Source organism: Ceratotherium simum, chromosome 32, assembly GCF_057802395.1.
Source record: "Ceratotherium simum simum isolate JZ-2026a chromosome 32, ASM5780239v1, whole genome shotgun sequence".
Taxonomy (NCBI): Eukaryota; Metazoa; Chordata; class Mammalia; order Perissodactyla; family Rhinocerotidae; genus Ceratotherium; species Ceratotherium simum.
In genome coordinates, this window is record NC_141931.1 from 18,456,684 (window position 1) to 18,528,772 (window position 72,089).

The 72,089-nt window shown below is 36.3% G+C and overlaps 1 long non-coding RNA gene across 1 annotated transcript; it reads right to left on the reverse strand.

Moving 5' to 3' along the window:
- Positions 1-27,545: 27,545 nt before the first annotated feature.
- On the reverse strand, positions 27,546-51,216 carry LOC147912975 (uncharacterized). Its single transcript, XR_015549356.1, has 3 exons — positions 51,137-51,216; positions 32,410-32,523; positions 27,546-27,747 (listed from the first exon to the last, which is right to left on the reverse strand). It is a non-coding gene; the product is annotated as an uncharacterized LOC147912975 (long non-coding RNA).
- Positions 51,217-72,089: the final 20,873 nt, after the last annotated feature.

The following is a 72,089-nucleotide window of genomic DNA, read 5'->3' on the forward strand; positions in this document are numbered from 1 at the left end:
ACTTGGAAGTGCATCTCTCATCCCTAGTTAAGCCTTCAGATTACTGTAGCCACAGCTATATCTTTAAAAAAAAAAAAACTTTTTGGAATAATAATTAACATGTATATATTTAATGTACATGTTTAATGTTTACAACTCGAGTTTTCGGATAAGTATACCCCTGTGAAACCATCACCGCTATCAGGGCATAAATATATCAATCACCTCCTAAAGACTCCTCCCACCCCTTTATTTATTTATTTGTGTCTGTGTGTGTGTACATGTGTGGTAAGAACACTTAACATAAGATCTACTGTCTTAGTATGTTTTAAGTATACAATACAGTATTGTGAGCTATAGACACTATGTTATATATTAGATATCCAGAACTTATTTATCTTGCATAACTAAAACTTTGTACCTTTGGACAAACACCTCCCCGTTTTCCCCTGCTCCCCGGCCCTAACAGCCATTCTACTCTCTGCTTCTATGAGTTTGACTATTTTAGATTCCACATTATAAATGAGATCATCAGGTATTTGTCTTTCTGTGTTCGACTTATTTTGCTTAGCATAATGTCCTCCAGCCCCACTCATATTGTTGCAAATGGTAGAATTTCCTTATTTATTAAAGGCTAAATAATATTCCATTGTATGTATATACCACATTTTCTTTATTTTAAAATTTTTAATTTTTTTCAGTTTTATTGAGATGTAATTGGCATACAGCACTGTATATGTTTAAGTTATACAACATAATGACTTGACTTACATATATTGTGGAATGATTACCACAATAAGTTTAGTTAACATTCATCATCTCATAGATATACAAAAAAATGTTTTTTTTTTAGGATCTACTGTCTTAACAACTTACAAATATACTATACAGCAGTGTTAACTATAGTCATCATGTTGTACATTACATCCCCATTAACTATGTTATAACTGGAAGTTTGCACCTTTTGACGACCTTTGTCCAATTCCACTACCCTCATCCCCCACCTCTGGTAACCACATATCTCATATTTTGTTCAATTAGTCGGTTTTGTTTGTTTGTTTCCTTGTTTTAGATTCCACATGTAAGTGTGGTCATACAGTATTTATCTTTTTTTGACTTATCTCACTTATCATAAACCCTCAGAGTCCATTCACATTTTTACAAATGGCAGGATTTCCTTCTTTTTTAAAGCTGAATAATATTCAGCTGTGTGTGTATGTATATATGTGTGTGTGTATGTGCATACATATGTGTGTGTGTATTTATACACATACCACAACTTCTTTATCCATTCATCTGTCGATGGACACTTAGGTTCTTTCCATGTCTTAGCTACTGTAAATAAGTCTGCAATGAACATGGAGGTGCATATATCTCCTTCAGATACATACCCAGAAGTGGAATTGCTAGATCACATGGTAGTTTTATTTTTAATTTTTTGAGGCCCCTCAATACTGTTTTTCACAGTATCTGTACCAACTTACAATCCTACTAACAGTGCACAATGTTTTACTTTTCTCCACATCTTCACCAGGATTTGTTATCTCTTGTCTTTTTGATGGTAGCCACTCTAACAGGCATGAGGTGATATCTCATTGTGATTTCCTAATGATTAGTGATATCGGGAACCTTTCCATGCACCTGTTGGCCATTTGTATATTTCCTTTGGAAAAATGTCTATTCAGGCCCTCTTCCCATTTTTTAATTGGATTATTTGTATCGAGTTGTGTAAGTTCTTTATATATTTTGGATATTAACCCCTTATCAGATATATGATTTGCAAATATTTTCCCCTATTCTATAGGTTACCTTTTCATTTTGCTGATCATTTCTTTTGCTGTGTAGAAAGAAGCCTTTTAGTTTGATGTAGTCACACTTGTTTATTTTTTATTTTGTTGCTTATGCTTTAGGTGTCATATATAAAAAGTCATTGCCAAGATCCATATCAAGGAGATTTTTCCTATGTTTTCTTCTAGGAGTTTTATGGTTTCCAATCTTACATATAACTCTTTAATACATTTTGAGTTAATTTTTGTGAGTGGTGTAGATCAAAGTCTAGTTTCATTCTTTTACATGTGAATATCCAATTTTTCCAGCACGATTTATTAAAGAAGTGATCTTTTATCCATAGAATGTTGTTAGTACCCTTATCAAATATTAGTCAACCACAAATGCATGGGTTTATTTCTGGCCTCTTGATTCTGTTCAATTGGTTAATATGTCTGTTTTTATGTCAATACTATACTGTTTTGATTACTATAGCTTTGTAATATAGACTGAAATCAGGGCGAGTGATTCCTCCCACTTTTTTTTCTTTCTCCATATTGCTTTGGCTCTTCAAAGCTTCTTGTGTTTCCATATAAATTTTGGAAAAATTGTTTTGTCTGCTTCTGTAAAAAATGCTATTGGAATCCTAACAGGGATTGCATTGAATCTGTGGATGGCTTTGGGTAGTATGGACATTTTAGTAATATTAATTCTTCCAAACCATGAACACAGGATACCTTCCCATTTATTTGTGTATTTTTTAATTTCTTTCATTCATTTCTTAGAGATTTCAGTGTGGAGATCTTTCATCTCCTTGGTTAAATATATTCCTAAGTATTTTATTGTTTTTGATACTATTATAAATGGGATTTTTACATTTTTTTCTATTTTAGATAATTCATTGTTAGTGTATAGAAATGTTACTGAGTTTTATACAGCAGTTTTGTTTCCTGTAACTTTACTGAATTCATTGATTAGATCTAACAGTTCTTTGGTAAAGTTTTTAGGATGTTTTATATATGAAATCATGTTATCTACAAATAGAGACATTTTTACTTTTTCCTTTCCAATTCTAACGCCTTGTTTATTTTTCTTGCCAGGTTGCTCTGGCCGGGACTTCCAGTACTATGTTGAATAGGAGTGGTGAGAGTGGGCACCCTTGTCTTGTTCCTGCTCTTAGAGGGAAAGTTGTCAGTTTTTCACCACTGAGTAAGATGTTAGCTGTGGGCTTGTCATTTATAGCCTTTATTATATCGAGACACGTTACTTCTACACCTACTTTGTTAAGAGTTTTTATCATGAACAGATATTGAATTTTGTTAAATGCTTTTTTGCATCTGTTGAGATGATCACACGATTTTTTTCCTTCATTCTATTAATTGATGTATCACATTGATTGATTGGCTTATGTTGAAAGTCCTTGCATCTCAGCGATAAATCCCACTTGATCATGGTGAATGATCCGTTTAGTGTGCTGCTGAATTCAGTTTGCTACTATTTTATTGAGAATTTTTGCATCTACATTCATCAGGGATATGGGCCTGTAGTTTTCTTTTCTTGTAGTATCTTTGTCTAGCTTTGTTATCAGAGTAATGCTGGCCTTGTAAAATGAATTTGGGAGTGTTCCCTCTTCTTCTATTTCTTAGAAAAGTTTGAGAAGGATTGGTATTAATTCTTCTTTAAATGTTTGCTAAAATTCACCAGTGAAACCATCTGGCCTTTGATATTTCTTCATGTGGAGATTTTTGATTACTGATTCAATTTCCTTACTAGTAATTAGGCTTTTCAGATTTTCTATTTCTTCCTGATTCAGTCTTGCTAGGTTGTATGTTTCTAAGAATTTTTCCATTTCTTCTAGGTTGTTTAGTGTGTTGGCATATAGTTGTTCATAGTAGTCTCTTATGATCCTTTGTATTTCTGATATCAGTTTTAATGTCTCCTCTTTCATTTATAAGTTTGTTGACTTGGATCCTGTCTCTTTTTTCCTGGTTAGTCTAGCTAAATGTTTGTCAATTTTGTTTACCTTTTCAAAGAACCAGCTCTTAGTTAATTTTTCTATTGTTTTCTGTTCTTTATTTCATTTATTTCCACTGTGATCTTTGTTATTTCCTTTCTTCTACTAACATTGGGCTTAGTTTTTTCTTCTTTTTCTAGCTCCTTGAGGCATAGAGCTAGGTTATTTATTTAAGATCTTTCTTCTTTTTGAATATAGATGTTTATTTCTATGAACTTCTCTCTTAGAACTGCTTTTGTTGCATCTCATAAGTTTGGGTATGTTGTGTTTCCATTTTCGTTTGTCTCAAGACATCTTTTTTATTTCTTCTTTAATTTTTTCTTCAATCCATTGCTTATTCAGGAGAGTGTTGTTTTATTTCCATGCATTTGTGAGTTTTCCAGTTATCCACCTGTTATTGTTTTCTAGTTTCATACAATTGTGGTCAGAGGAGATACTTGGTATGATTTCAATCTTCTTGAATTTACTAAGACTTGTTTGGGACCTAACATACGGTCTATGCTAGAAAATATTCCATGTGCTCTTGAGAAGAATATATGCTCTGCTGTTGTTGGAAGGAATGTTCTGTATGTCTGTTAGGTACATTTGGTCTATAGTGTTGTTCCAATCTGCTGTTTCCCTTTTGATTCTCTGTCTGGATATTTATCCATTGTTGGGAGTGTGGTATTAAAGTCCCCAACTATTATTGTGTTGGTGTTTATTTCTCCTTTCACTTATGTTAGTTTTTGCTTTATGTATTTATGTGCTCTGATGTTAGATGTATAAATATTTACAATTGTTATATTTTCTTGATGGATTGACTCTTTATCACTATATAATGACCTTCTTTGTCTCTTTTTACCATTTTTAGTTTAAAGTCTATTTTTTCTGGTACAAGTAGAGCTACCACTTTTTGTTTGGTTACCATTTGCTCGAAATATTTTTTCTGTCCCTTCAGTCTCAGTCTGTGTGTGTCTTTAAGGCTAAAGTGATTCTCTTGTGGGCAGCATATTATTGGATTTTTGAATATCCATTCAGTCATTCTGTGTCTTTTGATTAGAAAATTTAATCCATTTAGGTTTAACGTAATTATTGATAGATAAAGCCTTACTACTGCCACTTTTGTTAATTGTACTCTGACTGTTTTGTAGATCCATTGTTCCTTTCTTCTTATCCTGCTGCCTTTTTTTGTGTTTTGATGTCTTTTGGTAGCAGTGTGATTTGAATTCTTTATAATGTTCGTTTGTGTAATTACTACAGTGTTTTCCCTTGTGGTCACCATGACACTTATATAAAATATCTTAAAATTATAACATCCTATTTTAAACTGATAACAACTTCTATAGCATTCCTAAACTTTACATTTTTACATCTCCTCCTTGTCACAGTTTAGGTTATTGGTGTTACAGTTTACTTTTTTTCATATTGTGTATCCAAAAACAGATTATTGTAGTTATGGTTATTTTTACTACACTTGTTTTTTAAGAATTAAATTGGACTTGTAAGTGAATTACACACCACCATTACCATATTACAGAGTCTAACTATATATTTACCATTACCAGTTAGTTTTACACTACTTTCTTATGTTTTTGATGATGTTAATTAGCATCCTTTTACTTCCACTCAAAGAACTCCCTTTAGAATTTCTTGTAAGGGAGGTCTAGTGGTGATAAACTCCCTTAGGTTTTGTTTGTTTTGGAAAGTCTTTATCTTTCCTTCATTTCTGAAGGACAGCTTTGTCAGACATAGAATTCTTGGTTGAAAGGTTTTTTTCTTTCAATATTTTGAATATATCATCCCATTCTCTCCTGGTCCAAAAAGTTTCTATTGAGACATCTGCCAATAGTCTTATGGGGGTTCCCTTGTATGTAACTTGTCTCTTTTCTCTTGCTGCTTTCAAAATTCTTTCTTTGACTTTGACTTTTGACAATTTATTTATAATGTATCTTGGTGTAGCCTTATTCAGGTGCAACCTATTTGGGGTTTTTTGGGCCTCATGGATCTGGATGTTCATTTCTCTCCCCAGGTTTAGCAAGTTTTCTGCCATTATTGCTTTGAATGTACTTTCTGTCTTTTCTCTTTCTCTTCTCCTTATGGAAATCCCATAATGTGAATATTGTTTCTTTTGATTGTGTTGCATAAGTCTTGTAGGCTTTCTTTACTCTTTTTCATTCTTTTTGAATGACTAGTTAATTTCAAATGTCCTATGTCTAGGCCACTGATTCTTTCTTCTGCATGGTCAAGTCTGCTTTTGAAGCTCTCTATTAAATTCTTCAGTTGAGTTATTGTATTTTTCAGCTCTAGGATTTCTGTTTGGTTTTTTTGTTTTTATGGCTTCTATTTCTTTGTTGAACTTCTCATTTTGTTCATGCATTGTTTTCCTAATTTTGTTTAGTTGTTTGTCTGTGTGTTCTTATAGTTCACTAAACTTCTTCAAGTGGATCATTCTGAATTCTTTGACCATTCTTAGATCTCCATTTGTTTAGGGTCAGTTATTAGAGCTTAATTAATTTTCTTTGGTGATACCACATTTACCTGATTTTTTTGTGATTCTTGATTTCTTACATTGGTATCTGTGCCTTTGAGTAAGCAATTTCCTTTTCCAGATTTTACAGGTTCATTTTGGCACAGACAGTTTTTCACCACTCTGCTCAGCTTCATGTTCTGGATGTGTCAGCTGGTAACATCCTTGGGTAGGTAGAGCTTGCTATCAGGGTCTATTTTTAGGTGAGGCTACTGCCCACACTCTGAGGTTGAAGGAGGTACCACTGGCTAAGAACATTTTGATATGTCTGCTGGCTTGTTTTCCTGCCCAAGCAAGGCTATAGGATGGTTTTCACAGTTGCTTCAGGTCTCTGCTCAGGCTTCCTAGACAGTCTGGACTGGGTACTATACTCATCAGTAGGCAGGGCTATGAATTAGCTTCCCTGCCCTGGTGGGTAGCAGAACAAGCCCCAAGGCTAGCACTGTTCATTGTTTGGGCACCTAAATCAGGCTAGACTGTGCATTAAATTTACTGGAAAACTGGGGCCACCAGTTTTGCTCTGTAGATGGGACAAGCCACAGTCTGTGCTCTCTGTTCAAGTGCCGCTGTGAGCAGCACTGTAGAATGTGCTATGCAGCTTCCTGTGTGCTCTGGTTAGGTCCCCTGATCAGGCAGGCTGAAAGCTGTATTCAGTAGTGGGTGGGGCTTCAATTAGTTTCCCTGCCTGTGCATGGCCCTCTATAGGCCCCAAGGCTGGCAAGACTCTCGTTTGGGGATCAAATCAGGCAGAACTATGCATCAAGTTCCCTGGCCTAACAGGCTGCAGTCTTAGCTCAGCAGATGGGTAGGGCTGCTGGCCAGGTTCTCCACTCAAGTGCTGCTATAATCAGAGTTGCAAGATGGGCTACCAGATTCCTGAGAGCCCTGTTTAGGTTTCCTGGTCAGGTTAGGTTGGAGGCTATAATCATCTTTGAGCAGGGCTGTAAATTAGCTTCCCTGCTGGATTGGGGCTGCAGAACAGGCCCCGGGGCTGGAAAGGGTATTTGTTTGGGAATCAAATCAGACAGACCTGCTTGCTAAGCTCCCTGGACAGGTGGGATGACAGTCTTGGCTCTGAAGGTGCAGAGCCACTGTTTGTGTTCTCCGTTCAAGTGCTGCTATAATCGGGGATGGTGAGTGAGTTACCAAGACTCCCATAAGCTCTGGTAAGGTGTCCATTTTAGCAGGGCTGGAGGCTGTATTCAGCTTTGAACAGGGCTATAAATTAGCTTCTCTCCCCAATTGGGGCCACAGAGCAGGTCCCAGGGCTGACAAGAGTCTTTTCTGGGGAATTAATCAGGCAGACTTGTGCACTAAACTCTGGTTAGATGGGACCACCAGCTTGTCTCTGAAGATGAGCAGGGCTGTTAGCCAGTCTGTCTGCTCAAGTGCTGCTGGGCCAAACCATTTTGCAGATGCTCAGGCCAGGCTTCCTAGTCAGAGCAGAACCAGAAGCTAGCCTCAGCAGTGGGCAAGTCTATGAATTAGCTTCCTTGCCCAAACGTGATGGCAGAACCAACTTTCAGGCTAGCAAGATTCTTTGGGGTCTTAACTTAAGCAGAACTGCTTCCCAGGTTCTCTGGTCAAACAGAGACACCTTCTTTGCTCTGCTAATGGGAAGTGCTGTTGGCTGGGCTCTCTACTTGAGTGTTGCTGGGCTAAACAGCTTTGCTCAGGCCAGGCTTGCTGGTTGAGTGAGACCAGGATTTACTCTCAGCAGTGGACAGGGCTAGGACTCAGCTCCCTTACTTGGGCAGGGTAGGGGATCAGACTAGGCTCTAGGGTTGGCAAGTCTCTTCATTTAAGGTGCCAGGTCAGGAAGACCTGCACCTTACTGAGTTCCCTGGTCAGACTGGCCACCATCTTGGCTCTGCAGATGAGCAAAGCCGCTGGTTGGGACTACTACTTGGGCTCTACAAGTAGGAACTCCTTCTGCCAAGACTTGAGCACTGGTTGTTGCGAGCGTCTCCCTCCTTCTCCATCACAATCAGATTCCCAGTGATCAAGCCCCACAGATTCCCTTGTGATCCCCATGAGTTGAGATCAGAGTGGAGACTCCCAAGAAGCTACCCACAATGCTGAGGGAGCTCTATGTTCATCCTGTGCTCTCTTTTCCCACTTAAGGAGCCATAGGCTCAGGGGAGACCTCTTGGCATGGGGCTGTGCTGACTGGGGCAGGGATAATGTGGTCAGCATGTAGCCAGCTGCTCCTCTTACCCTTCTAATGTAGCCAGTTTAGGTCTCTGTGATGCAGGGGGTGCTTCAGCCCATGTTCTAGGATTTTTTCATTGGTGGCTTGTCCGTGAATAGTTGTTAGTTGTTCTTGTGAGGAGAAGCAAAGTCAAGAATGACCTGTGTCACCATCTTGATGATGTCACTCTTCTGTATTTTCTTTATCCATTCATCTGTCAGTGGACATTTGGGTTGTTTTCACATATTGGCTATTGTAATAATGCTGCAATAAATACAGATGTCCAAGTATCTCTTTGAGATCCTGATGTCAATTTCTTTGGATAAATACTCAGGAGTGGAGTTGCTGGATCTTATGGTAGTCCTATTTTTAATTTTTTGAAGAAGCTTCATACTGTTTTCCTTAGCAGCTGCACCAATTTTAATTCCTACCAATAGTGTACCAGAGTTCCCTTTCATCCATATCCTTGCCAATACTTGTTGTCTTTTGTTTCTTTAATAATCGCCATCCTATCAGGCATGAGGTGATATCTCACTGTTTTGACTTGCATTTCTCTGATAATTAGTGATGTTGAGCACCTTTTCATTTACCTATTGGCCATTTGTATGTCTTCTTTGAAGAAATGTCTGTTCAGGTCCTTTGTCCATTTTTTAAATGGGTATTTGGGGGTTTTTTGTTTGTTTGTTTTGGGGGGATATTTCTGCTATTGAATTATAGAGTTCCTTATTTATTTTGGCTATGAACCCCTTATCAGATATATGGTTTGCAAATATTTTCCCCAATTGACATCTTAATTACAGTCTCTTGAGAGAATCTGAGCTAGACCACCCAACTAAGCTACTCCTGAATTCCTGAACCACAGAAACTATAAGATAATAATTGTTTCTTGTCTTAGTTACTAAGTTTTGGGATAATTTGTTACATAGCAATAGAAAAATAATACACTTCTTAAAATTGTCTTCCTACTATACAGTCCCGTAGCTCTAGCACTCTCTTATTACAAAATGCATCACATTTCTGATTTCTTGTTCAGTGACCATCTTCCCTTCTAAACCATTAACTGTAGGAGGTAAGAGGGTATACGATCTTAGAAAGGTTACTTTACCCTTCAGTTTTTCATCTGTAATATAAAGGTTGCCATGAAGTTTAAATGCATGTAAAGCACATGGATTGGTACTATACACTAAACAAATGTTAAAAATTATTATTGTCATCATCATCATCTTCTTCAGAGGTGCTCAGCAAATACTTGCTGAATTATTTGGAGCAATACTTCTGCCTAGCTTTGTGTCTCTCTCTCAAGTGCCTTTTTATACCACTAGAACAGTTAGTTATCTTACCAGAGTACAAATCTCATTATTCATTCTTCTGCGTAAAACCCAGTACAGAATAATTCAAAACCCATACTCATGTTGTTTCTTACCCACTACCTCTTCTAGTATTACTTATAAATATATTCTTTTCTTTCTTGCCTTCATCTTAGAACTATTTAAGGGAAAAACAACCACTAAAATAATTGCTACCAAAAAAAGAGAAAAAGAAATAGAGAGAATCAGTCTTTGATTATTCAAAGAAAGAGAGGTTATCACTTGTGTTAGGCTACCATGAATTTTTTTAATGCAGTGGTTTATATCTGCTCTGTTCAAAATGGTAGCCACTAGCCATGTGTGGTATTTAAAATTAAATTAATTAAAATTTTAAAATTAAAATTTAGTTCCTCAGTTGCACTAGCCACATTTTAAGTACACAATAGCTTGGTGGCTACCATGCACACTTATAGAACATTGTAGAATTATAGAACATTTGAGTCACCTCAAAAAGTTCAGTTGGACAGTGCTGGTATATAGTAAATATTGATCTGAGATTCTTCCATGTAGAAGTGTTTTTTTCCCCTTCTCCCTCTATCCAATTCATAATCTAGTCTTTGAATTATTTTTTAGTTTTTTCATGTGAAATATATCACACATGCAAAATACTGTATATAGGTTTCATGTATAGTTTAAAGAGTATTAATGAAAAGAATACCCATCATCCAGCTCAAGAAATACGATGTTGCCAATATCTTTGGAATATCCCATCTGTCCATCTCCAATCACATTCCATTTCTTTCCCAGAGTTAAACACTATTTTATGTTAATTATTCTGTTTTCCTTTATAATTTTATTTCCTATGTGTACAACTCTAACCAAATTATTTTACTAATTTTACCTGTTTCTGAACTCAAATAAATGTATATATTTCTGTGTATTTCTCTTTTTCTTAACGTAGGATTCATGCATGTTGACGAAAGCTGTAATTCATTTCATTTTTAACTCTTCTATAGTATTTCTTTGTTTGGCTATTTCACAATATATTTACCCAGGCTTCATTTTGTTTTGCTTTGTTTTACCATTACAAAGCCTGGTGTTACAAAGTCTCAGGATACAATTCTCCATTAATCTCTCCTGTTGCTGAACGTCTAGGCACTAACTGCCAATTTGCTCCATTTTAGGAATATTTGTATAAGCAAATATCCCGGGAGAGGTGGGCACAGTGACTTGCTCTGGATCTAATTTATTTATGTTCCCAGATGATAAAGATAAATACATCCCCTCCCTGAAGACTTTCCAGGGTAATAAAGGTAGAGATGCCTCCCTCCTCTCTCAAGAGAGAATTGCTTATATTTAAGGCTAATAAGATAATATCACTCTCTGGAAGGAGGAGAGGCTGGTTTGTCATTAGTCCTTACATACAATCAGAGTCTCTTAAGCTCAGAGTTCCTCTCTATAATGCACTCTCATTGCTTGTATAAACAACACCTGGCTCTCACGACATCATCCTGTGGGAATTGGGGGCTACAATGTCACTCTGATCATTGCTTTTGCTGTGAATAATAAACTTTCTTTTGTCTCTAACCCTGATACCTCGTGTCTTTCTGCCAGTATCTATGAAACTCTAACTGGCTAACTTGTTAGCTTGCAAGCAGGATATAATCTCAGATGCTTTCACAGTTCCTGACTTGATGGTTTAACATAAACATTCCTTCACATGTCTGTTGGAGCACTTGTTCAAGAATAGCTTAGGGGATATACCCAGAAGCAGAGTTGCTAGGTTATAACTTCACTAGATAACGCCAAGTTGTTTTTTAAAGTGGTTAAACTAATTTATACTCCACTCAACAATGTTAAACAGTTTTGGGTTCTATATCTTCAGCAATGCTTGGTATTCTCAGTTTATTAAGTTATTCTCAACACATTTTGTGTAACAAGGCTTCTTATCGTGGTTTTAATATGCAATTCACTAATCTAATGCAACTAAGCAAGTGTTCATATAAATAGTAGCTATTATTGCTTCCTGTTCTAAGGAAGGCCAGTTTATGGTTTTGTTTTGTGTTTCTATTGGGTTGATTGTCTTTGTCTAGTTAATTTCTATGAGTTCTTTATATATTCTGGAGCCTAGTCATTTATTAGTTATATGGGATACAAATATCTTCCTCCAGTTTTCTGTTTTCATTTGCCGTCTCATGTCTTTTGATAATTAGAAATTTTAACCTTTAATGTAGTAAAATTTATCAATGTTTTTCTCTATTATTTTTGCTTTGAGATCTTATATAAGAATCATTCCCTGCTCCCAAGACTATAAAAATGTATATTGTCTTTTAAAATCTAACGTTTTGTGTTTAACACTTAAACCTTTGAGCTGTCTAGTATTGATTTCTGTGTATGTTATGGGGAAAGAATACATTTAATTTTTGCCATGTGTATAAGAAATTGCCAGATGACAATTTATTGAACTGTCCATTCTTTCCACCCTGAGCTACAATGCCAGTTCTGTCATATACCATATCTTGACTTATAGGTCATATATCATATCTTGACTGATAGATGGGGCTGCTTCTAGGCTGTTGTGTTCCAATGGTGCATGTGTCACTCCTTGCCTCAATGCTAATTACTATAGTTATGTCACCAACTAGGTGCCTCAAGAAACTCAAACGTGGGTTTGGAAGCAATTAACTGTTTTCCCAAGTCATTTCTTTTCCTTTTGTATGTTAAGGACATGTAACCACCAGCTATCCTGAAACTGACCAAGCAAGAAATTAAAGGGAGATGTAACCACCAGTCATCCTGAAACTGACCAAGCCTCACCACAAGAGCTATGCTCATGACTTTTGCCTTATTTTTAATGCAAATATCTCCCCAGGAGGAGTTTAGGCCTCATTACGTGGAAGCATGTTCTCCCACTGAGCCTGTGCAAGGGAATACCCACCTCTCCCTTTTGAATATTCATTCCCCAACTGAAATAAAATTTCCTGCTTTCCTTTGTTCCGGGGATGCCATGACTTTAGAACTGATTCCTCATGGCCTCCTATTCCCTGCAAATACACTTTACTTTGTGAGACAACTTCCACTGGTGTAGAGTCTTATTTAACTGGCCAGGAGGTGAGCCCACTTGATTCGGTAACAGTTACATAATTACTATAGCATTATAATAAGTCTTGTTAACTGGTATGGGAGGTTCATCCTTACTTCTTCTTCCAATACGTACTTGCTTTTCTGAATACATTTTAGAATCATCTTGTCAAATTCCACAATAAAAGGGAACTATTTTAATTGGATTTTAATTAGAAATGTGTTTAATCACACATCAATTTGATGAGAATTGCTTAATTTACAATATTGTGTACTTCCAGCCACAAACACATTATATCTCTCCTTTTATTTAGATTTCACCAAAAATATCTTACATATCTTTTGTTAGATTTGTTCTGGTACTTTATCTTTGATGTTGTTCTTATTGTTAAAAATGGCATCTTCTTTTTAAATTGCATTTTCTAATTTCTTGTTGCTGGAATGTAGAAGTAAATGGAAATTCGATACATTGATATTGCTAAACTCTCTTATTAATTCTAGTAATTTGTCAATTATTATCAATTTGATATAAAAAATTGTATCACTTGCTAATAATGACATTTTTTTTCTTTCTTTTCCAATCCTTATGATTTTAATGTAGCATAGATCACTAACTAATACCTTCTGGAAAATGTTGCATATAAATGGTGGTAGCAGACCTCCATGGTTTTATTTCTTAGTTTTAAGTAATAAGCTTTTAAAATATCCCATTGAGTGTGATGGTAACATAGTCACTTTAAGAGATTAAGAACACTTTCTTCTATTCCTAGTTTGCTAAGAGACATGAATTTTGAATTTTATAAAGTACTTTTTTCTTGTCTAGTGAGATAATCATGTAGTAAGTTATATTAATAAAATTAATGAACTTTTTAGTGTTGATACAACTTTACATCTTTGCGCTAAACTCAATTTTTATACATTGGAGAATTTGGATTGTATTTTTTTGGAAGTTTTTACATCTGTACATTGGAATTTTAACATCTATTTTTGTGAATGAGAATGACCTGTGATTTGTTTCTCATGTCCATTTCTCAGTTGACATCATGGTTATTCTAGCTTCCTTTAATTCCTTCATAAGGTGTTTTTGAGTGCCTTTTTTGTGTTAAGCACTGATGTGATGCTTTGGAGAATTTAGTGAATGAAACAGTCAAGATCCTTACCCTTGCTGAGCTTCCTTCTAACATAACAACAGGTAATAAATGATAAATGTAATAAATAATTAAGCAATATAGTATATTAGAAGAGGATTTGTGCTATGAAAAGAATAGCACATGGACAAAAAAAAGGATCAGAGCTGCAAGCGAAGGGGCGAGTTGCAATTTCAAATAGAGTGTTAAGGGAGTTGCCATGGAGAAGGTGACATGAGGAAAGCCTTGAAGAAGGTGAGGAGGTGGGACATTTATCTGGGACGAGAGCATTCCAGACAGAGGGAGAAGTTTCAGCAGAGATCCTAAGTTGGGCATGTCCATAATGGGTTCCAGAAACATCAAGGATGGTAGTGTGGTTGGACGGGGTAAGTGAGGGAAGGAGTGGTAAGGTATGAAGTCAGGAAAGTCGTATAGTTGAATCCTGTAGGACCTGGTAGGACTACAAGAACTTGGCTTTACTGTGACGGATACCAGGAGCAATTGTAAGGTGTCAGCAGGAAAAATGACACGAGCTGTCTTACATTTTAGGAGAGTCACTCCAGCTACCGTTCTGAGAATAGACTGCAGGGAGGCAAAGATAGAAGCTAGGATGTATTGGGAGACTATTGCAATAGTCCAAACAAGAGACTAGGGGAGGTAGAAGTGGGAGTGGTGAGAATTGCTCAGATAATAGATATTTTTTGAAGGTAGGTCCAAAAGAATTTCCTGACATATTGGATGTGGGATGTGAGAGGAAGAAAGGCGTGAAGAATAGTTCCAAGGTTTGGGTCTGAGCAACGGAGATGGAGAAGATGTAGGTGGAGCAGGTTTTGTGGGGAGTGAGGGGAAATCAGAAATTCAGTTGTAGACTATAAAGTTTGCAAAGCCTCTTAGATAACCACATGGAGATGCCTAGCGGCAGTTGGATACATGAATCTGAAGTTTAGACAAGAAAGAGACTTAAATTTATAAATGAATATGCACCAAGAAATGAGTGTAGAGAAAAGTAAGAACTAAGTGGTCCGGCCTAAGAGAGAAGAGGATGAATCTGCAAAGGAAACTAAAGAGTGACAAAAAATTTTGGATTAATTTTTTGGCATCATACATGTAGTATGAACTCAGCCCTACACATCTCTGAATGTGAGCTTGTGGTAAAAAATGCTTAAGAAACTGTGTTCTTCACTCAGAGCCTTACCATGACAGGATATGGAGATTTCACGGGCCAAATCTCCCACAACCTCCCACCACTCACAGATCTCTCCTTTGACTGCTCCCCACTGCTCTTGTGACCCCTGAAAATGCAGGCTCAAGGCCAATGGGCGTAGGCACTTACCCCAATACAAACTTAATGCTCAAGGTCCATGTATTCTTTTCATTGTTGGCCTACAGAGAATTGCTTTACTTTCCATCACCCCAACTATACATTAAAAAATTATATTTTGGCTAGAACCTAGATATAATAATGTTCCTAGAGACATTTCTAAACATCTAAACTGCTACATTGCCCTGATCATATTTGCTGTTAGATTGGTTGTAGAGTACAAAAAAATTAAAAGAAGTAGGGATGACCATTAGGTTTCTGGACTGACAAACTGGTAGAGAAGCCATTTACTGAAATGGTAAAGATTAATGGATGAGAAATATTTTTTATAGAGTAAGTGCAGAAGCAAGAGTTGAGACAGTATAAAGTAAAACAACCATATATTTTGATGAAGATTTCAGAACTTACAAATACATACATATAAATCCCAAATTAGAGTTCTCTATTTCAAAGTAATCATCTTGAGAAATCTTTCATTTATTCCAATGATGTTGGCATTTCAAAATTGTTTTGAGATGACTTTTTAAAGATTGCCATCAAAACCTGTAGAATAATTTTTCTTAATATCCTCTGGAGCAGTAAACCTCTGGTCTGTGAGGGTGAATTTGCTTGTTAGAAACAGCCAAAAAATTATTTAGCACTGGGCCTGTTGAAAATGGTGGTTGACCAAAGTCAGAAATGATTGTTGGGGATCAAAAATGGGTATGACCACAATTTAATGCCTGGTTTTCTTTCGTGATGTCTACGCTGGCTTGTACATATTTTGACACGTGATCAATGTGTATTTATTATTAATGAGCTTCTTTACAACACGATCCGTGACCCTGGCCAGAGTGAGTTAAAATCATACACCATAAATCTGAATGAGTAATCGTGAGGCGGCAGAAGGATTCCAGGCACTTTCTAATACATCTTCCCCCTTTGTTTACCCACTGGAGCTCAGGCTAGCCCCACCGAGAATAGTGTTTGTCAGTGGTGCCGACTTTGAATGACAAAGTCTTCACATAACCTTCAAGCAAAGCCTTAGTCCAAACCTATCACAGGCGGCCCAGGGAATTCCTCGGCAGCAATAAATGTCTCATATTCATTTTTCACCAGATAACACTGTGGCTCTCGGTCCTGGAGGAAAATCACACAGCTCTATTACATTTTAAATGCTTCTGATTTCTTTCCTTACTGGCTTCCCTTTAAGGAGAAAAAGGAGTTCTTTTTTTCATTTATTTTTTCGTCCATTTATGTCCTTTTTGTTTCCTTCTCAGTTCAAACGTCTTAGGTAATTGTACTGTAAATAATCTTAAGTGATTCTCACATCCACTTGAACATGATTTTCATGGATTTCTTCATCTATAACAAATACATCTGTCTTGGAGTTTGTGACAATATTAATAATTTTGAATCATTTTACCGTTGAAGTGTGAGGCTGGAAATTATGATAAAATATTTCTACTTATCTATTTGTATGATATGTATTTTAAGAGAAAAACTATGGGTTTTTGCATGACAATATTTCTTTTTTTTTTTAATTTTTTTCCCCTTTTTCTCCCGAAAGCCCCAGTAGATAGTTGTATATCATAGTTGCACATCCTTCTAGTTGCTGTATGTGGGATGCCGCCTCAGCATGGCGGGACAAGCGGTGCATGGGTGCGCGCCCTGGATCCGAACCGGGCGCCAGTAGCGGAGCACGCGCACTTAACCACTAAGCCACGGGGCCGGCCCCTACAATAAGTTTCTAATGCTAAAACAGCTAAGGAATATGATGTTTGACTTTCCATATACTGTGTAAATCACGTGTTTATAGATAGCTGAGCGATTTGTATTAGGCTTAACCAAGTTGTGTTTCTATTACTTCCATGAAAAGTCACAATAGTTCTGAGCTAGATTAAGAAATATGAAATTAAATATCCCAAAGTAATTATAATTACATTTAGAAAGTAATTTTAAAGACTCTATAGCTTAATAGTTAAATTATTCTTTATATTTTCTTGTGGTTAATTCTCACAATTCTTTTTTTAGGTTTTGGGATTCTTGCTACATGAAGTAGAAAACTGAGACAGAGAATTTAGCAAAATTCACTTTTTAAATTGCACAGAGATTCTGATGTCAAACCAACTAGATCTTCTCAATGTACACTTTTCAGTAACTTGCTTTTTAATTTTAAACAAAACTTCCGTGATAAACTGGGAGGACAGAAGAGAGAATCCAGGCACAGATGTGGTTAGGAAACGCTCATATCACAGGAAGGGGTACTGGATTTCTAAGTGCTAATGGCAAGGAGTCAAGTGTATCAGGTCCAAGGAAGCAATTCTTCTTGACCCACAGCACATCCACTCGGCAAAGTGAGAAGCAAATAGTGGAAAGTAAGTGAGGGGAGGTGACTTCAGGCGATTGAAAATTTCACAAGTGAGTTCCCGGTCATAGTCAATCTATATGCTCCAAGTGTGCAGAAGTATATGACATGCACGAAGTCTGCCTCTTCATCATCTGATAGACATAATACAAGATGGGATCGTCTAATCTCAAATCCAATAGTTTGCAAAATTTTGCATGATCAAATCAAAAAATTGTAAATGTATAGGTGATTAGATGTTCTGAGAGATACACAGAAATTGTTATGCACGTGTACACTCACACACAACACATTTCCTCATGTGCTCTATACCAGGCACAGAGGACTATTGATTCTCTTCAGTTTAACAAGTATCCATTAAGTAGTTAGGAAGGAAAGAAACAGAAGATAAAAATGATTTTGAAACATTCTTCAATGACAAACCATTATAGAATGATATAAAATAATTATGAAGAGGTATGAAAAATAGATAAACTGTTATTACATTAAATGTGAATAGAAAATACAAAAATCTTCATAAATTTGAGTGAAATTATATATATATGGAGTATATATATTATATATATATATAATATATATATATAATATATATATTATATATATATGGACAAGGACTAGAAGGTCATATTTAAAAATAAAAATTACAGCACAATTACATATGCATTTATTCTTTGACCCAGAGATCCTATTTTAAGAAATCTCTCCCAAAGATACACAGGCCAGAATACAAAATGGCATATATATAAGAATATTCAGTCTGGTCTTATTATAATAGCAGAAGACTAGAAACAACCTTAATGTTCAAAAAGAGAGGATTTGTTGAATAAACTTTGGGATATCCACAAAGTAGAGTATTATGCATCTGTAAAGAGAAAGGCAGATGATTCTCTACACTGATATGGGGTGACCCCCAAAATATATTGTTAAATGAAAGAGCAAGGTGCAGAAGAGTGTTCGTAGTTAAGAAATCAGAGAAATATCAATATATTTATGTATGGATTATTTTGCTTACATTTTTTAAAATCATCACTGGAAAAAAAAGCAAAAACTAATAAAATTGGGAGAAAGAGAACAGGAAGGAGGTGACAGATCGAATTGAGACTTCTGTGAAAATACTTTATTTTATTATTTTGGCTTTGGAATCCTGTAAATGCTTAATGCAATTTAAGAAAACCTCAAAATCAAAAGGAAAGAAAAACGATTCCTAAATATTAAAAACAACTGAAAGAAATTATTCTACACATACAAATCATATATAAAGTTGATGGGATAACCACACTGACTATTGAATTTCTTCAATTGACTAAAACATGCGATTTTGACTGTATATTCTTAATGGAATATGCTCTAAAGGCAAAAAGAACCACAAAGGAATCAAAGGTCACTCAGTATCTTATTATTAGCAGTAATATTAGAATTGTTATATTGAAATTTTAAGAATATATTATAGAATAAAATAAAACAATATGTTAATGTAATTAGGAACCAGTATGATCAGCATATAAGATGAGATCTAGCATAAAATGAAATATATTAAGTCAAACCACTGTAATTTAATCAGTATGGACTCATGACTTATTTTTCTCCTTCTAATAAAAATATATTTCTAACTTTCCCCCCTTAAATGGCCTAGAAAGAGAACTTACCAGCAACAGACACTATGGGCATAGAGTTAAGGGAGTTTTCTAAATGTTCTCAGAAGGTGATCATTCAAAACTCTTCAGTTAGAGCTCTAGAGACATTGCATGGAGCAGTATGTGATGTACCATGGACTGCTCCTAAAAACAATTATAGTGTGCCCCACTCTTAGTCTTATGATTATATAAAACACAAACTTGGTGGACTCCTAAAATAAAACATTCAAGAGATAATAGAATAGTTTGAAGAACAGGAAAAATGCATTTGGGTGACCTTTTGTTAGTATTCCTTTCAGACACTATTTAAAGAAAAAAATGTAAAAAAATTGTTACTATTTTTGGGGGCTGGCCTGGTGGCATAGTGGTTAAGTTCATGCACTCCACTTTGGCAGTTCACAGGTTTGTATCCTGGGTGCAGACCTACACACCACTCATCAAGCCATGCTGTGGCAGACGTCCCACACATAAAGTAGAGGAAGGTGGGTATGGATGTTAGCTCAGGGCTAATCTTCCTCAGCAAAAAGAGGAAGATTGGCAACGGATGTTAGCTCAGGGCCAATCTTCCTTACCAAAAAAAAAAAAATTGTTACTATTTTCAGACAATGGGCTATCATCGCTCCCTGTAAAAAATAATTCTCATATTTAAATACACTAAAATTCTTGCCTTACATTAATTCCTCCTTAATCAAGTAAGAAATAAAGTTAAACACCAATATCAACATTAATAGAGCAGTAATCAGAGCCACAATTCAACTCATAACTACCCAAATTAGATGGTTGTTTGGCGTTTTAGATATAACTTATTGAAAAAGTCACTTTCAGTGTTTGTCTGGAATCTTATTCCTTTAGAATCACCGTAAGTCTTATTTAAAATAATTTGTAAATGAGCCTTCATCACCTGTGCTATGTTCTGCCCAACACTGATATTCCAACATGATTGTTTTGAAACAGTATATAAAATGACAAATCAGTTGTTGAAAGTATACTTTTAAAAAATAATAAACCAAAATAAATTTTTTTTAGAAACATCCAAAAGAAAGAACAAAAAAGGACAAAATAATGAACCAGGTTTATAGTAAAATGTATCAAACTGATTTTCCAGAAAATGTCTAAAGCCAATATTAAACATAATCAACATTTTGGAGATTATTAATTTTTTTGATCAACAAGATCATTAGTGTAAAAGCCTATGGACATTTCTGATAAACATGGCTTTAAAATTTCATGGTTATAGGAGCTAGAGCCTTAAGGTAAAGGATCCAAGTGTGTCCCTGAACTAAACTCAAATAATTAAAGTTCTAACTAATGTTACAATGTAAATGTCTCCTATTGACCTGGTATCTAGATTTGTTACCTTACAAAACAAAACAAGGAAACCCCCCCAAAGAAAAATTTTGGCTTGCCAATGCATTTAAAAATTCAGATATCTGCATAATGTAAGCAGAGAAGGACAGTAGGAGAAAAACAGTAGGTAGCACACAGAATGGATAGGAGGACTGAAGGTCTAGGGATGAGGCTATGCAGCCAGGAAAACTACTGAACAGATTTGATGAGGACGTTTTTTCTGAACTTCCAGTGCCTCAATCACGAAACACTCTACGCTGCCAGTAGCACCACTAGTCTTTAATTTTAAAACACACTAGTGAACTACCCGTTTAATTCACATAGTTCTTCATAGCTAAGAAGCAGTACAATCCAACTGCTGCTACCAGAGGGCTCCCACCTCAAACTAAATGACATAGGCATCCGATTGGAGGAGCATAGGTCATGTGCTCACAATCTATCTGCAGGGGAGGCTGAGAAAGGAAAGATCCAGCATGTTTAACTTCTACAGGGGGAGACAGGCTCTCCCTCCTACACAGACTCATAACAGAAGGATTTCAGATGCTAGGTTGACAAAATGAATAGCAAATATCCATTTCAAAAGGATTCTGGCAGGATGATGGCAACCACACAGATATAGCGTTACAGTAGCCTCTTACCAGATTGTATTGTGTTATTATGTATTTACTTGTGTTTCCTCCACTAAAAGTGAGCTCCTTGAGAGTGCCAACTATGTCTGAACCACATGTGTGACTTTAGTGCTTGGTACAGAGTCTGACATTCTCAACAATGTTCGTTGAGTGAATAGGGGAATGAATGAATGAATGAATGAATGAATATAGCTAAGCACTCTTACTTCTCAGGGGTAATACAGCTGGGTGACCTGATTATATCTAATTAAATTTCTCAGTAAGTTTCCTTGTCATGGTTGTCCAGAGCAGAGGTTGAGCCTTGAAAATCAAAAGACATTTTGGAACACTTAATGGTGATAACTGTCTCTTCTTTGATGGGACATAAACTCTGGGATGTGAGCCCAGAAATTTAGACATGGGAGAATAAGAATCAATAAGATAAGGGCCTCTTGAAGCTGGCAGATTCTGGAAAATATATGGATCTTCTTTCATTTCTGGTAGAGCCTGCTTCTTGTTATCCCTTCCTCAATGATTCGACCCAATTTGTGTCAGAGTTGGCTCTTTGATAAAAATTAATGATCAATTCAAAAAATAATTCATTACATGTCCAGACCAAAAGTTCTGATTAGCACGTAACTAATTGGTTCCCTTCTCTTCAAAAGAAAAATCAGGACGCATACATTGTACTTTTGGGGGTCAAAGAAAGCAAAACCTATGACTTTGCAAATTCATCTCAGAAAGTTTTCTGAATATTGTGATTAAATGTTTTCAAGTATTTCATCATTCAAGATTAGATAGACTAAAAATAAGTATTCAAGGGTGGCTTATGGGTCATTTTAAGGGACCTTGAAAAGGGAATCTGTTTCTCATAAGTTTTAGAGAGAAGATACATAATTCATTAAACAAAGTAATTTGCAAATCATATAAGTTTAAACTGTAGAATTTTAGGAATGAGTGTAGAAGTGTTTTCAATCCAGAAGACTGTATGTTTATTTCGTTATCTAGCTGTAGCTGAAATACACATAAAAATGCATGCTGTGTAGAGAATATAGCTACCTACACAGTCCATGCAACTTACAGAGTGAAAATATTTAAGCACACAAATATAGCCTTGGCAAAATATTTGTTAGTCTTTAATTTTAAAACATACCCTGGTGAACCACTCGTTTAATTCTCTTAGTTCTTTGTAGCTACAAGGGAGTACCATCCAGAAATCTCAAAAATAAACTGGAGAACAATTTGTACTTTCAGTCCTATCCTATGCTTGCTTAATTTTTGTAGTGTAAATAATTGTTTTTTTCCCCAAACTGAATTTGTATGACTTCATAATTTTCCTCATGACCAAAAGGGAACAGAAGTTTGGATAAATATGTTGCGTGGTATTTATTGTCTGCTTGAATAGTCTACTTCTGGTTCTGTCCAGCAGAAAAGTTTGGGTCAGTGGCCTGAAAACTCTGACTCGGGCACTGACATAATGATTCTCTCAACAGTAAGAAACGAGGAAGGAAGATGTGGGCAGGAGGTGAGACAGGCAGCTGGTTATTTATTAGGATTGGATTTAAAGAGAGAAGGACCCTGGGAGTGTGACTTGCAGTTGCTTTGATGATATTTCTTCTTTTTTTCTTCATCTACTTTCCTTTTCCTGTAATTGAATTCCAGCCTTGGATTTTTCAACCAATACCAAAAGACATAGGAAGAAAGGAAGTGAAGGCAGCAAAGAGATCCAACTCTTCAAAGGAGTTTTGCTGTAAAGGGGAACAGAGACAGGGGAATTTGCAGTAAGGCATGTGGAAGCATGGGAAGGTTCTCTTTTTCCAAAGGAGAGAGGAGACCGTTGTTGTGGTGGTGTCCTTCAGTAGGCAAAAGAGAATGGGATCCAAAATACAAGTGGGGAGGTGTTGGCTTTAGGTAGGAGCACGGACAATTCATCCATGGAAAACAGGAGGTAAGGCAGGATGAGAGCTTTAGGAAGTTCTGTTCTGATTGTTTCTATTTTGTTAGAGAGATAGGAAGCAAGATCATCTGATAAAGTGAGAATTGTTAAGGAGGTGTCAAAGATTTGACAAGAGATGGTTAAGTATAAAATCAGCAGTTTAGAGAGAGAGAGAGAGAGAGAGAAAGTAAAAGGGCTGGGAAATACAGCATTTCCAGGTAGCATTTGAGGTTGGTGGTCCAGTTAGCATAGTTGGGTATTTTTCTCTAACCAGCTTCAGCAGCAGAGGTATGGGCCTTGAAGAGGCTAAGTTTGATTTTAACCACAGTTGAGTTTCACTGTCAAAAGCAATGGAATGGAGTGAGGGGCATGGTAGCTGAGGGTGTAAGCAATGGAGTTATAATGGTGAACTATGGAATCCAAGTTGGGAAGAAGGAAGGTGAATACAAGAGATGGTTGAGGGACATTGAGGCGTTAGTAGGGCCGTGAATTGTAGGATCCTGAGGGGTTGGAGGATTGTTGAATAGAGGGTACTAAAGAACGTGAGCTACAAAATTGAAGGTGGTGGTAAAACAGTGGACCCTTGACACTGAAATATTGGAGGCTGTACAGTTATTGGTAATGAGGAAGTCAAGGGCGTGACCACCAGGCTTGGGCGGGGGTGGGGGGACAGCAAGGCCATTCACAGAAAGCAGATCAGGTACAGAGAGACCAGGGTATTGGAAGGATCATCTATTTATGTACTACAATCACTATGAATCATTAAAGTAGTATTAGAGACAGCAACAATGATTCATAAGCTAAAATCGTCAAGAAATGAGAGTAAAAACCTGGAAGTCTACAAATGACTAAATCAAGGGGGGTTTAGTTTGTAATAAGAACTCAGACTATGGCATGAGTTTGGAAATGGTGAGAATGGTTAATTATGGATATGGAGGGAGAATGATTTGAGAAGAACAAGGAGACCCATGGGAACAAGGAATGTAAGAAAGAAAAAAGCCACCTTCTGAGGGCTGCAGAGAAACAGTGTCCTGGAGAGGAGCTGGATTTCATTTAAGTTGAGAAGTTTAAGGGAACATTTGGAAAAGAGGTTAAGGATGTAGAAGATTTGCTAATGATTAACTGTGAATTCCACAGGGCAGGGTGGAAAGGTTTTGAAAGTCAGGAATGTGTAGAGATGGGGTCAGATTAGAGGATGTAAAGAACCATTTTGGGGATAAGGGTCCAGATAACAAGAGAAGATGTGGGAACTTTGAGTCCCTTGTTGTGATTGAAGTAAGCATATGAGGAACATGATGGAAATGGTCTTACCAGGTGTTAGCTGGTAAAGATTTGAGGGCTAGAGTGGAAATGGCCTCTCCAAGAGCATGGAGGGCATTGTGGTGCCACGTTACTCCTGCCATTGGTAGCATAATGGCTTTCTATCCACCCCATGCTTTCACTGGATACCATCCCTATCTAATAAATTTATGACATCATACCGGTTACCCCTGGAGAAATAACAAGCATCCTGAATGTCTAGATATAACATTTATAGGATTAGAGGCCGCTGGATTTGGAGAAATAAAACAAGACCTCTTCAATGTATAGCTAACATCCTTTGGAGAAACAGCTCTTGCTTGTAACTGGGCTCTGTTAGAAACTGAATTACTACCTGAGAGAGACCTGGTGTTCATGCCAATTGAGTTGCGCATCCTACAGTGTGAGCTTTCTCCATTCGCCAAGCCTCAAGTCTGGTTGTACTCAGAAGCATTTCCGTGTTAAGTGAAAGTGGTATTTATGGGACCAGACACTCGAGGGACCTGAAATGCAAAAAATATTTTATCTACAACTTGTTTCTCCATCAAGCTTCCTTCCAATCATCCTTACTCAATCAATTTTGGGGCTCTTGATGCTCACTGACCTAGTAAGAATGTTGAAGTGGTATGAAAAGATTTGACCTATGTTCACTGAGAACTCCAAAATCTGGCTCCATCCACTCTGTAGTTCATGGAAATTCCTTTCAGTCTGCAGAAAATTGTTAAGTGTTAGCCTTAATTCCATATTCTGTTGCCACGTTTTCATCTTTTTATGTGCCTTCTCAGATAATTTAACAGAAACTTAAGAACCTACAGTCAATTCTTGTTATCAGTGGTAGTTAAATTCTTTCTATAAAGTCCCCGCAAACACTAAATTAGTGAATACTGAACCACTGCTCCTGGAGGAAATACAGGTTAGGTTCCCGTGAGCCTCTAGTCATGACATTATCAACCCATCAGTACATAACCTTGGTTTATGAGTGTTTCTGTTTAAAGACACCTTATTGAGCATGTACTGTTAATTCATTATATTCTAGCTGACAGCCAACAGCACTATAACTCATGCCTCAATGAAGCTTTCTGACACATATTTTCTCTGTAAGGCACATCACAGTCTTCTTGCACTTAGGAACATTAGACAGCACTTTAGCACAATGCTTGGAGGCCATTTTAAACAGCAAAGTTACCAACAAAAAGCAAAAAAATGTAGCACTAAACAGACTGTGAAAAGGAGACATTATCAGTATGAGAGCTGAAACAATAAGGCAGAGCATTGCCTTGTTCACCCTCAGCTGGCAATATGCACATCTGACGACTCAACTTTTTCGCCACTCTGCAATTGTCCGTATGTGGATTCCGAAAGCATCATATTTGATATGGGGATTAAAAATTAATTTTAATGAGTAGGTGAACTCACAAATGCAGAATCTGCAAATAACAAGAATCAACAGTATATCAGAAAGAATCTCTCGCCATGTTTGCTGCTGCTCCAGATATCTTCTTTAAGCAAGCTAGACTTCAGACAATGTACCTTCTACAATTGTCCCTCAAGCCACCTACATGGGAAAAATGATGTGAACACTCCTAACATCACAGTGATAAAAAAGAGGGAGGGGAATAATCCTATTTTTTGGTTATTGGACAAAGATAAAGGTAATGAAAAGTGGTAGCACTAATTCCTGTGTTTCCTAATTTCCTACCATGCTGCCAAACTAAAATGTTCTCCAGATCCTCTTCCCTGGGTTGGGCATGCTTGGAGAAGGATGTAAGTTTTTTGTCTTTTTGGATAATGACTTGGCTAGTGCTAAGCCCTCTTTAGTTACTTGTTCTAAAGAGAAAGTAATGGAATGGAGTCTGATCTCATCATTCAGACTAATAGTCATATGTTAGGGCCTGGCCTCAGGCCTCTTATACAATGTGCTCCCCACCCACACACTTCCACCAACTCCTGTCCATCAGAAGGGGGGCATGTTCCTTAATTGTCCTCATTATGCTGGTAATAATAAAAAATTATTATGGCTGACATCTAGTAAGAGTTTACTGTGTGCCAAGTACTTTGCTAAGTAAGCATTGTTTCATTTAATCATTATAGTAACCCTATGAAATAGTGTTAGTGTCTTCATTTTTATACAGGTAAAGAGGCTGAGGCTTATAATTGCATTTAGATAATTGACTCAAGATCAAAGAGCTATTTAGTGATATAGCCAGGATAAGGAGCTGGATGGGTGTATCCCAGTAGACCCTAAGCTTGTTACTTTAGAAGTAGGGTGTATCAGCAAGGACAGGCTAAGTTCTGAAGCAGTAACATGCATCCCCAAATCTCAGTGACTTAAAATCACAGAGATTTTTTTCTCATGAATGCTACGTATCTATCCTGGATCATCTGTGAGCCTGCTCTGTGCTATCTTCATTCCAGACTGCTCCAGGCTGATGGAACAGTCACCATCTGGAATATCACCAGAGTAGAGGGAAAGAGGAGTCTATCAACATCACACTGGTTTGGAAAGCTTCTTCCTGGAAGTGACATTACTGCTTCTGTTCATATACGATTAGCTTTAAAATGTCACATGACCAATCCTAACTCCAAGGGGTCAGGGAAGTACAATCCTACCAAGTCTAGGAGCTTACATTTTATCATCTTATTTAGCCTGAACACTTCTGAGAGAAGCAAGGTTCTCATTTCTGGCTTAACTGCTTTTTTGTTCTTAGAAGATGCATTCCACTTAGCTAGGAATGGGAACACTTTTACGGCAGATCCTGCTGACCGTAATATGATTTTAAAATAGTGAATATAGTTCTAAATCCTTATCTAAATGGTTGCATAATATTCCAATATATTACTATCCCATTATTCATGAAACAATCCCCTACCATTAGACATTTCAGTTGGTGTCAATCTTTCATTTTTTAACACAGAGCTGTTATAAATATTTTCTATTGGGGGCAATACATGTTTTTTCTTATTGGTTTGCATATTTGATTTTTAGTTATGAAGAGGCTTTTTCTGTCATAAATGTCGCAAATCATTTTCATGGTTTTCTCTTTGCTTTTTATGTGTAATTATGGTATTTTTGGACAGGGAGGTTTTCAAGAACTTTATTGGAACAGCCACATATGAGTAGATGAACACTCCATTTCCATCCTGCACATCATCTCAATAGTAAGAGCAAATGAAATCTGATTATGAGCTGTGGAGTCTTAACACCCCATGGCTGTCCTTATCTTCTAGCATTTTTGTTTGCTTGTTTTTTTAATTGACTCCTTGGATGCTCTGATCCGTATCTCTGTAAACAATAAAGAAAAATAAATGAAACACATGAGAAAAAAACAAGATATACTGTTATTAAAGGAAAAAAGAGAACACTAGATTAGGAAGACAGATAGGGAGAATGGATATCCCTAAACAATGCCAGATGCATTACGATACAGATCATATTACATTTCTCCCGGTCATTTCTCTAGTTTATTTATTTGTCATTCCTTAGCCTCTAGCATTAAAATATACTTGTTTTTCAGCTTCAAGACACAAACTTCAAATGCTCGTATTTGCTCACATTAGATGACATCCAAGTACAAGTCTAACATTTCACTCTTTGGCGAAAAAAGCTACTTCATTATCCTTTGGTAATGCAAAAAAAGTTTTAAACTAAGACTTCTTACAGTCTCAGTATATCCATCAAACATTGAGACACTGTGGGATTTAAAGAGACCTGGGGTTTTAAACTTTTTACTTGATGCACTTTTATAACACTTGAATTTTTTGCAAGTGTTTGCAGTTATTGTTACAAAAAATAGTATGTGATTAAGATACATAAATGAACTTAGGAAATATTTTTAATTGAAAACTTAATATTCTTAACTATTTTGTTTTAGGCTAGGAAATTTCTAAAGATAAATACAAGTGGCTTTAAAGTACAATGGTTATTTGGAGCAATGTGGAGAAAATATTTCTGTTACTCTAAATGATATAGTTAAAGCGGTTTCAAAGTTAAATGGAATCTTGATTTGACGATAATGCATATGACTTCTTTAAAATACATTACTTAGCATTACCTTGTTCATGCTTTTTCCCCTAGAAAACAAAACATTGAATTGATCTAAAGAGGCTTAATTCAAGAATTACAATATAGTTTAAAAGTAAATTTGATTTAAAAGAAGAACAAATTTATCAGAGGACTTAAGGAAGGAAATAAAGTCGTTTATTTACAAATCACTGATGTCATAATGTACCTTGTAGATATATTATAACCAATGGAATTTATTAGATATTATATTCTGATAGAAAAAGAATGCCTCTTACTGGAAAAGTGAAAACAAATTATGTTTTCATCACAAGATGAAGGAGAGAAATATTCCATAGATATCTCGAATGTTATTCAATGGAAAACTTTCTGAATCATCTCGTGAATAAGAAAAGTCTATAAAAAAATGGTATTGGGATAAAATAAGTCATCTCCTGAGAACTGTTTCATTACTAGATTCAACTTCTCCTGACCTTATGCTGATTATATGATAAAGTTTTATGAGATGGTATAAAAGCTGCTACCTTGGGTGGGAGTAGGGGGAGCCAATAGCAAGTTGACTGCTTAAACTACTGTAAATAGTAGCACAAAATTATGGCAAAAGATTTCCAAAGGATAAAAATCATAAATATTTTTAGGACCCTGATTGATGGACATTTTGCAATATCTCGAGATATTTCAAGATGAGTAGTATATTTTTCTGTAGGTAAAAGCTATAACTTAAAGTTAGAATGACTGTAGTCTCAGGTCTGAACTAAGTGACAGCAGTATTAGGTTAAAGCATCTTGAGGAACCATTTCTTTTTTGTGGGACACTCCTAAAGAAAATGTAATGTACCCTTTCTTTTAATAGAGATCCATTTATTGCATAGCTTAACTCAACGTATCCTACTGAGTCCTCTTGAGTCAGAACTGACCATCTGTAATAACAATACAATAACACCTCACAGACATGGAAGTCATTTATCTAGAAAACTAGTAACTTCAATTATCTAGAAAACAACAAATATCAGAAAGTAATAAAGATATTCAAATAGTGAAGACAGATAACATATAGACCAAAATTTATGAGCTCTGTGCTCATTGAAGAAATCTTTGGGCCTTTACTCTCTGGACGTAGCGCTAACTTTAGACATAACTCCTTTGTTTATTTGCTTTCCCTGTCTATAGCAAATTAGAAGCAAGAAATTAGAAGTTGGAGGCGTTAAAGGCAACAAATTGACAACAGGAAGAAATGATAATGTATAGCCTCAGCATAAGGGGTGAGACAGAAAAAAATTAGAGCATAGATTCCAGAGCCAACAACAATAATAACAATAATAGTAATAGTAATCTGTTTCCATTTAGTACACCATAAATGGGCCTTGTGTCTACCATGGTATAACTGAGAGAAAGGCAGAGTCTGGGGTGTGCAAGTATTCCTATATGAGAGATACATCATCCTCTACGGAGAAAGTATATCTCCATAAACTTTCACCATGAAAGATTACTGAAGGTTTGCACTAATCTGTGATCACCAAGGAAATTTCTACTTAGCCTTCTAGGAATCTTGAGATTGAGAAAAGGGATGACCTGGTTAGGAGATATATGCATCCAGTCACGGGAACCCCCACATTAAAATCAATAAATTGACTTTCTGATGTATATATGTCCTGTATAAAGTAAATTCATTATGAATTGAGTCATCTTTGATTTTACTAATGAAATCCAGTTTTTAGACCTCAAGCCTACAGAAATGAATTTTAGTTCCTAGTATAATTACTAAGCCATGCCACCATGCTACTGAGTCCTCTGTCTTCCCCAACATAATGATAATTTCTCTTCAAGAGAAGTTTCAGCAGGAAGATTGAGATTTAAAAGTTTTTGTTGTATTTCCTTGAGGAACTAGTCATTTTCTCAAGGAAATCCTAAGAGTACCTCCCCCTTTGCATATGGCAAAAACCTTCTTTAGTAAGTCACAGGCTGTGATATTTTTACAAATGACCCAATTATTCCTCTTTTAGAATCTTTAAACATTCACCATTAAAGAATTTCTGGTCACAGATCCAGACATTTTTTATAATTATGGAGAAAATTCAAAAAAAGCTGCTAGAAGCAAAAATAAAACTTTTAACTCACAGCAGAAAAAAGTTATTTAGGGTTTACAAGTACTTTTGTGATTTAAAACCAGCTTTTGAGGAGGTAAAATTCTGAGGTAGCATTGCAGGCACTCCGTCCAGAATAAAACTGTGAGCCTGAAACCTATATCTGTAAATAGAAACCCCCTGAGGTGGAGATTCTAGCAATCTTCTAGCACCAAAAATATTAGTTAACACCCTTCCGTGATTTTCCATTCCGATTCCAGTTCTAGGCACTGTGTAAAGTCGTATTAAATAGTCGTGGTCACTCCTTATCACCTTAGACATAATTTACAAACACAATCATATTTAAAAAGCATGCCTATAGAGGGGCCGGTCTGGTGGCGTAGCGGTTAAGTTCAGGCGTGCTCTGCTTCGGAGGCCCGGGATTCGCAGGTTCGGAGGCCCGGGATTCGCAGGTTCGGATCCTGGGTGCCGACCTATGCACCTCGTATCAAGCCATGCTGTGGCAGGCGTCCCGCATATAAAGTAGAAGAAGATGGGCTGTTAGCCCAGGGCCAGTTTTCCTTAGCAAAAAGAAGAGGACTGACAATGGACGTCAGCTCATGGCTAATCTTCCTTACCAAAAAAAAAAAAAAAGCACACCTATAGAGATGTCAAGAATGGATTTGCTTGTCTTGTTTATCTCTGAGTGTACTTATGAGAGCTGCATTTTTACAGGGTCAGGGAAGTGGGAAGTGGTCTTCTCTTTCCCAATTTATTAGACAAGACTTCATGGTGATATTAAAAAGACAGGAAAGGGGAGTGACTGTTGAGTAAATTGCTTGCCATTTCTTCTTTATATTTGAGTCTGTAAGTCATTCAACAAAGATATGATTGCACAGAACCACACATGATAAGAGGCAAAGAGTGTGTGTCATTCTACAAATGCAGGTGTGTATAATCACACCCACAATGTGAGAAAACATGCTTTCTTAGACAACCACATAAGTTGTGGGCCCTGCACTCAAGATGAAATACAAACTAATGAAAAAAAATCAAGGGCTGCCTTTTCCAGCAAACTCTACCCCCTAAAAATTTTTCACCAATCAGAAGACATGTTTAGAAGATGATCTCATGCATGATAATCTAAATGGATCCTATAGACAGAGTGCTAAACTGCAGATCTTGAAACTGAGAGCCAATGGCAACTCTGCAAAGAGCATGGCAGAAGGATGGACACCCAATATTAGTGCCCCTTTGGGTTCTAATTTATTAGTTCTGTTTTTTGTCAAGCCTTTGTTCATTAGCAAGAGAATGTACAATATGGTTTGTCCAGATCATTTTTAGTGGTTAATAAAGTATTACTTTAATCTTGGCTCTGTCCTTCACTAACTGGATGCTTAACTTCAATATGCATCACTTTTCTCATCTGTTAAATGGGTATGATCATGCATGCCTCCACAGATTGCAGGCATTACTAGAGACAATGTATGTAATACACCCAGCAGAGTGCCTTCCATAGTAGGTTCTCAATAAATGGAAGCTGTCACTAACAGCATTTTAGTAACAATTCATCCCTGCCTGTTTTTTGCTATTTGAACATTATATCCTGACTTAACAAACACATAGAAATTTGCTAACCTTCCTTTTTTATCCACGTGTAAAATGAGGCTAGCAGGCCAGAGACCATATTTAAATCAGAGATAAAAATTACGTTTGTAAACTGTTTGGAACCACTTGAGAGAAAGCCATTCTGCATTGCAGTCTTGGTACTTTAGTAGAAACAAAACGCTGCCTTGGGATTAAAGTTTCTCTTCATTTATATAATATAAAATATTCTTCTATGAGAGATTTAGTATACTCACAAAGGCTTCCTTTATTGCTGAGAGGTTGTTAAAATAACACACCAAATCTGTAGCAGAGAAATAAACCGTGACACTATGCATTCGTGGCTTCGTAGAAAGATCCTTGAAGAAAACCTGTGAGAAAGTTCAGAAATCAAAGAGCAAGAGAAATAAATAGTTCAGAAATAAATGGCTTCTTTTGTGTTTTCTTCATTTGCTTCACTGTTTCTTATACAAGGACTCAATGATTAGAGAAATTTATTCAGAAATATATATATTTTTTGGCAAGTATGTGCTGCCAGATTGGATATCTATATAAATATTCTTATGAGAGTAGTTAGTAAAAACCGATAGTTATAATAATGAAAAGAAACTCAGTAACAAAATTATTTTATAGTCAAGATTCTCATGATGGCAAACAGATTATTTTCTATATTTATGACTCATAAAAGTATTTGAACCCTTCACAATACACCCAGTAATTTAATTTCATAAAAACCATTTCAAACACATTCAGAACTCTTTCTAAAAATTAATTTTAAAATACGAAGAAATAAAATTGATATATTAAAAGATTTGGGGACTTGAAAACCAGAAGACAAAGTCTGTGTTTCATACTGTTTAAACGAAATTTAGAGACAACTAAAGGGAATTTTCCACCTTATCTAGCCTAAATGAGAGGACAAAGGGTAGACAGTCCACACTACGAGCAGTGACCTATAAGATTAAAAAGAAGTCTCTTTGTCGCAATTTTATCATCACTTGTAAGTGATAAAGTGCCAAAAGACATGCTTGTGGCAGTAGCAATACATTTTCTTCGAGGCAGTAAAATCATCAACAAGGTGTCTGTATGTGTGTGGCCCTGCTTGAATATGAAAGCAATTTTCCAAAGCCCTATAGTTTAATTCTATTGTTTTCATCAAGAACAAATATTCTAGATCACAATTTTCAGTGACTGATTGTAATAGACGCAGCTTGAAAAATGGATGAGGAAGCTCCCCAAATGATTACTGGACAAGGGTCCAATACCATTAGCAGCAATATTTGCATTTATCTAAAAAGAGATTAAATGCTAAGAGGACTGCTGTACATTTGTCTGCATAGCATCCTTTCATGCTTTTTCTATTAAAGCAGAGAAAGGGCAAGATTAGAATAGAACAAATAAAAAGAAGATCTAAATTAAACAAATCTAAGTAAAAGTTTAAGAGGATGTTATACAGTAATACAAAAATTAGGCCGGCTCTGTGGCTTAGCGGTTAAGTGCGCACGCTCTGCTGCTGGCGGCCTGGGTTCGGATCCCGGGCGCGCACCGACGCACCGCTCCTCCGGCCACGATGAGGCCGCGTCCCACATACAGCAACTAGAAGGCTGTGCAACTATGACATACAACTATCTACTGGGGCTTTGGGGGAAAAAATAAAATAAATAAAAATTAAAAAAAATTAATATATGCATTGGACTCAAACACTGAATTTGTAAATATTTCATTATTTAAAAATAAAACACCTCCGCTAAAAACATAAATGCCATTTAATTATATCACTTTCAACAGCTTCATTTTAGGCTACGTTTTCAAGTCTAAGGCAAATCCAAAGTTGGAAAACATTAACATATCACCTTTGAGTATTTAATCCAGTTATGACCAAAGGCAATTTTAATTATTTGGATTCTCAACAGCTTTTATGGATGATTTTATGGCCAATAATTACTTGTGTAGGAATGTTGCTTAGAAAAGGGTAATAACTTTTATGTATGAAGAAATAAACAGGTTGTCATGGGTCAAAAATTAATTGCTCTCTTTGTTCTTTTGTACCACTTAGTGTGACTGGACAAGTTCATGCTTTGGAGGTTTTCTTATCCTTGGAAAGGTCTTTTTTGCTGGTAGTGCCACAGGGAGGCACACATAAATGATGATCTCAAATCAGGGGCTGATGATATTCATTTTATAGCATGCATAAGTATGTGTACTTAAAAAATTGTCATGGGTACTTGAGTGGTTGTTTTAGAGACACACAGGGGATAGCAAATGACAGGGAAGTTAAAAAGATTTTAGTTCACAGGAGAAAAGGAATAGCAGAATATCAATGGCCTCACAACTTTAACTCAAGTACTTTGGAAGATACTAGGGGGAAAAGAGTAGCATGGAATTTTCAGAAAATAATGTGTGTGAATTAATTCAGTTTTTAGAACAATTATAAGAAATATTTTCTTATTTCAATCTTTAACTTTGGAGATGTTTCTAACATAGGATTTTTTTTTATTAATTAGCATAGTAAAGAGTATAGGTCCATATTTCAATTGCTCTATGATGATTTAAGGTCTTGCAGAAACTCGTTCTGCACAGGAAATATTACTGTAAAAATTCTATAAATGTAGAGAAAAAAAGGTATAGAAGATTGGATTTAATGCGGGTAGACCCAGAACATCCTTAAAGAGTTGATTACATCATAGACCCCTAGTATTATTCTCCTTTTTAGAAATCTGCTTTCTGATTTTTAAAAATGGTATTATGGAAAGCTTCTTATTCATTGGGTATTCCTATCTTTCAAGGTTTCACTTATCTAGAAAAACACTATAAGAGAAACAAGCTACTTGATTTTGTGATACATTACACTAACCACATATTTGGAAATTCTTGTTTACAAGTAATAGGACCTAATGGTGAAGCTAAAACAATCGTCATGTTTTTTCAAGACACTATCTGAAAAACTATAAAAATTATCAAAGTGATTAGGGGGTAGCCTGGCTAAATGGTTTAGCAAAAAGTGGTCCCAGAAAGAAAAAAGCAGAGTAGGGGAACCTACAAGTGCTCTCTTATATCCAACTCTATGAGTCTACCCTTCATTCAATAGAACTTAAATGTCTTTCTTTTAGGGGAAAAAAATGCTTCCAAATTCTCCATTATTCCCCCTATCCTCATACCAATTCCTCATACCCATTCTAACTCTGACTGTTAAGAGAAATCCGCATTAAAATATAATGCAAAAGTTGAAAATAAGTGTGTAAAACATTTTGTCTATCCTCTTCATTTAATAGTAAAAGAAACCGAGGCAGACAGAAATCAGATGACTTCTTTAAGACCACACCGATAATTCCTTGTAGAGCAAGAGCCAGAACCCCAATCTTTCTCTGCTTAGTACACAAGTCTTTCATATTTACTAAGGAAAGCGGTTCTGAGTCAATCTATGACTAAACTGTATATAATAGTTTAGGCAAAATCTATGAAATTGTTCCTGCATTACGGACATATATCTCTTTGTATTATGGTTTTCTTATCCCCTCATCCATGCATCTCCCACCTCACGAATAATGTCAAATAGCCTCGATTCCAATATATCAATAATGGATTTATCTCTTAGATCACACTCTAAAAGATGAGTGTGTCCCTGGGAGGAAAAGAATGTTATTCCTGGTGCAGAAAATGAGTTAAACCTTTAGACTGGAGGAAGGAGTGGATTACTTCTTTCTGTTTTAAATATTCTAATGTAGAACTTGCTAGTATGGATTTATTTTCATTTATAAAAGCCAAATCTTATATTAATTGATTTTGGTTTGATTTAGTACATTAGTCTTCACAGTTTGAGAAATAGTATCCACAAGAAGATAAACTAGGTCAATTGTAAAATAATAAATCATGCCAGTATGTGATTTTTTTTATTTACCAGTTGGTAGGAAAAGTGATTTAAAAAAAATCAGATGTTGAATGTATGAGCAAACATTCCAAGATTCCACAACCTGAAATGAAATATTTCATTTAATATTATTAAGAAATCTAGGATTGTGGCGTGGGGGGACACTTTCTGTATAACAGTATTCCCAGATTCACATTTATATGCCTAACTTAGGAACCACTTGATAAACATACACTGCTAATCTCTATACAAGAAAGACGTTTTCAGAGATTCACTATTTCAATTAAAAAGATCAGATTCATAGTGGGATGAAATGGGTCATTGAGAATAAAATTAAAAAGAATCACTTCAGGAATGCCAGAGTAAGGACATCAGAAAATCCGCTCCTTCATAAAGCCAGTAAGAACGCTGGCAAAAAAAATGTCAAAATCAACTTTTTCAGGACTCTGAAAATCAACCAAAGGCTTTCAATGACCCAAGGATCATTTATTCAAGAAAAACAGCTCAATTTCAGGAAGGACGGTGAGCTTTGCAGCATTTTAACTTCCTTCTCCCAGCTCCCTCTTCCTAGCTCCAAAAGCACTCCAAAGAACAGCAGCCTTGCAAGTACGCTAACTGAGGAAACAAGCGGCCCAGAAGCCACTGAAGATAGCCATGTGGGTTTAGAGCTTCCCAAAATCCCCAGTCCCAGATTATTGTCACTATTTCACCTGTCTGGAAGCTCCCTGGCTAGGGGACAGCCATTCACAAGACTTGTCTTTATTTGACCTGAATCAGAGATCGCTCAGTGAGGAAAGTCCTATACCCAAACTGTTAGTCTAAAAAAAAGCAATTGTTTAACATCACTACCTGAAGTGACAATACCAGATGGGGCAGCAAGAGGCTGGCCAAAACCCTGAAAAGGAAAATCTAGGTAATAAGGTATCTATAGAGGTAAGCTTCAAGATATTCCTTAGGGTCTAGAGGGCTACAAGCATGTGCAGGAAACACATAAAATGGCCTCATCTCTCAGCTCTTGCTAACCTTGAGCTCTGGTCAAATGGCAGGTGAAGGTTAAGGCAGAGCTGCAAAGTGCCCGAATGCTCAAATCATGCTATGAAATAAACACAGAGCTTCTCAGGAAAGGGTGGGAGACTTACTGCTTCAAGAAATTTAAGGAAATCTCTGTCCAGTCATTAGCTGACCACTAAGCTAACCAAGAGAGACTCCAATGCCTACACACTTTACAAAATTAGCACAGGAAAGTCACTAAACAAAAACAGTAGCAACAACAACAAACTCTAGAGAGGGAAGTGAATCTGATTTCTGGAGTATCCACGTTATGTTCAGAATTCAACAAAACTTATGAGATATGGAAAGGAACAGGAAAGTACAGCCCATACACATGAATAAAAAATAGTCAATAGAAACTGTCCTTGAGGAAATTCAGTTGTTGGGTTTATTAGAAAAATACATTAATTCAGCTAATATAAATATTATCAAAGAACTAAAGGAAACAATATCTAAATAATTAAAGAAAAGTATGAGGAGGATGTCTTACCAAATAGGGAATGTCAATAAAGAGAGGGAATTTTCTAAAAAATCCAACCAAATAGAAATTGTGAACTTGAAAATTATAATCACTAAATTGCAAAATTCACTAGAGGGACTCCACAGTAGAATTAAGCTGAAAGAAAAAAGAATCAGCAAACTTGAAGATAAGTCAATTGAGATTATCCCATCTATGGAATAGAAAAAAAAAGAATGGAAAAAAACAACACAGCCTCAGAGACCTACAGGATACTATCAAGTGTACCAACATACCCATAATGAGAGTCCCAGAAGGAGAGAAGAGAGAGAAATGAGTATAAGGATTATTTGAAAAAATCACAGCTGGAAATTTCCCAAACTTGATAAAACCATTAATCTATACATCCAGGAGCTCAACAAACTCAGATAAACTCAGAGATCCACACCTAGACTCATCATGCTCAAACTGTTCAAAGCCAAAGATAGAGATAGAATCTTAAGAGCATCAAGGAAAAAAAATAATACAATTAACAACTCAATTTTCATCAGAAACCATGGAGAGCAGAAGGCAGCAGGATGACATATTCAGAGTGCTGAAAAAGAATTCTATATCCAGAGAACTAGCATTTAAAGATGAAGAGGAGGGGCCAGCTCCATAGCGTAGTGGTTAAGTTCGGCATGCTCCACTTCGGTGGCCCGGGTTCGCAGGTTCGGATCCCAGGCATGGACCTACACCACTCATCAGCCATGCTGTGGCAGCAACCCACATACAAAATAGAGGAATATTGACACAGATGGTAGCTCAGGGTGAATCTTCCCCAAGCAATGAAAGAGGAAGATTGGCAACACGTGTTAGCTCAGGACAAATATTCCTCAGCAAAAAGTAAATAAATAAATAAATAAATAAATAAATAAATAAATAAACAAACAAACAAATAAATGAAGGAGAAATTAAGATATTTCCAGATAAACAAAAACTTGGAGAATTTGTCATTATCACACCTGTCCTACAAGAAAGTTTAAAGAGAGTCCTTCAGACTGAAATGAAAAGATACTAGAGAGCAATTTGAATTTACACAAAAATAAAAATCACCAGTAAAGTAGCTACATAAGTTAATATAAAACACAGTATAAATGTATTCTTGTTTATAACTCTTTTATGATTTAAGGAACAGCTGCATAAAACTATATTTGTAAAACTGTGTTGAAGGGCTCATAATGTAGAGAAGTGCAAATTGTATCACAATAATAATACAAAAGGTGTGGGGGAAGGGGCAGAACTATATTAGAGCAAAGTTTTTCTGTACTGTTGAATTTAAATTGGTGTTAATATGAACTAAATTGTTTTAATTAAAATGTTAATTTTAAAATCACTAAGAAAACAACTTAAAAATAAAAGAAATAATAAAAGAGTAAAAGAAGTAAAATTAAAATGCTACCCTAGAAAATATTTTTTAATGCAAAAGAAAGCAGTAATTGGGAAATAGAGAAAAAAGATATAAAAAACTGAAGCAAAATGGCAGATGTACATTATCAGTAATTACATTAAATGTAAATAGGTTAAACACTCCAATCAAAAGGCATAGGTTAGGGGCCGGCCCAGTGGCGCAGCAGTTAAGTGTGCACATTCCACTTTGGCAGCCCGGGGTTCGCAGGTTCAGATCCCGGGCGTGCACCAATGCACCGCTTGTCAAGCCATGCTGTGGCAGCGTCCCACATAAAGTAGAGGAAGATGGGCACAGATGTTATCCCAGGGCCAGTCTTCCTCAGCAAAAAAGAGGAGGATTGGCAGTGAATGTTAGCTCAGGGCTGATCTTCCTCACAAAAAAAAAAGGCATAGGTTAGCAGAATGGATAAGAATATAGGCTGTCTACAAGAGGCATACTAGATTCAAAGGCACAAATAGTTAAAAGTACAAATAGTTAAAAGTAAAATGATGAAAAAATATGCTATGCAAACCATAACTAAAGGAGAATCACAGCAACTATATTAATATCACATAAAATAGACTTTAAGACAAATTATTACTAGACACAAAGAAAGACAAACAAAAAAAAGTTTTAAACAAAAATGTTCAAACCATTGGGAAGATATAACAATTGTAAACATATATGCACCTAACAACAGAGCCCCAAAGTATATGAAGGAAGAACTGATGTAATTAAATGAAAAAATACACAATCCAACAATAACAATTAGAGACTTCAATGCTCAATTTTCATTAATGGACAAAACAATAAGGCAGATGATCAACAAAGAAATAGAAACCTGAACAACACCATATACCAACTAGACCTAACAGACATCTCTATCCAACAGAATAGACATTTTTCTCAAGTGTCCATAGAACTTTCTTTAGGATTGACCATAAATTAGGCCATAAAACAAGCCTCAATAAATTTAAAATGATTGACATCATACAATATACGTTCTACAACAACAGAATAAAATTAGAAATCAATAACATTGGGAAATTAACAAATATGTGGAACTTAAACAGTATAGTCCTTAATAACCAATAGATCAACAAATAAGTCACAAAGAAAATTATAAAATACTTTCAAGTAAATGAAAGTAAAGACACAACATACAAAACTTATAGATGTAGCTAAAGCAATGCTTAGAGAGAAATTGATAGCTGTAAATTTATAGCAGTAAATAAGAAATATCTCAAATAATAACCTAACCTTCTACCTTTAAAAACTAGCAAAACAAGAGCAAACTAAATCCAAAGCAAGTAGAATAAATGAAATGATAAAGACTACAAAAAAAATATGTGAAATAGAGAATAGAAAAACAATAGAGAAAAATTACAATACAGAAAAAAACAATAGAGAAAAATTGAAGCCAAAAGTTGATTCTTTGAAAAGATCAATAAAAATTATACACATTTAGCTGAACTTACAGAAACACAAAAGGTCATAAGGAAATACTAAAAACAACTTTATGTCTATAAATTAGATAACCTTGACGATATGGACAAATTCCCAGAAGGACTCAAACTATTAAAACTGACTCAAGAGGAAGTAGAAATTTTGTACAGACCTATGACAAGTGAAGAGATTTGATTATTAATTCAAAAACTTCTCACAAAGAAAAGCTGAGGCCCAGATGGCTTACTGGTGGATTCTACAAAATGTGTAAATAATTAATACTAATTTTTACAAACTCTTCCAAAAAATAGAATAGAGAACACTTACTAAATAATTCTATAAAGCCAGTATTACCCTGACACTGAAACCAGACAGAAAACTTCACAAGAAACCGTCGTATGAAAACTACAGACTGATATCCCATATGAATATAGATTTTAAAAACTCCTCAACAAAATATGAACAAACTAAATCTAGCATCATATAACAAGTATTATACACCATGACCTAGTGGGGTTTATCCCAGGGAGACAAGATTGGTTTAATACCCAAAATTCAATTACTGTACTATACCGTTTTAATAGAATAGAAGACCAAAAAAAGTGATCATTTCAACAGAGGCAGAAATAGAAAATGCAACCCTTCATGAAAACAACACTCATCAAACCATCAATCGGAATAGGCATGGATAAAAAACCCCAAAATAACATCAGACTTAATGGTGAAGGACTGAATATTCCCCCCCTAAGATCAGGAATTAGACAAGGATGTCTGGTCTCACTACATCTATTCAACCTTGTAATGCAGGTTCTGTCCAGGGAAACTAGGTAAGGAAAGAAATAAAAGATATGCAGATTGGAAATGAGGAAGTAAAATTATCTCTGTGCACAGATGACATGATCTTATATATAGAAAATCCTGAGGAATCCACAAAAAAAGCTATTAGAACTAATAAGAGTTTAGCAAGTTTGCAGGATAGAAGATCAACTCAATATACTAGTAATGAACAATCTGAAAGTGAAATTAAGGAAACAATTCAATTTACAATAGCACCAAAAAGAATAAAATACTTATGAATAAATTTAACAAAAGAAGTGTGAGACTTGTACACTGAAAACTACAAAACATTGAAAAATTAAAGACTTAAATGAAAAGAAATCCCATGTTCATGGATAAAAAGGCAATATTATTAAGATGGCAATATTCCCCAAATAGATCTACAAAGTCAATGCATTTACTATCAAAATCCTAGCTGCCTCTTTTAAAGAAATTGACAAGGTGGTCCTAAAATTTGAAAATGCAAGGGACCTAGTGGTCAAACATTCTTGAAAAAAATAAATTGGAGAAATTACATTTTCTGATTTCAAAACTTACTACAAAGCTACAGTAATCAAAACAATGTGGTACTGGCATGAGGATACACATATAGTTCAATGGAATAGAATTGAGAGTTTAGAAATAAACCCTTACATTCATGGTCAATTGATTTTCAAAAGCATGTCAAGATAAATCAATGGGGAGAGAATAGTCTTTTCAACAAATGTTGTTTGGACAACCGGATATTCACATGCAAAAGAATGAAGTTGAATCCTACTTAGCATCATACACAAAAATTAACTCAAAATCAATAACCCTAAATCTAAATATTCATGAGCTTGGGTTAGGCAATGATTTATTAGATATGACACCAAAAGCATAAGGGATAAAAGAAAAAATAAATTGGACTACATCCAAATTTAAAATGTTTATACTTCAAATGACACTACCAAGAAACTGAAAAAACAACCCACAGAATGAGAGAAAATATTTGCAAATCATGTATCTGATAAGGGATTTATATCCATAATATGTAGAGAACTGTTAAAATTCAATAATAAAAAGATAGATAACCCAATTAAAAAGTGGACAAAGGATTTGAATAGTCTTTTCTCCAAAGAAGACAAACAAATGGAAAATAAGCACATGAAAATATGTTAAACATCATTATAATTGGGGAATGCAAATCAAAACTACAATGAGATACCACTTCACACCCAGTAGGATGGCTATAATCAAAAAGACAGATAATAAGGGTTGGCAAGGATGTGGGGAAATTGAAATCCTTATACACTGCTGGTGGGATTGTAAAATGGTACAGTCACTTTGGAAAATAGTTTGGCAGTTTCTTAAAATGTTAAAACTTGAGTTCCCCTTTGACCTAGCATTTCACTCTTAGATATATACCCAAGAGAAAAGAAAACAATACATCCACACAAAAACTTGTACATGAATGTTTAGAGCAGCCTTATTCTTAATTATTAATGTGGAACAACCTAAAAATCCATCAAGTGATGAATGAATAAACATAGCCACACAATGGAATATTATTTCTCGGTAAAAAAGAAATGAGGCACTGAACATGCTACAAAATGGATGAACTTTGAACACATGTAATTAATAGAAGCCAGTCACAAAAGACCATATATTTGTGATTCCATTTATATGAAATGTGTAGAAAAGTCAAATCCATAGAGATAGAAAGTAGATTAGTCGTGATCAAGTGTGGCGGAAAAAGAAGAGTGACTGCTGACAGCTATGGAGTTTCTTTTGGGGGGTGATGTAAATGTTCTAAAATTACATAGCGTTGATAATTGTACAACTCTGTGAATGCACTAAAAAACACTGAATTGCACACTTTAAAATGGTTAGTTTTATGCTCTGCGAACTGTATTTCAAAAAAGCTGTTATTAAGAAAAAAAAATCTTAAAAAACTAAACTCCAGACCTAGGACCTACACGAAAACAAACAAAAAAACATATTGGGTAGTGGGAAATTTAAAATATTGATAACAGGCATGCACCACTCCCAAAACAACAAAATATAGTAAAAATGTAACACAACATAGCACAACACAACATAACATAGCATAATATAATATAATATAATGTAATATGAGTAGAATATAATATTATGAGTATAGTAGAGCATGACCTGACAAGACATGACGTGAGATGACATGACATGACATAACTCTGGGTGGGTAGTGAAGATATAGCTAGGAAAGGATCACACCAGCCAACTTGGAAATCAAGCTCATAACCAGTCTTCTGGGAGTCAGAGATGTAAGAACAGTTGTCTGTTTTCTGCCCTACTCTGATTCTCTTCCTTGATGTTATTTTGGGATGAATGTATTTAGAAACACCAGTAATTCTGTGAAAGCTCAGGTCTTCAGAAGCTAAACACGGTGAGCTAGAAGCATAGGTTTTGGACTACCCTCCAGTGTGGGTACAACTGGTCTGACAGATCACCCATAACAAAATGGACACACGTACCTTCAAACTCAGTCAACTAGCACTTTTGTTTAAATGACATATAACAGTAAAATTAGAGTCTACCTAAAATACCTTTTGTATTTAATTTATTTATATATATATATATACATACACACAATTTAGAATTCCTGATACATATGCATATACTCCATGCACACATAATTTTACATGAATGCACAAGCATGAGCATACACATACTTATTTCAAGTATAAATTTTTTGTTGTTCTTTTCTGTTTGGTTCCTCCTTCCCTTATCCTTCCCTCTTTATTGACATCAAATACCCTCCTCCAAATAATCCATGTTAAAAATCTAATACTATTCATAGTTTTTGCTCTATGCCTATAATCCTATATAGTTATGCAAAGTCACACATTGAGGATTATCTTGGTTTTTAAAAATGAAGTCATGGTGCACTGTTTCTTTATATCTTGGTTTTCATTCTAAAGTACCTTGTGGAAAATTCTTCCAAGTCATCTGATGTGGCTTTAATGCATTCTTGTAAAGCTACATAATAGTCCTAACTGTTCATGCTGTGACTGCGCTGTAACATATTCAGCTATTACTTCATTTGTGGACATTCATTTTATTTCTACTTTTTTGCTACTATGAAAAATGCTGCAATAAGCAACTTCAATTTTTAGAAATATATGTCCTATGTATGTTTTTGTTTCTAAGGTGTAAATTCCCGGGAGTAAAATAAATGGCATTATATATGCCATTATATATATATAATTTATATTTATATATAGAAATACTGATGGATGTTGCCAGAAAGGCTACAATACTTTATATTTCTACCGCAATGTATTTACAGATACTTTTCCCACATTCTCACCTATAATAGGAACTGTAGTTCTTTTTCATTTTTGCTATGTGTGTTATATATTGAATTGGTTAGGATTCTGTGTATTACAGATTTAAAAAGAAAGCTACCATACTGCTAAACCAAAAACGGAATAAATTTGTTCACAAAGTTATACGATACTATCAAGACTTCTCCCTCTCTCTCTCAGCCTTCCCTCCTCCCTGTCGACCTCATTCTCAGATTGGCTCTCCCTTTCTCGTCACAAGATGGTAGCTAGCAATTCCCGGATCTACGTTCTTCCAGCTTGACATCCAGCAAGAAAGAAATGGAACCTTGTCTTAGGATTCCCAGCTATAGTTCTGAGGTTCCCTCCTACTGGATCAACTGTATACATCTTTGAACATAACACTGTGTAGTTGAGAAAATGTGATGCCTTGATTCTCTTAGGTGTGGGTCACATGCTCCACCCTAGGACTAGAGGTAGACCCTAAACCAGACTATCTGAGATCAGGGGAAAACAGCCCCCCAGAAAGTATTGGTGTTGTTGCCAAAAGAGAGGAGAATAACAATGCAAATGTCCACTGCATCTTTCTTAATATCTGAAGTACGATTGTATCTTACTCATGTTGCAATTGTTACAAAAGGATGTGTTCACCACAAGTCACTTATGGTTCACCCCTTTAAACAGCTGTAAATGTCAAAACTACTTACAAATTCAACCTTTTGTTGAAAATTTTACTAAGGTATATTATATCTATCTTAAATGATCACATCATCCTGTACGTTCTTATTAATTCAGAGTAATCATTAGGAGTCTCTGTTATTATAATATGCTATATTCCAATATAATTTGAGCCTATGAGAAATATTGGGCTATTGGCTTGTAATGATCTTTTATTAATAGTCTTAGTCATCAAGGCTTTCTTCATCTCCCCTTTTTCATGATGTTACTGTACCCGACTCTAGCTTTTTCCTCTCCGACTCTCTCATCCTTGAAAACTGCCACCTATAATATGTAAGTTGTCTGGAAAATAACAGACAAGGAAATAATATGCAAGTTGTCTGGGAAATAAGAGACAAGTTTCTCTGAGTGAGAATCTAAGGGAGTCCTCCATTAGGAAAGCATATTAGCTTCACTACAAAGCTCTGGGTCAGGCTAAGTCAGTCTTGATCACAATTGTGTATGAGTACCTAGAGGCTCACTTATTTATGAAATGAATAAAATTATTTTGGGTACTCAGAAGACTTTTTTTGCTCACTTTTTAGTCCTTAGCTCTATCAAAGATAGTTGAGGTTGTCACGTAACTAACTCAGGATAAGTGAGGTTTTAATGTGTGTGTGTGTGTATATATGTATGTATACACACATATAATATACTTTATATTATAAATATAAAGACATAATAGTTAGGAGCACAGGCTCTGGAATCTGTCTAAGTTCAAAACATGGCTTCAGCACTTACCAGCTACATGATCTAGAGCAATACACTAAACCCCTCTGTGCCTCATGGCCCTATCTGTAATACGGCAATAATAACAGTCTCTATTTCAGAGGGCTGTTGTGAGTAGTGAGATCATCTTTGTGAAACTCAGCAAGGTTCCTGGTATGTAATGTATTCCATTTGTGATAGTTGCTATTATTTGTTCACTTTTTTCTCCCTACTAGGTTGTGAGCAATGATTTTCCCAACACCTAGCACAGTGCCTGGTACATGATGGTTTATACATAAATATTGAATAAATTACTAAAAACTGCAAGGTACTCTTCCTCTATGTTCATAGATACATACACCATCTCAGAGAGGAACTGCTAGTCTTAAATATTGCAGGAATAGGAATCAGCAGGTATAAAATGAAATGAAACTGTATGTGCCCTGGTTTATAACAATTCCATCATAATTCCCAAAAATTGTGCTGAGAAATCCCTGAACTGGGATTAACGTTTTTTGTTTCCTTTTAACAGGCTACTTATTTTCCTGGTCAAAAATTCTGCTTAAAGTAATATTTTACGTAGAGAAACCATAATTTTCAAAAAGATAAAGCAATTAAGAGAGGAAAGAATGTTTAACAGGGTGAATGAAGAAATAGTGGAGTTTTTCTTTTTTAAAAAGAAATTCAGATTCTGATTGGAGAGCTGTTCCGATTTTAAATAACATTGCCTCAAGTTCCCTGGGGAATCCTTCCTAAACACGCTGACCCTGGAATGTCTTTGGGATGCCTCCATTACATTTTATACTGCACTTTCTTCCCCCACAGCTACACTCGCTTTAGCCCTCAAAAGCATCAGGCTTTATTTAAAAAATCAAACAAAGAGAAAATCAAGATTATACAGAAATGTTAAGAATCGAAGCTTTGCCTTCAACTTTCAATCCTCTTGTTAATACCCATGTCATGACTTGTCGAGAAAAAGGTTTAGTGTCACTGTCCTCAATCAGTGTTCTTGCATTCACTTTCATTAGGAGCCATGTTTTCCTGACAAAGGATAACAAATGGACACTGTTGGTCCCTAATGGGCTTTTGACTACAGATCCTGCACCATTTCTCTGTGAAGCAATTGCAATTATTTGTCATTTTAATATGACTTGGCAAGCAGGTCCAAAAAACATGGCTATTATTCATCAATATGTATATTTTGTACTTATATTAATATTAGAATATCATTATTACTCGTCTCACATTGTATGAGCAAGATAAAATTACACCATGTAAAAAATGCATGAAATTCTCTTCAGCTACACTTATATAGCAAAAGTAAAGGTGATTTAAGAGCTTGCACCATTTATACGCTAAATGCTACCATTTATTATTATTAGTGGAGAAATACTTTTACCTTTGCACTAATGGAAAATATACCAATATATTTCCACTGTTAATTGGAAATAATATAGCTAATACTAAAACTCAAACCTTTTAAAGTGTATCTACTCATGCTTTTACATCCTGATATGTTGTAGTGCCCAATTTTTCTATCACGTTAGCATGAAGTAAATGTAATTTTGATTTTAGAGTATAATTCTTTAATTCTTTAGTTCTGCATTCTCTTGGAGGCTTTTGCATATAAGATTAGTTTTGAAACCTTGGAAATTCAAGAAATAGCTTTGTAAATAATGACTAATAATTTAGCAGCTAACCTCTCAACGGATATAGTTAATATTGTAACATAATTATAATGAAACAAGTTGAATTACTATCCAATTCTGGATAGTTTTAAATTTTTTCTGTAATTTTATCAATCCTTTTTTCTAATTCCAAGCTAGAGCTAAGTAAAATTCAAGTGTGTTGCAAATAAATATATAAACAATTTTTTAGATAGCTATATGCCAAGCAAATGGAAGGAAAGGGCAAGTTACTAGAATCTGTTTCTCTGCATTAAGGGTATAACACATACACACTGTAATAAGAACCAGAGAAAGGCCAATCAAGTAGATTTTCATGCTTCTAACATGAATAAGATCATTACCAACATAGCTCAATGTAAAATTAAACTTTTATTCATTCAAGAATTATTTACTAAGTGCCTTGTAAAAGGCCAGATGCATTTTTTTTTTGGTGAGGAAGATTGGCCTGAAGCTAACATCTGTTGTTTATTTTCCTCTTTTTACTGAGGAAGCTTGGCTCTGAGCTAACATCTGTCCCCAGCTTCCTCTATTTTGTATGTGGGACGCCGCCACAGCACGGCTTGATGAGCAGTGTGTCAATTCACGCCCAGGATTCGAGACTGTGAACCCAGGGCCACCAAAGTGGAGCACATGAACTTAACCACTATGCCACCGGGCCAGCCCCAGACGCAATTTTTAATTATCTACTGTGTGCAAAAGACTATTCTAGGGCCTGATTTCAGCTCATAAAACTTAGAAAGTTGGGGAGCCAGACAATGGCCTCTTAGCTGAGAAAGAAAGGAGCAAAAATTGAGGCAAACATCACATTTGTTTGTGTGGATGGGTATGATGGGTAGGATAGAATAGGGAGAACAGTAGGAACATTTGAGAGAGCATTGCCAAACTTCCAGTTAAAAGACAACCAGAATGAAATAAATTGAGCTAAAGAGAAATATGTATATTCAAGGATATCCATCCCATTATTATTTATAAAATAAGAAATTAGTTAACAACATATAGATTACCTATACAATGAACTATGTAAAATTATTTTTTAAAAAGCTATAGGTATGAAAACACTTAAAATCATGTGTTAAAAGTTTATTATTAAATGCAGAGATACATCAAGAGAAAATAGATTTTTTAAAAGAACGTACACACAAGCATAAAAACACGATGTATACATGTATTAAACAATATGCTACAAAATATTTACTCAGTGATAAGATTATGGGTGATTTTAATTTTCTTCTTTGTACGTTTTTCTATTACCCAGATTTTCTACAATGAATGTATTACTTTGTCAGAAAAAAGGGCACTTAAAAGGCACACTAAAAGATTAATTAGAAGATTATTTTTTAATATGTAGAATTTAAAACTTTTATTTTTATAACTCAATACTGGGTTAAATTATGGGTTTCTGTTGAATTTATTAGGAGGCTTAAAAATTTATTAGGAGTGCTAAATAAACTTTTGGCCCTTCTTAATGTTATTTTAAATATTGACACAATATTTTTAAAAGTATCCATATGAAAGGCTAAGCATTGTGGGTGGTATATTAAAAACTTGCTCCCATCCTAAAGAAATCACAGAATCTCTAGGAAATACAAAAACAATAGTTATTTTTAAAGTAAACATTAATAATGTAACCCAGAATTTAAAAAATGTATTGGGCCACTCAATGACAGTTTTATCCCAGTGTCAAATCTGAAACAGAGGGATTCAAAGTAATGAAAAATGATGTAAGTTTTTGCTGAACACCACTTGAGGAGACAATGAAACATGAATGACACTACACAATACATGATAAAATTTCCCCAAAAATGCTCTTTGAGCATCTCTTCTTCTCCCCAAATTTCCACCGCTAGGCTTCTCTTCTCCTAGGAGTCTCTAGGGCTTTCTGCTTCTCTACATGATCTCCCTCTGCCCAAGCTCCTCCAACCTTCTCCTTCCTCTCAGATAATCACGCCCCACCACTGCCATCTCCATCCCATTTCTATATGCAGATTATTTTTAGTCTGGCTTGGATATTTCCGGTTCTCTTCTCCACTATCCATCTCAGTCAGCACCTCAGTTAACTCACCTGTAAAAACGTGGATATTAATAGCAACCTCAGATAGCATGACTAGGATAGCCTGCCATACAGTTCACGTTTAATAATTATTAACTTACTCCTTTCACTATGATAGCTCTGCTTTAATCCTATTAGTTTCTTCTCAACCATTTTTAAAGTAGTCAAAATATAAGATGATGCATTAAGAGACTTTTACCCCATCATCTTTTGTGAAACAAAGTGAAAATAATAATAAAAACAACCAAGAAAATTCCAATTTCAATAGAATAGGAAATAGTCACAACACTAAGCAAAAATTCTGAAAGGTAGCTACCAGATACAGTAAAATTTGGAGAGAAGTGAGGGAAATATTGAGAGGAGGCATAGATCTTCGATTTCACATGTATCTTGCTTACCAAAATCTCGTCTTGTAGGTGAAATGGCTCTGAAGGACCCAGAAATGATATTTTTCTTAAAACACAAACATGTTGGGAGAGTTTTAGGAATATCCATGAATGTATTCAACACAAGAATGCCAGAAAAGGTAAAGCTGAGAGACAGACCTCACAGATCTTTCCTATGAAAGAAACGTGTACAAAATCCTTAAATAAAGAAAGTGTGAGCCAACAACTTAATACCAAGCCAAGATGTCATGCACATTTAAAAATAATAGACAGGCGTAAATTTTCATAACCTTGAATTAAGCAATGGTTTCTTAGATATGACACCAAAAGCACAAGCCACAAAATAAAATAATAAAGAAGATAGATAAATTTTTAATTAAAATTAAAAACTTATATTTAAGAGGATACCATCAAGAAAGTGAAAAGACAAACGAAAAAATTGGAGAAAAGTTTTACAAATCATGTATCTGATAAGAACTTATATCTAGAATACATAAAGAACTCTTGCAACTCAATAATAGACAAATAACCCAATTAAAAAGTGGGCAAAGGGACGTGAGGAGTCAAGATGGCGGCGTAGGCAGACTCTGAACTCACCTCCTCCCGTGGACACAGCCAATTTACAACTACTCGTGGAAAAATTACCCCTGAGACAGAACTGAAATACTGGATAAGAGGAACTCCTGCAACAACGGACAATCCTAACTGGGGTAGAAGAGGCAGAGACTCCCTTCTGGAGAGGAAAAACGCCGCCTTCACAAGCCGCCAGCGTCACGGCCGCCGGGAGCAGCTCACAGGTACGCAGCCTCCCTGGAGGCGCGGGGCCCTGAGCCGGGGAGCGCCCCCGCTGTGGGCATTTTGTGGACCCAGCACAATTGAGACCAGCGGCATAATATCTGACTTTGCTGCTACTAAAGCATTGGGGAGCACCCCCAGAAAACCCGGTTCACAAAGAAACTAAAACTGGCTCTTAAAGGGCCCATGCACAAACTCACCCGTTCCAGAAAGCATCCTAAAATCACCAGAAAGAAAGGTGCACAGTGCTTCGGTGACAAGAGACTCACCTAATAGGCCCTGAGTGCATCTCGGTGAGGGGTGAGACCTCTCCAGGGACTGGGACATTGGCGGCGGCCATTGTTGTGGCCTGGTGTGAGCGTGCTGACACAGACGCCATTGGAGTTCTCCCTGAGACCTGCTAGCCCAGGGTCTGCTCCACCCGCTAGAGCACCGGTTTAATCCAGCTCAGCCAGGGCAGGCAGCCCACCCTAGAGACTGGCCCCACCCAACAACAAGCCCTCAGGCAACGTGTGGGCCTGCATAGATTGGTGACTGGATTCTCTGCAGCCTGGCAACTGAGCTGACTTGAGCAGGGCAGGGTGTGCACAAGGAGCGGGTGGAGAGTGTGGGGCGGTGGCGGAGTGTGTGGGGCTCCTGCCGTGGAGAGACTGGGTCCGCTTGGGGAGGTCGGGGCGCTCACACGGGGCAGGACTGTGTTGACTGTGTGTGTGGACCTGTGGGCAACAGGGCTTGTCAGCTGCAGAAGACTTGTGCTTCTCAAAGACCCACATAGGAGGTTTGCCCCACCTTCCAAAGCCTGAAACAATTGGGTGCTCCTGTGCCTGAGGCCAGCCCCACCCAGCTGCAATCCTCAGAGAGCTGACAAGAGACATAATAGGCTAGAGGTTTACAGCAATTCTAAGGCCCTGCGCCTAGCAACCTGCCACACTGGGGGCCTACTCACTTAAAAGAAATACTGCAACACAAATGTGGTATTAGAACTTGCAGCCAACTGTGCTGGGGATCCCCACACCTGATAAAGAGACTGAAGGGCCCACAACAACTACAAGCAGCTGAGCATTACAACAGCTGGCCAGGAGCATAACTCAGCCTCCCTGGACGCCTATAGGGAGAGCTAACAGGCCACAATAGAAGGACACACGTAGCCCACATAGGGGCCAACCCTGGAACATTGAGAACTGAGGGAAGCACACTGGAAGCCTCCTAAGGCATCACTTACATAAGGTCACCTATTCAAGAGCAGGAGACGTAGCTGACCTACCTAATACATAGACACAAGCACAGGGAAAGAGGCAAAATGAGGAGGCAAAAGAATACATTCCAAGTAAGGGAACAGGACAAAACCCCAGAAAAGGAACTAAGTGAAACAGAAATGAGCAACCTACCCGACAGAGAGTTCAAACTAAGAGTGTTAAGGATGCTCACTGATCTGGGGAGAAGAATAGATGAACTCAGTGAGAATGTCAACAAAGAAATGGAAGATATAAAAAGAACCAATCAGAAATGAAGAATACAACACTGGAAATGAAAATTCATTAGAGGGACTCAAAAGCAGAGTAGAGGATACAGAAGAACGGATCTGTGAGCTGGAAGAAAGACTAGAAGAAATTACCCAAGGTGAACAGGTAAAAGAGAAAAGAATTAAAAAGAGTGAGGACAGTCTAAGGACCTCTGGGACAACATCAAGCGCACTAACATCCGTGTTATAGGTGTCCCGGAAGGAGAAGAGCGAGACAAGGGGGCAGAGAATCTATTTGAAGAAATAATAGATGAAAACTTCCCTAACCTAAGGAAGGAAACAGACATCCAGGTACAGGAGGCACAGAGAGCCCCAAACAAGATAAACCCAAAGAGGACCACACCAAGACACATCATAATCAAAATGTCCAGAATTAAAGATAAAGAGAGAATCCTAAAAGCCGCAAGAGAATGTCAAGTTACATACAAAGGAAACCCCATAAGGCTATCAGCTGACTTCTCAGCAGAAACCTTACAGGCTAGAAGAGAATGGCACGATATATTTAAAGTGCTAAAAGGAAAAAACTTACAGCCAAGAATACTCTACCCAGCAAGGTTATCGTTCAAAATGGAAGGAGAGATCAAAATTTTCCCAGATAAGCAAAAATTAAAGGAGTTTGTCACCAAGAAACCAGTGTTACAAGAAATGTTAAAGGGACTGATTTAAGGGGAAAAGAGAAGACCACAAATAGGAAAAATTATCTATTTCCACGATTAGAACGTAATGGATACAAATGCACAAAAAAGAGGTTGGATATGATATCAAAAACATAAAAGGAGGGAGGAGGGTAGTTAAAGAGTACAGCTTTCAGACAGAGGTCAAACTAAAGTGACCATCAATTCTGTATAGAAGAAGTAAGGAACAGAGAAGGACTACTAAAAAACTGAGGAAAAAAAAAGTTAAAAAATGGCAGTAAATACATACTTATCAATAGCTACTTTAAACATCAATGGACTAAATGCTCCAATTAAAAGGCATAGGGTGGCTGACTGGATAAAAAAACAAGACCCATATATATGCTGCATACAAGAGACACACTTCAGACCTAAAGACACTCACAAACTGAAAGTGAAGGGATGGAAAAAGATACTCCACGCAAATGGCAATGAAAAGAAAGCTGGGGTAGCAGTACTCATATCAGACAAAATAGACTTTAAAACAAAACTGTAAAACGAGAGAAAGAAGGGCATTACATAATGATCAAGGGGACAATCCAACAAGAGGATATAACACTTGTAAATATCTACGTACTCCAATGTAGGTGCACCTAAATATATAAAGCAATTATTAACAGACATAAAAACAGAAATAGACAGTAACACAATAATAGTAGGGGACTTTAACACTCCACTTACACCAACAGATAGATCATCCAAACAGAAGATCAATAAGGAAACATTGGCCTTAAACGACACACTAGAACAGATGGACCTAGTAGATATATACAGAGCATTCCATCCAAAAACCGAAGAATACACGTTCTTTTCAAATGCACATGGAACATTCTCCAGGATTGATCACATATTAGGCCACAAAACAAGTCTCCATAAATTTAAGAAGATTGAAATAATACCAAGCATCTTTTCTGACCACAACGGTATGAAACTAGAAATCAACTATAGGAAGAAAATCAGAAAAGCCACAAATACATGGAGATTAAACAAAATGCTACTGAACAACGACTGGGTTAATAAAGAAATCAAAGAAGAAATCAAAAAATACCTGGAGACAAATGAAAATGAAAATACGACATGCCAGAATTTATGGGATACAGCAAAAGCGGTTCTAAGAGGGAAGTTTATAGCAATACAGACCTATCTCAACAAACAAGAAAAATCTCAAATAAACAATCTAACAATGCACCTAAAGGAACTGGAAAAAGAAGAACAAACAAAGCCCAAAATCAGTAGAAGAAGGGAAATAATAAAAATCAGAGCAGAAATAAATGAAATAGAGACCAAAAAAACAATATAAAAAATTAATAAAACCAAGAGCTGGTTCTTTGAAAAGATAAACAAAATTGACAAACCTTTAGCTAGACTCACCAAGAAAAAAAGAGAGAAGGCACAAATAAGTAAAATCAGAAATGAAAGAGGAGAGGTTACAACAGACACCTCAGAAATACAAAAGATTATAAGAGAATACCATGAAAAACTGTATGCCAACCAATTCGACAATCTGGAAGAAATGGATAAATTCTTAGACTCATACAACCTTCCAAAACTGGATCAAGAAGAAGTAGAGAATTTGAATAGACCAATCACCAGTAAGGAGATCGAAACAGTAATCAAAAACCTCCCCAAAAATAAAAGTCCAGGACCAGACGGCTTCCCTGGTGAATTCTACCAAACATTCAAAGAAGACTTAACACCTATCCTTCTCAAACTCTTCCAAAAAATTGAGGAGGGGGGGAAGCTCCCTAACTCATTCTACGAAGTTGACATTACCCTGATACCAAAACCAGACAAGGACAACACAAAAAAAGAAAATTACAGGCCAATATCACTGATGAACATCGATGCGAAAATCCTCAACAAAATACTAGCAAATCGCATACAACAATACGTTAAAAAGATTATACACCATGATCAAGTGGGATTTATTCCAGGTATGCAGGGATGGTTTAACATTCGCAAATCAATCAACGTAATACACCACATTAATAAAATGAAGAATAAAAATCACATGATCATCTCAATAGATGCAGAGAAAGCATTTGACAAGATACAGCATCCATTTATGATAAAAACTCTGAATAAAATGGGTATAGAAGGAAAGTACCTCAACATAATAAAGACTATATATGAGAAACCCACAGCTAATATCATCCTCAATGGTGAAAAACTGAAAGCTATCCCTCTAAGAACAGGAACCAGACAAGGATGCCCACTGTCACCACTCCTATTTAACATAGTATTGGAAGTCCTAGCCAGAGCAAACAGGCAACAGAAAGAAATAAAAGGGATCCAAATTGGAAAGGAAGAAGTGAAACTGTCACTATTTGCAGATGACATGATTTTATATATAGAAAACCCTAAAGAATCCACCAGAAAACTTTTAGAAGTAATAAACGAATATGGTCAAGTTGCAGGATACAAAATCAACATACAAAAATCAGTTGCATTTCTGTACACTAACAACGAAGTAGCAGAAAGAGAAATTAAGAATACCATCCCACTTACAATTGCAACAAAAAGAATAAAATACCTAGGAATAAACTTAACCAAAGAGGTGAAAGATCTGTACACCGAAAACTATAAAACATTTCTGAAAGAAATTGAAGAAGACACAAAGAAATGGAAAGATATTCCGTGCTCTTGGATTGGAAGAATTAACATAGTTAAGATGTCCATACTTCCTAAAGCCATCTATAGATTCAATGCAATCCCTATCAAAGTTCCAACAACATTTTTCACAGAAATAGAACAAAGAATCCTAAAATTTATATGGAACAACAAAAGACCCCGAATAGCTAAAGGAATCCTGAGAAAAAGAACAAAGCTGGAGGTATCACACTCCTGATTTCAAAATATACTACAAACCTATAGTAACCAAAACAGCATGGTACTGGCACAAAAACAGACGCACAGATCAATGGAATAGAATCGAAAGCCCAGAAATAAACCCACACATCTATGGACAGCTAATCTTTGACAAAGGAGCCAAGAACATACAATGGAGAAAAGAAAGTCTCTTCAACAAATGGTGTTGGGAAAACTGGATAGCCATATGCAAAAATGAAAGTAGACCCTTACCTTACACCATACACAAAAATTAACTCCAAATGGATTAAAGACTTGAATGTAAGACCTGAAACTGTGAAACTTCTAGAAGAAAACATAGGCAGTACGCTCTTTGACATCAGTCTTAGCAACATCTTTTCAAACACCACATCTGACCGGGCAAGAGAAACAAAAGAAAAATAAACAAATGGGACTACATCAAACTAAAAATCTTCTGCACAGCAAAGGAAACCATCAACAAAACGAAAAGACAACCTAACAATTGGGAGAAGATATTTGCAAACCATACATCTGATAAGGGCTTAATCTCCAAAATATATAAAGAACTCATGCATCTCAACAACAAAAAAACTAGCAACCCAATTAAAAAATGGGCAAAAGACCTGAACAGACATTTCTCCAAAGAAGATATACAGATGGCCAACAGACACATGAAAAGATGTTCAAAATCACTAACTATCAGGGAAATGCAAATCAAAACTACAATGAGATATCACCTCACACCCGTCAGAATGGCTATAATTAACAAGACAGGAAACAACATGTGTTGGAGAGGTTGTGGAGAGAAGGGAACTCTCATACACCGCTGGTGGGAGTGCAAACTGGTGCAGCCACTGTGGAAAACAGGATGGAGATTCCTCAAAAAATCAAGGATAGAACTACCATATGATCCAGCTATTCCACTGTTGGGTATTTATCCAAAGAACTTGAAAACACCAATTTGCAAAGGTACATGCACCCCTGTGTTCATTGCAGCCTTATTCACGATAGCCAAGACTTGGAAGCAACCTAAGTGCCCATCAAGGGACGAATGGATAAAAAAGCTGTGGTATATATACACAATGGAATACTACTCAGCCATAAGAAACAATGAAATCCAGCCATTTGTGACAACATGGATGGACATTGAGGGTATGATGCAAAGTGAAATAAGTCAGAGGGAGAAGGTCAAATACCGTATGATTTCCTTCATTAAGTAGTAGATAATAACAACAATAAACAAACACATAGGGACAGAGATTGGATTGGTGGTTACTAGAGGGGAAGGGGGGAGGGAGGAGGGTGAAAGGGATAATTCGGTACATGTGTGTGGTGATGGGTTGTAATTAGTATTTTGGTGGTGAACATGATGTAGTCCATGCAGAAATAGAAGTACAATGATGTACACCTGAAATTTTTACAATGTTATAAACCAATGTTACTGCAATAAACAAAAAATTAAAAAGAAAAAAAAAAGTGGGCAAAGGATCTGAATAGATATTCCTCCAAAGGGAATATACAAATGTCCAATAAACACATGAAAAGTTGTTCAATATCATTAGTCATTGGGAAAATTCAAATCAAACCCACGATGAGACCCCACTTCACTCCCAGTAGGGTGGCTATAATCAAAGAGAGATAGTAACAAGTGTTAGAAAGGATATGGAGAAATAAGAACCTTCATACACTGCTGGTGAGAATGCAAAATGGTGCAGTTGCTTTGGAAAACATTGTGGCAGTTCTTCAAAGGGTTAAACATAGAGTTAGCACATGACCCAGCAATTCCACTTCTAGGAGTATACCCAAGAGAAATGAATACTTATGTCCACATAAAAACTTGTACACAAACTTTCATGGCAGCGTTCCTCACAATAGCCGAAAGATTGAAACAACCCAAATGGCCATCAACTGATAAATGGATGAATAAAATGTGGCATATCCATACAATGGAATATTATTAGGTAATAAAAGAAAGTAAAATACTGATACATTGCTACAACATGGAAGAGACTTGAAAACATTATGCTTAAGTGGAAGAAGCCAGCCACAAAGGACCACATATTGTGTGATTCCGTTTACATGAAATATCCAGAAAAGGTAAATCTACAGAGACAAAAAGTAGATTAGTGATTTCCTAGGGCTGGAGATGATGAGGGAGTTGGGAGTGACAGCTTAGGGGTGTGGAAGAGCTTTTGGGCGTGATAAAATGTTCTGAAATTGATTGTGGTAATGGTTCCACAACTTTGTGAATATACTTAAAGCCAATTAATTGTACACCTTAAATGGGTGAATTGTATGGCATGTGAACTACGTATCTATAAAGCTGTTACAGAAAAAAATACTTAAAGATAGATATTGACCATTCAATATCTTGGGAACCATGGCAACTATGAGGCTTTCTTAAAAAAAAGAGAGAGAGAAAAAAAGCTTTGTGACAGAATCCCTCAATCATTCTCTTACACATGTCACTTCTGTGTTGTCCTCCCATTCCACCTCAAGATCCCTCCAGATCTAGATTTCTCTGACAGTTCAGCTCCCTCAGATATCAACATGTCATTCCCAAGTCAGGCTTGGGCACACGAGCCTGTGCCCTAAGCCTCTCTCTGGCTCAGAAATATCATTTTGCTCCTCTCACACCATCCTGTGAAGTGCTTTCAAGTCTTCTGCCCCAACTAGTCATGCAAGCCCTTTCTCCTCTAAGTTATTTGTTTGTTTGTTTTTTATTTTTGCTTCTAAGACCTCTACCTAGGAAGAGAAAAGACAAGTACTCTGTACATCTGGATTTTCCCAAACCCATCAGAATTTTCTTTAATTTATTTTCCCTCCCAAAGCCTACCCAGGTGGCCTAAGAAAAACAGAGTCCAGAACCCCATCAGTCACTCAACACTCCTTGCTTTCCCTCACACACTCCTCTTCCCATTACCCAAGGAATCATTAATATATATCAGGAAAATGAAGATTAGATGTTTATATTTTTGTGTATTTTCCCCAATTCTCTTTCTCAAAGACTGTCCTATTTCTCCCAGGTTTATGTCTCTGAAACCAAGATACCTGGAAAAGATTTATTTATCTATTTTTTTTCTTCTGTGTCATCTCTATTATTCTTTCTTCTATCACCCATCGCTTTTTCAATGAAGAATGGTCAAAGTCAAAAAGAAATATCATGGCAAGAAAAATTTGATTAATATTTCAAAAATAATATCACGTACAAAAAAACCTGCAAATCTGCTTCATATAATCAATAACCAGTTAGAAAACTTAATGGAAGTATAATCTCATTTATATTGGCAATGGTGGACATAAAATTTCTACCAGTAAAATTAGCAGAAATATGCAGACTCTATACCAAAATTAAAAAAAAAAAAGGAAACTTTAAAACTCTCAGAGGAACATAAGAGAAGACCAGAATAAATAGTGGGATATACCTTGTTAATGAATAGGATTCAACACTGAAAAAAATGCCATTTCTTCCAAAGAAAGTCTATGGAATTAATCCTAAAGCAAATACCAATAGAATTTTTCCACATGAGATACTGATTCTAAAGCTCATGTGAAAAAACAGTTATGGGAGATAGCCAAGAAATTCTAGGGGAGGAAAGAGTAATGAGGAATGGATAACCCATTTAGGTATTAAAAATATTGATAAGACTACAATAATTAGAATAGTTTGTGACGTCTCAGTAATAATAAGAGGTCAAGGAGACAGGATAGGAAATTTAAAAAGGCATTTAACTACTTAATAGGTGTTTGATATATTATGAGGATGGCATTTCAAATAGGTGAGGAGAAGATAGGCTTTTCAATAAATAGTGTTGGGAAAATCTATATCTGGAAAACAAAACTTTTATAAATTTTTTTATTTTGTTGAAGTCACAATGGTTTATAACACTGCATAAATTTCAGGTATGAATGATAGATAAAAATACTTTTTTTTAATTTTTTGTTTATTGCAGTAACATTGGTTTATAACATTGTATAAATTTCAGGTGTACATTATTATACCTCTATTTCTGCATAAATTACATCATGTTCACCACCCAAATACTAATTACAACCTATCACCACACACATGTGCTGAATTATCCCTTTCGCCCTCCCCCCTTCCCCCTTCCCCTCTGGTGACCACCAATCCAATCTCTGTCTCTCTGTGTTTGTTTTTTGTTGTTAGTATCTACTACTTAATGAGTGAGATCATACGGTATTTGACCTTCTCCCTCTGACTTATTTCACTTTGCATAATACCCTTGATGTCCATTCATATTGTCACATGGCTGGATTTCATCGTTTCTTATGGCTGAGTAGTATTCCATTGTGTATATATACCACATCGTCTTTATCCATTCCTCCCTTGATGAGCACTTAGGTAGCTTCCAAGTCTTGGCTATTGTGAATGACGCTGCAATGAACACAGGGGTGCGTGTATCTTTACACATTGGTGTTTTCAAGTTCTTTGGGTAAATACCCAGCAGTGGAATAGCTGGATCATATGGTAGTTCTATCCTTAATTTTTTGAGGAATCTCCATACTGTTTTCCATAGTGGCTGCACCAGTTTGCGCTCCCACCAGCAGTGTATGAGAGTTCCCTTCTCTCCACATCCTCTCCAACACATGTTGTTTCCTGTCTTGTTAATTATAGCCATTCTGACTGGCGTGAGGTGATATCTCATTGTAGTTTTGATTTGCATTTCTGATAGTTAATGATGTTGAACATCTTTTCATGTGCCTGTTGGCCATCTGTATAGCTTATTTGATGACATGTCTGTTCAGGTCTTTTGCCCATTTTTTAATGGGTTGTTAGTTTTTTTGTAGTTGAGATGCATCAGCTCTGTATATATTTGGAAATTAACCCCTTGTCAGATGTATGGTTTGCAAATATCTTCTCCCAACTGTTAGGTTGTCTCTTCATTTTGTTCATGGTTTCCTTTGCTGTGCAGAAGCTTTTTAGTTTGATGTAGTCCCATTTGTTTATTTTTTCTATTGTTTCTCTTGCCCGGTCAGACCTGGTGCTTGAAAATATGTTGCTAAGACCGATGTCGAAGAGTGTACTTCCTGTGTTTTCTTCTAGAAGTTTCATAGTTTCAGGTCTTACATTCAATCTTTAATCCATTTGGAGTTAATTTTTGTATAGGGTGTAAGGTAAGGGTCTACTTTCATTTTTTTGCCTGTGGGTGTCCAGTTTTCCCAACACCATTTGTTGAAGAGACTTTCTTTTCTCCATTGTATGTTATTGGCTCCTTTGTCGAAGATTAGCTGTCCATAGATGTGTGGGTTTATTTCTGGGCTTTCGATTCTATTCCATTGATCTGTGTGTCTGTTTTGGTGCCAGTACCATGCTGTTTTGGTTACTATAGCTTTGTAGTATATTTTGAAATCAGGCAGTGTGATACCTCCAGCTTTGTTCTTTTTTCTCAGGATTCCTTTAGCTATTCGGGATCTTTTGTTGTTCCATATAAATTTTAGGATTCTGTGTTCTATTTCTGTGAAAAATCTTGTTGGAACTTTGATAGGAATTACATTGAATCTATGTATTGCCTTAGGAAGTATGGACATCTTAAATATGTTAATTCTTACAATCCAAGATCATGGAATATATTTCCGTTTCTTTGTGTCTTCTTCAATTGCTTTCAGCAACGTTTTATAGATTTTGGTGTACAGATCTTTCACCTCTTTGTTTAAGTTTATTCCTAGGTATTTTATTCTTTTTGTTGCAATTGTAAATGGGATGGTATTCTTAATTTCTCTTTCTGCTACTTTGTTGTTAGTGTATAGAAATGCAACTGATTTTTTATGTTGATTTTGTATCCTGCAACTTTACCGTATTTGTTAATTACTTCTAAAAGATTTTGGTGGATTCTTTAGGGTTTTCTATATGTAAAATCATATCATCTGCAAATAGTGAGAGTTTTACTTCTTCCTTTCCAATTTGGATCCCTTTTATTTCTTTTTCTTGCCTGATTGCTCTGGCTAGGACTTCCAGTACTATGTTAAATAGGAGTGGTGACAGTGGGCATCCTTGTCTGGTTCCTGTTCTTAGAGGGATAGCTTTCAGTTTTTCACCATTGAGCATGATATTAGCTGTGGGTTTGTCATATATGGTCTTTATTATGTTGAGGTACTTTCCTTCTATACCCATTTTATTCAGAGTTTTTATCATAAATGGATGCTGGATCTTGTCAAATGCTTTCTCTGCGTCTATTGATATGATCTTGAGATTTTTATTCTTCATTTTATTAATGTGGTGTATTACATTGATTGATTTGTGAATGTTGAAGCATCCTTGCATACCCGGAATAAATCCCACTTGATCATGGTGTATAATCTTTTTAACGTATTGTTGTATGCAATTTGCTAGTATTTTGTTGAGGATTTTGCATTGATGTTCATCAGTGATATTGACCTGTAATTTTCTTTTTTTGTGTTGTCCTTGTCTGGTTTTGGTATCAGGGTAATGTCAGCTTGGTAGAATAAGTTAGGGAGCTTCCCTAAATCCTCAATTTTTTGGAAGAGGTTGAGAAGGATAGGTATTAAGTCTTCTTTGAATTTTTCGTAGAATTCACCAGGGAAGCCATCTGGTCCTGGACTTTTATTTTTGGGGAGGTTTTTTATTACTGTTTCGATCTCCTTACTGGTGATTGGTCTATTCAAATTCTCTATTTCTTCTTGATCCAGTTTTGGAAGGTTGAATGAATCTAAGAATTTATCCATTTCTTCCAGATTGTCGAATTGGTGGGCATATAGCTTTTCATTGTATTCTCTTATAATCTTTTGTATTTCTGAGGTGTAATTTCCATTGTAATTTCTCCTCTTTCATTTCTGACTTTACTTATTTGAGCCTTCTCTCTTTTTTTCTTGGTGAGTCTAGCTAAAGGTTTGTCAATTTTGTTTATCTTTTCAAAGAACCAGCTCTTGGTTTTATTAATTTTTCTATTGTTTTTTAGTCTCTATTTCATTTATTTCTGCTCTGACTTTTATTATTTCCCTTCTTCTACTGATTTTGGGCATGTTTGTTCTTCTTTTTCCAGTTCCTTTCGGTGCATTGTTAGATTGTTTATTTGAGATTTTTCTTGTTTGCTGCGATAAGCCTGTATTGCTATAAACTTGCCTCTTAGAATCACTTTTGCTGTATCCCATAAATTCTGGCATGTCGCATTTTCATTTTCATTTGTCTCCAGGTATTCATTGATTTCTCCTTTGATTTCTTCATTGACCCAGTCGTTGTTCAGTAGCATTTTGTTTAACCTCCATGTATTTGAGGCTTTTCTGATTTTCTTCCTATAGTTGATTTCAGTTTCATACCATTGTGGTCAGAAAAGATGCTTGGTATTATTTTAATCTTCTTAAATTTATGGAGACTTTTTTTGTGGCCTAATATGTGATCAATCCTGGAGAATGTTCCATGTGCATTTGAAAAGAATGTGTATTCTTCAGTTTTTGGATGAAATGTTGTGTATATATCCACTAGGTCCATCTGTTCTAGTGTGTCACTTAAGGCCAATGTTTCCTTATTGATCTTCTGTTTGGATGATGTATCTGTTGGTGTAAGTGGAGTGTTAAAGTCCCCTACTATTATTGTGTTACTGTCTATTTCTGTTTTTATGTCTGTTAATAATTGCTTTATATAATTAGGTGCACCTACATTGGGTGTGTAGATATTTACAAGTGTTATATCCTCTTCTTGGATTGTTCCCTTGATCATTATGTAAGGCCCTTCTTTCTCTCTTTTTACAGTTTTTGTTTTAAAGTCTATTTTGTCTGATATGAGTACTGCTACCCCAGCTTTCTTTTCATTGCCATTCGCGTGGAGTATCTTTTTCCATTCCTTCAGTTTCAGTTTGTGAGCGTCTTTAGGTCTGAAGTGTGTCTCTTGTATGCAACATATATATGGGTCTTGTTTTTTTTATCCAATCAGCCACCCTATGCGTTTTAATTGGAGCATTTAGTCCATTGACATTTAAAGTAGCTATTGATAAGTATGTACTTACTGCCATTTTTTAACTTATTTTTTTTCACAGTATCTTAGTAGTCCTTCTCTGTTCCTTTCTTCTTCTATACAGAATTGATGGTCTCTTTAGTTTGACCTCTGTCTGATAGCTCTACTCTTTAACTACCCTCCTCCCACAGTTTATGTTTTTGATATCATATCTAACCTCTTTTTTGTGCATTTGTATCCATTACGTTCTTATCATGGAAATAGATAATTTTTCCTATCTGTGGTCTTCTCTTTTCCTCTTAAATCGGTCCCTTTAACATTTCTTGTAGCACTGGTTTCTTGGTGACAAACTCCTTTAATTTTTGCTTGTCTGAGAAACTTTTTATCTCTCCTTCCATTTTGAATGATATCCTTGCTGGGTAGAGTATTCTTGGCTGTAAGTTTTTTCCTTTTAGCACTTTAAATATATCATGCCACTCTCTTCTAGCCTGTAAGGTTTCTGCTGAGAAGTCAGCTGATAGCCTTATGGGGTTTCCTTTGTATGTAACTTGACTTTCTCTTGCGGCTTTTAGGATTCTCTCTTTATCTTTAATTCTGGACATTTTGATTATGATGTGTCTTGGCGTGGGCCTCTTTGGGTTTATCTTGTTTGGGGCTCTCTGTGATTCCTGTACCTGGATGTCTGTTCCCTTCTTTAGGTTAGGGAAGTTTTCATCTATTATTTCTTCAAATAGATTCTCTGCCCCTTTGTCTCGCTCTTCTCCTTCTGGGACACCTATGACATGGATGTTAGTGCGCTTGATGTTGTCCCAGAGGTCCTTTAGATTGTCCTCACTCTTTTTAATTCTTTTTTCTTTTACCTGTTCACCTTGGGTGATTTCTTCTAGTCTTTCATCCAGCTCGCAGATCCGTTCTTCTGTATCCTCTACTCTGCTTTTGAGTCCCTCTAACAAATTTTTCATTTCCAGCATTGTATACTTCATTTCTGATTGGTTCTTTTTTATATCTTCCATTTCTTTGTTGACATTCTCACTGAGTTCATCTATTCTTCTCCCCGGATCAGTGAGCATCCTTAACACTCTTTGTTTGAACTCTCTGTTGGGTAGGTTGCTTTTCTGTTTCATTTAGTTCCTTTTCTGGAGTTTTGTCCTGTTCCCTTACTTGGAATGTATTCCTTTGCCTCCTCATTTTGCCTCTTTCCCTGTGCTTGTGTCTATGCATTAGGTAGGTCAGCTACATCTCCTGCTCTTGGATAGGTGACCTTATATAAGTGATGCCTTAGGAGGTCTGCAGTGTGCTTCCCTCAGTTCTCAATGTTCCAGGAGTGACCCCTATGTGGGCTACGTGTGTCCTTCTGTTGTGGGCTGTTTGCTCTCCCTGTAGGTGCCCAGGGAGGCTGAGTTATGCTCCTGGCCAGCTGTTGTAATGCTCAGCTGCTTGTAGTTGTTGTGGGCCCTTTAGTCTCTTTATCGGGCATGAGGAGCCCCAGCACCGTTGACTGCAAGTTCTAACAGCACATTTGTGTTGCAGTATTTCTTTTAAGTGAATAGGCCCCCAGCGTGGCAGGTTGTTAGGCTCAGGGGCTTACAATTGCTATAAGCCTCCAGCCTTTAGGTCTCTTGTCAGCTCTCTGAGGATTGCAGCTGGGTGAGGCTGGCCTCAGGCGCAGGAGCATCCATTGTTTCACGCTTGGGAGGTGGGGCAAACCCCTTACGTGGGTCTTTGAGAAGCACAAGTCTTTTGCAGCTGACAAGCCCCACCATCCACAGGTCCACACACACAGTCAACACAGTCCTGCCCTGTGTGTGCGGCCCGACCTCCTGAAGTGGACCCAGTCTCTCCATGGCAGGAGGCCCACACACTCCACCACCACCCCACACTCTCCACCTGCTCCTTGTGCACGCCCTGCCCTGCTGAAGTGGGCTAGGTTGCCAGGCTGCAGAGAATCCAGTCACCAATCTATGCAGGCCCACAAGTTGCCTGAGGGCTTCTTGTTGGGTGGGGCCAGTCCCTCAGGTGAGCTGCCTGCCCTGGCTGAGCTGGATTAAATTGGTGCTCTAGTGGGTGGGGCAGACCCTGGGCTAGCAGGCCCCAGGGAGAACTCCAATGGCGTCTGTGTCAGCATGCCCACACCAGGCCACAACAATGGCCACCGCCAATGTCCCAGTCCCTGAAGAGATCACATCTCTCACTGCGATGCACTCAGAGCCTATCAAGTGAGTCTCTTTTCACCAAAGCACTGTGCACCTTTCTTTCTGATGATTTTTGGTTGCTTTCTGAAACTGGTGAATTTGTGCATGGGCCCTTTAAGAGCCGGTTTTAATTTCTTTGTGAACCAGCTTTTCTGGGGGTACTCCCCAATGTTTAATAACAAGCAAAGTCAGATGTTATGCCACTTGTCTCGATTGTCTAGGTCCACAAAGTGCCCACAGCAGGGGCGCTCCCGGCTAAGGGCCCCATTCCTCCAGGGAGGCTGCACACCTTTGGGCTGCTCCTGGGCAGCCATGAAGCTGGTGGCTTGTGAAGGCAGCATTTTTTCTCTCCAGAAGGGATTTTCTGCCTCTTCCACCTCAATCAGGATTGTCCTTTGTTGCAGCAGTTCCTCTTACCCAGTTTTCAGTTCTCTCTCAGGGGTTATTTTTCCACAAGTAGTTGTACATTGGCTGTGTTCGTGGGAGGAGGTGAGTTCAGAGTCTGCTTACGCCACCATCTTGACTTCTCTCCAAAAAAACTTTTTCAGTAGGATTCCTACATCTCTCTTTATACCAAATAAAAACAAACTTACTAAATGTGAAGCCATAATGTAGAAGAAAATTAAGATAAAATTTTTGTATAATCTTGGAGTGAGAAAAGTCTTTTTAAACAAGACACAGAACCTAAAAGCGATAAAGAAAAAGATTGAAAAAATTTATTACATAAAAATATAAAACTTCAGTATGGCAAATAAATCTTCAACAACAGTCAGAAGGCAAATCAAATGACAGACAAAAAGCAAGGTTCCTTTATATATAAATAGCTCTAACAATCTAATAAGGAAGAAGGACAACCTAATAGAAAAGTGGGCAAAAAAAATGAAGGAATATTTCATAGAAAAAGAAATACAAAGGAAGTTTTATTTTATTTATTTATTTATTTATTTTTTTGTTTATTGCAGTAACATTGGTTTATAACATTGTAAAAATTTCAGGTGTACATCATTGTACTTCTATTTCTGCATAGATTACATCCTGTTCACCACCAAAATACTAATTACAACCCATCACCACACACATGTACCCAATTATCCCTTTCACCCTCCTCCCTCCCCCCTTCCCCTCTGGTAACCACCAATCCAATCTCTGTCCCTATGTGTTTGTTTATTGTTGTTATTATCTACTACTTAATGAAGGAAATCATACGGTATTTGACCTTCTCCCTCTGACTTATTTCACTTTGCATCATGTCCTCAATGTCCATCCATGTTGTCACAAATGGCTGGATTTCATCGTTTCTTATGGCTGAGTAGTATTCCATTGTGTATATATACAGCTTTTTTATCCATTCGTCCCTTGATGGGCACTTAGGTTGCTTCCAAGTCTTGGCTATCGTGAATAAGGCTGCAATGAACACAGGGGTGCATGTACCTTTGCAAATTGGTGTTTTCAAGTTCTTTGGATAAATACCCAACAGTGGAATAGCTGGATCATATGGTAGTTCTATCCTTGATTTTTTGAGGAATCTCCATACTGTTTTCCATAGTGGCTGCACCAGTTTGCACTCCCACCAGCAGTGTATGAGAGTTCCCTTCTCTCCACAACCTCTCCAACACATGTTGTTTCCTGTCTTGTTAATTATAGCCATTCTGACTGGCGTGAGGTGATATCTCATTGTAGTTTTGATTTGCATTTCCCTGATAGTTAGTGATTTTGAACATCTTTTCATGTGTCTGTTGGCCATCTGTATATCTTCTTTGGAGAAATGTCTGTTCAGGTCTTTTGCCCATTTTTTAATTGGGTTGGTAGTGTTTTTGTTGTTGAGATGCATGAGTTTTTTATATATTTTGGAGATTAAGCCCTTATCAGATGTATGGTTTGCAAATATCTTCTCCCAATTGTTAGGTTGTCTTTTCGTTTTGTTGATGGTTTCCTTTGCTGTGCAGAAGCTTTTTAGTTTGATGTAGTCCCATTTGTTTATTTTTCTATTGTTTCTCTTGCCGGGTCAGATGTGGTGTTTGAAAAGATGTTGCTAAGACTGATGTCGAAGAGCGTACTGCCTATGTTTTCTTCTAGAACTTTCACAGTTTCAGGTCTTACATTCAAGTCTTTAATCCATTTGGAGTTAATTTTTGTGTATGGTGTAAGGTAAGAGTCTACTTTCATTTTTTGCATATGGCTATCCAGTTTTCCCAACACCATTTGTTGAAGAGACTTTCATTTCCCATTGTATGTTCTTGGCTCCTTTGTCAAAGATTAGCTGTCCATAGATGTGTGGTTTATTTCTGGGCTTTCGATTCTATTCCATTGATCTGTGTGTCTGGTTTTGTGCCAGCACCATGCTGTTTTGGTTACTATAGCTTTGTTGTATATTTTGAAATCGGGGAGTGGGATGCCTCCCGCTTTGTTCTTTTTCTCAGGATTCCTTTAGCTATTTGGGGTCTTTTGTTGTTCCATATAAATTTTAGGATTCTTTGTTCTATTTCTGTGAAAAATGTTGTTGGAACTTTGATAGGGATTGCATTGAATCTATAGATGGCTTTAGGAAGTATGGACATCTTAACTATGTTAATTCTTCCAATCCAAGAGCACGGAATATCTTTCCATTTCTTTGTGTCTTCTTCAATTTCTCTCAGAAATGTTTTATAGTTTTCGGTGTACAGATCTTTCACCTCTTTGGTTAAGTTTATTCCTAGGTATTTTATTCTTTTTGTTGCAATTGTAAATGGGATGGTATTCTTAATTTCTCTCTGAAGTTTTAAAAAATAAAATAATATTAAACAACTTGAAAAGGACAAATGGCAGCCAAAATATCTGGTAAGAGACACCCATAGCATCAGACTCGGTATAAACTATCAGCTCACAATTCTCCGTGAAGTTCCTGCTCTAATTCCATGAAGTACCAAAAATTTTGTTCTGGTTACTACTCAGGTCTATGACGTCTCTTTTGGATGCAATATTTAACATAGGTGTGTGTCTTAAACATCAGAGTGATATTAAGCTCACTCAACATTGGTGGTAATTGAAAATAAACAAATCACCCAAATCATTCTTGATATTTAAAATGAACTGATATCACGTTCAAAGCAGCCAGTTAATTGAAGGCTTTCGTTATTGGTTTAGTGCACATAATCTAACTGAAGACGGCTTTAAGATGAAAAAACATATATCATCCAGTTTTAAGAAGATTTTTTCTAACAACACATTCTTAAGATACCTTGGATTGCATGAGGAACTCTATATTATGATGTTAGGAAATAGGACTCAGGCTCATTGTGAGAATGCTTTTAAGAATTTTAAGGTTTTTTTAGAGGACATTGTTTGACCTGTACTGTAGGTGAATTCAAGCAATAAAAAAAACCTCTCAATGAAAGAGTTTTTTCACTTAACTTAATAATCCCATGACCATTTGAGTGAATCTTAAAAATTCAATGAGATGCACCACAGATACCTAATAGAATAATACCTATGATGCAGCTTAATAACATATCTGGAATTTTTCAAACTTTTTAAAAATATTTAAGGTAGGAACATCACATTGATTAAGCTGGAGGATTCCAGAATCTCTGAGGGAAGTGTGAGCTGTAACAACAATGTCTTAATATTCCTTTAATGTAGCAGTTGTTTCCATGTACCTAAAATACTGATATGGAAATATCGGTAAACTATTCACAAAGGAAATTTAGAGACATGTGACAGCTAAAGATTAAGAGACTAGAGGTACTGATTTATTTTTTAAAAAAAGAAAAGAAATAAATATACGTGGATTATTTTTGCTGAATGATAGACATGAAGTACTGTGATAATTACGAGTGTTTTTAAGTTGTAAAAATGAATTGGATGGAGGCTTGTTTAGAATAATCCAAGGACATAATCAGTGAAACAAAAAAATGATAAGTTTAGAATGGCACTAAAGGGGAACACTAATAAATCACAACGTTTTTGATAATAGAACATAACTTGAGTCTTATGCTTTTTCTTTTAAGGTCAAGTTCAGGTAACAAACAAACAGAGTTGTAAATATGTACCCAACATTAAAAAGAAAGGCAAATTAAAATTTTTTCAACCTCTGATTTCTTAAATTTAATAGACTGATTTTATTGACCTCTGCACACTAGTGTTATGTGTGCATATAATCTCTGTACAGTGTGGAGAGTATTTTAATTTCAAAAGTCAATTATTTAACAATAAAAGGTGACACACTACTAAATTAAGCAACAATGTGGATAAATCCCTGTGAAGCAAAAGAAGCCAGACACAGTAGAGCACATGCTGTGATCTTGCCATGTATAAGAAATGCGAGAACAGGCAAAACTATTATTCAGCATGGAAATTTTGAGATTCATAATATTGTTGCATGTTTCATTCAGTTTTATTGCTGAGTAATGTTTTGTTGTATGATTACGCCCCAGTTTGTTTATTCATTCACCTGTTAGTGGACATTTGGGCTATTTTCAGTTTTTGCCTCTTGCAAGTAAAGCTGCTGTGAACATTTGTGTAGAAGTCTTCATGTATGTTTTTGATTCTCCACTAAAAACCTGGCAGAAGAGTGATTGGAGTCTATGGTAGGTGTTTGTATACATTTTTAAGAAACCGTCAATCTGTTTTCTAAAATGGTCGTACCATTTTGTATTCCCAACAGCAATAAAATAGAGTTCCACCTGTTCTAAATTCTCACCATCACTTGATAGGGTTAGTTTTTAAAATTTTAGTCATCCTAATAGGTTTATACTGTATCTCGTTATGGTTTTAATTTAAATATCCTGGATGTTGAGCATGTTTTTAAGTTATAGAATATTCAAACTAATCTATACTGATAGAAAACAAATTATTTGCTACCTGGGGATGGGGTAGAGAGAGGGTTGGATTACAAAAGAGCACAAGGAACTTTTAGGAGTGACAAAAATGTTTATAATCTTTATTGTGGTGATGGTTTCACTGGTGTATACATATGTTGAAACTGATCTAATCGTACACTTTAAATATGTGCAATGTAGAGTACTTCAATTATATCTCAATAAATTTTCTTGAAATAAAAAAAAATAGGGAAAACCAGTCTATGATGATAGACATCAGAACAATGATTATCTATGGGGGATTGCTGGGAAGGGAGCGTAAGTGAATTTTCTGGGGTGATGGAAATGTGCTATTTATTGATCAGGTGTTGGTTAGGCAAGTGTGCACACTTGTCAAAACTCACCAAATTGCACACTTAAGATCTGTGTATTCCACTACATGTAAATTTTACTTAAATTTTTTTAATTCATTATTTGAAATTTTACTTCACAATGTCCCTATAATATTTAAACTATTTTCACAAGGTTGTGATTTTTTTCTGACCAAACAGAACTATGTTTTGGATCCATTCTTTTATTTCTTACCAAGAGTAAATATTTATATTTACATCCAAGAACATCAACAAACTGGCAAATTAGTAACAGAAGCTGCAGCATGCAAAGAACAGTCTGATTGAGTGACAGTCACTGTTACTGTCTCACCAAAGAACTCATTTGTTGAACTTAGAAGTCGCTTGGGAAACATAGAAATTTCAGTTTCATAAGCAGGGGCAAGGGCTAATTGAAACATCATTGCAAAACTGTGACAGTCGTCATTTTCTTATGTTCCTGCTTAATGTCACTCTATTGAATGCCAAGCCTTTCCCTTGAGGGGTTCTTCCTTAAGTAAGAACATAGTATTTGTGGCAACAGACTCAAAGGTTGACCCCCCACCTGGTGAGCTTTACCTCTTGGTGTTCCCATCTTTGTGTGGTCACTTCACCTTGAGTGTGGACAGGACCTGTGACTTGCTTCTAATCAACAGAATATAGCAAAGGTGATGGGAGATCACTCTCATGATTACATTACCTTATGTAAGACTCCATCTTGCTAGCAGACTCACTCTAAAGACCCTCTCTTCCTAGCTGAAGTTGAAGAAGGAGCCATGTTGGAAATTCCACTTGGCAAAGAGTTGTGAGTAGCCTCTGGATGCTGAGGGCAGCCTCCAGCTGATAGCCAACAGAAGCAGGACCCTCAGGTTCTACAACCAGAAGGAAATGAATTCTGCCAATGACCTGAG